Source organism: Indicator indicator, chromosome 16 (assembly GCF_027791375.1).
Source record: "Indicator indicator isolate 239-I01 chromosome 16, UM_Iind_1.1, whole genome shotgun sequence".
In the NCBI taxonomy this organism is placed as follows: domain Eukaryota; kingdom Metazoa; phylum Chordata; class Aves; order Piciformes; family Indicatoridae; genus Indicator; species Indicator indicator.
Window position 1 is genome coordinate 18,025,524 of NC_072025.1, and position 71,691 is coordinate 18,097,214.

A 71,691-nucleotide genomic window follows, 5' to 3' on the forward strand; every position below is an offset into this window, starting at 1 on the left:
ACATTTAATTCATCATTGCATAAACACATGCCCAATAAAAAAAAAAAAAAAAAAAAGCCTGCAAAGCTCATTTTCTGCCCTGGTTTAATGCTTTGGCAGCTACCAAACTAGCCAGGAGCAGGCTGTGAACAGACCAGGAGACACCACTCGCTTGCAAATGTGTTTCAGCCCAGACTTGACTCGTCCCTCATGTTAATTAACGTTGTGTAAGAGGGTCTGAGTGCCACAGAACTCACAAGAGAATTAAAACAAATATTTAACGTGGCTTCTTAGGGGTGCTGGGGTGATTGGGGTGATTACCCTCAGCCATAAAGACAATGTAGGATCGAGTGTAACGAAAACAAGTGTGAGCTGGGGAAGGATCCGAGACAGGTTTAATCATAGAATCATAGAATCAAGAAGGCTGGAAGAGACCTCAATGACGGCACAAAGCTCAGCCCCCCCTCCCACCCCTCCCCAAACTGCGGCCTGCAGTAACCAAAGCACTTCCCCCCCAAGGCTCAACACTCTGCTTTCGTTTTGTGCAGCTTCCAAGCAGCTGTCATCACAAGCACCCCGGAGAAGACAGCGTGGCAGCTGCAGTCGGGTTGTCGAGTCAGGAAGCCTTGTGCGATGTCCCAGACCGGGCAGTTTCGCTGTTATCCCCGGTTGCTGGGAATTTCTGCCTAAATTCGTAGCCTCAGGACAACGACACCACACCCCGAGGACGGTTCGCTGTCACTCACCTCCTCCTTAGTGGAGAAAACCCCATACGGGAGATTTTGGAGAGGGAAATCCGAGTCCTTGTCCACTTGGATGAAAGACATGCTGGGCACCGAGCAGGGCTGGCTCTGCCGACAGACCAGAGCCCCCACTCCCCGGGCTGCCACGTCCTCCTAGGAGAAAGAGCCTCTCCAGATGTTGCAACCCAGAGCACAGAAGCACCAAATCCCACCCTCTGTCCTCAGCCCCAAACCAATGGCTGACCTCTCTCCATCCCACGCCTCTGCTTGCACCCCCTGGCCACGGTTAACGAGTGCCAGAGGTCTGCGTGACTCAGCAGTTCCAAACTGCTCCCAGCGAGGAGGGGATGGTGCAGAAAACGCTCCTGCTGCCGGGTACATCCTCCGGTGAAACTGAGGCCTTCTGGTACCAGCTAGATTGCTGAGGTGGGGGATCCAAGCAGAGAGCTCTGAGACCAGAGGCAGCTCCACTGATTTGCCTTCTGAGGGGTCCTTATGGGCCACAGTGTGGGTGAGATGATTGTGCTCACACTGAGCTCCACCAGGAGCTCTGCAACCTTTGGGAAGTTTCACAACTCACACCTGAAACTGCCCACCCAGTGCTTTTGAGTTTTGTAGTGCTGCACCTGAGTACCTTCCATTTTCTCCCTAGTTCCAGAAGCTTAAAAGAGAGATGGATGTGCAACCAACCAGAAAGAGCAGGGAGCCTGGGCTGTCTGATCCCCGTCCCAGCTCTCTCTCACTTGCAGGAAACTTTCACCCATATCCAGGGAAGGCAGAAATCATAAAGTCCCAGAATGGCTGAGTTTGGAAGGGACCTCAGAGACCATCTACTCCAACCTCATCCAACCTGGCCTTCAACACCCCCAGGCAGGAGGCAGCCACAGCCTCCCTGGGCAGCCTGTTCCAGAGTCTCACCACCCTCCTCCTGAAGAACTTCTTCCTCAGCTCCAGTCTAACCCTGCCCTGCCTCAGCTTCAAACCATTCCCCATTGTCCTGTCTCTAGACACCCTCATGAGAAGTCCCTCTGCAGCCTTCCTGCAGGCTCCCTTCAGATATTCCAAGGCAGCTCTAAGTTCCCCTGGAGTCTTCTCTTCTCCAGGCTGAACAACCTCAGCTCCCCCAGCCTGTCCTCACAGCAGAGGTGCTCCAGCCCATGGATCATCTTTGTGGCCTCCTCTGGACTTTCCACCAGCTCTGTGCCCTTCTGATGCTGGGGACACCAGAACTGGAGGCAGTATTAGAGGTGGGGGTCTCAGCAAAGGGACAGAATCCCTTCTCTTAACCTTGAGATAGCCTTGAAAGTAGAAACAAACAGCCAAGACCACCCTTTCTCAGTAAAAACGGTCAGATGCTTGTGACTGCCAAGGCAAAGAACTGGTTTCATGCTCAACTCTTTCTGCTTTCTGGCAGAGAAGCTGCAGTGTAAGATGACCCAACAGCACTGATGACAGCCCATCTGTGACAGCTCTTCACTAGTGGAGAGACAAGCTCACAGGGTGCTGTTTGATAGGAGTCTTATTTAAACAGCACAGCACCTACCAAAAATTCCTGTACCCAAGGTCCAGCTCCAGTCCAGTGGCTGCTGGAAAGGTTTGGGACACAGCGAAGATGTTTGGTGCCAAGGTTGCACAAGTTGTTCTTGTGCCATTTTATGAGCAAGCATCTTGCAAGCATGCTCCAAACACCCAGTGCCCATCCTGAGACAGCTTTGCTCAAGGGCTGTGCAGTGCTGTCAGTGTGCTGGGATGAAAATGTTCCTCTGCTAACCTCAACCTGGTGCCACAGAACACAGAGGTGGACTGAGCAGATCAACCAGCAGGGGAGACAGAGCCCACACCACAGCCCACAGAAATGACAGCCAGTCCTGAAGCATCAGGGAAAGGTGGACTTCCAGCTTCAATTCCAGCTCATCTATCAAGACCATGAACCCTATGAATATTAATGGAACATCTGCACAGGCCAGGCCAAGGGAGGTTTGTTGGCTGCTTGGAGGACGATGGGTGTGGATGTGCCCAGGGGCTGCTCTACCTGGCTATGGCTACCCCCACAGCACTGCAAGGCACAGTTATGTTTCCTGCTGAGTAACTGAGGGTCAGAAGAGTTGCTGCTTCCTAACAGGTGGTGGTGTGACTGCTGAAGGCAGTTGCTCTGCTTGTACCTTTTCTTCTTTTAGTCTCTCAGCTACAAGCACGATTGGATTTCCCCACATTGTGCAATCGACAGTCTCCTCTCTGCTTGGCCCTGAAGTGCCAGATCAGAAGGGAGAGAAAAGGACACTGTAGAAAAGGGAGATCAGAAGAAGGGAAGAGGGAGGAGGCAAACAGAAGGATTAAAGAACAGGGAAGCAGCAAGAGAGGAAAGCAAACACCCACGAAAGAGGAGGCTGCTGCTCTCCCATCCTCTGTAAGAGAGAGTTTAGCAAATGCTCCAAGGAAACACAAGATCCATGACCCCCAAAGGCAGACCATTACCAGAACTTACCTGAGAGAGTCAGTTATTCTCTCCTTCAGTATAAAAGCCAACCCCATTGTGTTGTGCTTCCTAGGTTGTGGTTAGGCCATTTTTAAGCACAAGATACTTCACTGATTGTGTCTTGCAGCTTCCTTTCCCTAGCTATCCACAGAGAAAGCTCCTGCTGCTGCGGGGTGTTGAGATGCTCAGTGTGCTGCTTTGTCTACTAATTGCCAGCCACAGCTTTTAAAGAGCATTCTGAATTTTCAAGGATGGAGGCAGCTCTGGTGAAAAACGGAATGTTTTAAATAAAGCCAAATCTCATTCATCTCACAAATGCTTCAGAGCAGCAGCAAGTTACCAAGTGAAATCTCAGCAGCAGATCAGTGCCATCTGGAGCAGAATTAGTTCTGCTTTAGTGTGCTCTTAAGGCTGGTGATAAGCAGAAGAGGCTGAAGTTACCATGACACTGCATAAACCACTCAACCCTTCAGTACTTTGGATAACCAGGGTGGCTGAATGGCAGAGGCACAGCCTCTGATCTGACAAGCAAAGGCCATCTTCATTAAAGAAACTTACTGGGCACCCTCACAAGACCAAAGAAAATCCCCCCTGCCCCCAAACAGGGATCACTTAGCCTGCACATCTGCTAAGGGGAATGTGGAGGGTGGTTGTGGCAGTGTGGATTTCAAACCTCAGAAGCAGACATCTCACCAGAGGAAGTGTCTCCAGAACCATTCTCTCCCCTACCTTCACAGAAGTCTGTGCACTGCTGTCAGACAGTGGATCCCACCCCCACTGCTGTGTTTCTTAGTAGCAGAATCACACAGGCAGCCCCTGAGCAGGCTGTGGATCCACATCTTTCACCTGCAGGTCTGCCCCCAACTTAAGGACATGGTCACAAAGGACCCCAAGTCCCACATGAGTGACAAAAGTTCTTCACCACAAGAGTGGTGAGAACCTGGAATGGGTTGCCCAGGGAGGTGGTTGAGGCCCCATCCCTGGAGGTGTTTAAGGCCAGGCTGGATGAGGCTCTGGCCAGCCTGATGTAGTGTGAGGTGTCCCTGCCCATGGCAGGGGGGTTGGAACTGGCTGATCCTTGTGGTCCCTTCCAACCCTGACTGATTCTATGACATGCTGCACAGGGAGCATGGAGAGCTCTCTGAGTGCCAATGCACAAGGTAGAGAGATTGTGGCAACTGCAGTGTCTCTGGCTAGCTGTAGGTGAGAATCAGAAGTGAGCTGATGTTGGGCTCTGCTCTGTGAATAAACGGAGGGGAAAGGACTCAGCAGTGGCAGATGCCCATGAGAATAAAGCAAGAGAGACCCAACTGACACAGCAGCAAGAGGCAGAGAGGCTCAGGTGTGGATTTTTTTTTCCAATTTTATTTAATCAAAGTTAAGACGTGGATAAACATAAATACAGCACAGGTACTTCAGATCATTCTTCATTTTTTGTGTACAGACAGACTGATGGATGTAACCCCAACGAAACCTGCAGTCAGTGAGGTGCATACAGCCTTCCCCCCACGCACACACACACAAACAAACAAACCCCAATGTCAACTTAAAAAAAAAAATAACAGAAAACCAAACCAAATCCAGGCAGACAAATCTCAGCACGCACTCTCATTACAAATGATTCATACATAAATAGGTAGAGGGTGCAAACAAGCTAATATGCCAACATGTAGAACCTCTCATTAATGGGGAAACAAACAAAAAAAATAAACCCAACAGAAGCAGCCATAATGATTAAAATACATTCAGTTACTGATAACTAGTTGTGCCATACAAGGCATTATCAAAAAAAAAAAAAGAAAAACCAACCCCCCCAAAAAAACAAACCAAAAAAAAAAAAGGAATTTGTGCTGCAGAGAAAAGCTTATATACAACAAGAAAATAAACTGCAAAAGGTAATGCATGCACGTTTGATCCTGGAAAAGCACAGCCCTCCAAAAAACAAACAAACAAAAAAACACAACCAAAAAGTTTTCTCCACATTTGTTATAAAAGCCCTCTGCACTCAACTAAAATTAAAATGATCTTAAAAGGATAATACTTGTAAAGTTTACTTAAGTCTTCAGCCACAGAAAACTGCAATGAAAAGTTCAGTCTCATTTTCCAAACAAACAAAAACAAACCAGAAACAAAACAAACAAACAAAAAAACCCCAAAACAAAAAGAAAACCAAACCAAACCCCCAACCCCCAAAGAATCTATTCATCTGCTGACATGCATGATTAAAAGGTCTAGGCAAGGTACACTGCTCTACGCTCCTGGTGACTAAGGAAAGAAAAGCTCAAGTCAATTCAATCTGCAGATGGTCAGAGGAGTCTCACGTTCCAGCAGAAGCAGCAGTTCAGATCTTCTGGATCTTTTCCCCAACGACTACAGGGTTCTCTTTTCTGATTTTCTCAGCAGCATCAGCTTTGTAGTTGTAGGAGCAGCTGTGCACGTCTGAGTAGCGGTGCATGCCGCAGAACACGTTCCCGCACCGGCACTCGAAGCCTGCCGACACAAACAGCAGCACTGCTCAGGACAGCAGCCTCAGCTGCTCACCAAAACACCTCAGTGTCAACCACCTGTGGAAGTTTTAGGCTGATGCTTTGGCAGGTTTTCCATAGATTGAGTAGAAAGGGGTAGCATGTAAATAGGTTACCATGGGATGTAAAAGGAAAATCATGGTAAGGTTTAAATCATAGAATTGTTAGGGTTGGAAGGGACCTCAAGGATCAGCCAGTTCCAACCCCCCTGCCATGGCCAGGGATACCTCACACTAGATCAAGTTGCTCAGAGCCACATCCAGCCTGGCCTTAAAAATCTCCCTGGGCAACCTGTTCCAGTGTCTCACCACCCTCATGGGGAAGAATTTCTTCCTAACATCCCATCTGAATCTACCCATTTCTATCTACCCACCCCCCCAGTCCTATCATTACCTGACACACCCTAGAAAGTCCCTCCCCAGCTTTCTTGTAGCCCCCTTAAGATACTGGAAGGCCATAATAAGGTCTCCTTGGAGCCTTCTCTTTTCCAGACTGAATAGCCCCAACTCACTCAGTCTGTCTTCATAAAAGAGGAGCTCCAGCCCTCTGCTCATCCTCGTGGCCCTTCCCTGGAGGCGTTCCAGCACCTCCAGATCCTATTGGTCTGACACTTAGTAAAGTTAGATGTATAAACTAACTCTTGCTCTTTTCTCAGCTCTTCACTCTAGCAGATACTAGCTGGTGCTTCTGCTGACTTGCTGACCTTGGCTGCATTCTTCTTGGGGCTAAGTACTAAAAAGCTACTCTCTGCTTTTCTCCTCTTTTTCCCTTCTACAGAAGGGAAGGGAGCAGAGAGGGGTGAAAGCTGTTACTAACCCCCTGGTTTTGTCCAGAGGGGTTCTTGTGTTATTTATAAATTGTAAATACCTGTAAATCTTGTATATTCTGTACACACTCATTGCATTTCATGTTTCTAGATTGCAGTTTTGCTTGTAAATACAACTTCATTTGCTTTCCAACTGAGCTGGTCTGGCAATTTTATTTTGGGGGTAATTTCAACCTACTACACCAGCCAAGGAGCCTGTGCAGAAAGCACAAGCAGCATAAGGAATCCATTCTGAAGTAATTACAGGAAGGTTTGGCTTGCCCCTTCCCTTCCTCCCACAACACATACTCCTGGAGACCTCTCCTCCTTTGGTTACAGGTCTTCACCCCATACAACTCCATTCTTCTCAGGCCCTCTTGCTCAACCACTGCAAAGCTGGTTAGTGAACAGCAGCCAGCTATAATCTAATTTCTCAGCTAAGCAGACTTCCAAAGGGAAGCGTTTGGGATTGTGAAATTCACTTAAAGACAGGAAGTTGAAAACCAAAATGATTCATGAGTGACTGCTGCTCAAGGATGTCCAGTAACAGGACAAGGGGCAACAGGGGCAAGCTGGAGCAGAGAAGATTCCATGGGAAGCTACGGAAAAAACTTTTTCTTTCTGAGGGTGCTGGAGCAGGCTGCCCGGAGAGGTTGTGGAGTACTCCTTCTCTGGAGACATTCAAAACCCACCTGGATACATTCCTGTGCAGCCTGCCCTGGGTGATCCTGCTCTGGCAGGGGAGTTGGACTTAGTCTTCTGAGGTCCCTTCCAACCCCTAGCACTCTGTGATTTTGTGACTAACTCTAGGAAGTGATAGCTGAAAGCACCTTTGGCCAAATGTCATTTCAAATCAACACCACTGAAATGACCATGCCCCACTTTTCCCTTAGGGCCTTGCAACAGGTCCAAAGCCTAAGCCAAGTCCAGGAGCAGTGAGATGAGTGTTCCTTACCAGTCAGCCCAACCTTCTTCCTGCACATGAAGCAACGATTCTTTTTCTGTTTCGGTTTGTCAAGTGACTTGTCTGGTTCTTCAGGTGTAGGCTCTGCATTCTCTGACACTGAAGCTGGCATTAAAAGAGGGGAATAAGAACAATGAAACACAAGGTCTATCCCTCTCCCTTTCCTCTCTCTGAATTAGATGATCACCTAAAGCCCTTGTGGTAAATTTAGGTTCTGAGGTAAACCATTTGGCTGCAGCTTCCACATCTCAAGTGTAACAGACTCAGGGTACTGGAACTTCTTCCTTCTAGATGTTCACAAGGAGAGAATTCACTGCATGCTCACACAGAGTTCACAACACAAAAACACCACCAAGAAACAGCAGAATTAAAAATTAGCTGTAAGGGTGAAGACTCAGTGCTGCCAGATCTGGGAAGAGGAATCCACACCCAAGTGTTTCCCCACCAGGGTTACCAGCATCTGCTTGGGAAAAGCACTGATATTAGGATCAGTGGAGTAAAACTCTCCCTTTCAAATACTGACCCAGCACTATTTTTGCTGAAGGCTGCAATAAAAGGCCACACAAATGCAGCATTTCAGAACAGCCTCTACCACTGTTGAGACTGCTGCAGCAGCACACCTGGGAAAAGCCTACACAGGGGCTAGTCAGCACCTGGGGTGAGAAACCATTAGCCCAAGATAGATTGCCAGGGAGGAATTACACCATCCTGAAACCCAGAAGGAAGCAGGGAAATACCACATTTTAAAGATTTTTGCTAAGACAGCTTCCAACCTACTTTAATATTCTCTCACATCTGCAAGGGACAGGTTACAGGTGGTAAGGGAGAACATAAGTAATAGTAGCATTTGCCTGACTCAGGTGAAAATAGAAACTGGCCCCTTTTCCTCAAATATTTGCACATTCCTTACATTACAAAACAGAAATAGAAACAAAAAAACCTCAACTTCATTGAAGGAAGGGCTAAGAGGCAATCTCTGCCTAGCAGCCACTGCTAGATCTCCAGTAAGTAAAGTACACCAAGCTAGGAGTATCTGCAGCAAAGGAAAGCAAGCTCCAGCTGGGAAGAGAGCTTGAAGCAGTGCTGCAGAGACAAGACAACAGCAAACCCAGACCTTTATCAGGGAAAGAGCTGCAGGATCTCTGTGCAGCTGGACTTCTGTTAGGCAGAGGCTGTCAGATGCAGTTCTGTGCTAGCCCTGTGCCAGCTGACTGCCCTTCTGCATGCCAGTTCTGCTGAGGCTTCCTCCTGTGCTGCTGAAAGGAAACAGCACTTTCCACTTTTGCAGTGTATCAGAGAGCCATAGAATGGGTAGGGTTGGAAGGGAGCTTTAGAGGTCATCCAGTCCAACCCCTCTGCAGTCAGCAGGGACATCCTCCACTAGATCAGGCTGCTCAGAGCCCCACCAAGCCTGACCTTGAATATCTCCAGGGATGGGACCTCCACCACCTCCCTGGGCAACCTGTTCCAGTGCTCACAGAGAAGAACTACTTCCTAATGCCCAACCTAAACCTGCTCTTCTCTAGTTTAAAACCACTGCCCCATGTCCTACTGCTGGATGCCCTTGTAACCAAACATTGTGGTCTGTCCCAAGCAACAGCAACAGGTAGCACAATACTTGACTGCTGGCAAAGGCTGTGCTCAGTGGACAGCATATTCCAGAGACAGACTGTTACACATGGTGCATTAGAGCATTTAGAAATCACCATCTATTTCACAAACAGATTTTCCTTGTCTGAAATTTGTAAGAATTGAAACTTTGGGGAGAAAAAAAAAAACAACAAAACTACACCACAACAACAAAAACACAAAACAAACCAACCAAACAAAAAATCTAGCCAAACAAAACCCACACATATAAAAACACACAAAAAACCCCAAACCAAAGCAAACAAAAAACCCCAAACCAAAACCACTCTCACAAACAACAACAAAAACCCTAACCCCTAGCATTCAATGGCTTTAAATGGCTGTTGAAGGGCACATTTCTGAGGGGGCCCATAGAATCCAAGCATTTGCAAGAATCAAAAGCAGTAAGGATGAAAAGATGTGAGGCAAGTACTGAAAGTAGTAAGATTTCCTCAAATGGATTCTGCAGTGCTGTACAGCACAGACATTGCAGCACTTATTCATGCATTATGACAGATGCATGCTAAGAGCTACTGCTGAGCAGTTAACATCCTCAAATTTGCATTTCCTGTTGGGAAACAAATCCAGTTACCTCAAGAGAAGTTTGCCTAAAGCCTCTGTTAGCCAAATGCAGGGCAAACTGGCCATGTTCCCTGCTTTTAACACATGTATGTGGGATCTTTTGTGGGTATGACTCTCACATTTAAAAGGTTTAAAAATATTTAAGGGCTGCTGCTCGCTGTGGAGCTGAAGTGGGAAGATTCTGCTGCTGCTGCCACAAGTCACTTTGTATCTACTGTAGCAACCTCAAGTTGATTTTTCAAGGAAGCCAGCCATTTGACTTCAAGTCCTCTATGACAACAAGGAGCCCTTAAGCCACCTTTAGATGACAAGGTGCCAGTGTTTAGCACTCTGTCTCCACAGTAGCTGTGATGAGGGCAATAAAAAGCCAGGTAAAAAGCAGTACCACCCACTCTGGAGCCTGCAGGAAACAGGTTGCAGCCACTCCCAGCTGCTGTACTTTGTTTAGATTCCAGGCCACTGCTTTCCTTGAACTGATCTCCCCTCCCTTCCCCCAGCTCCACCTTTAACCAGAGAAGGAAAGCACTGGCTGCCACTACTCTGAGCTGCCAGCTCACCAAAAAGGAATAAAGCTGGAGCACACATTTATCTGCAGCTGACAAGCTGGGCTGGCTGCTGGAACTTCCCTCTTTTCTAAAGCATGCTCTTTGCTGATCAAAACAAGCAGATCTTGGATTTCCTCCTAAAGGCAACAGCTTTTGCTACTTCTTTGCTTGTGCCAAACCTGAACTCCAGTGTACTGCAACTGACCATGGAAACAGCACCCATGAGAGGCAGCAAACTGCAGTGCCTGTACCCCTGCAGCCACAGCATGCAACTCATCTCTTCTCTCTGCCTACTCTGGATGTCACACGTGTCACCTCTGCATTACTGGACAGAGCTTCATAAAGACAAAGGTTCCTCATCCCCACAAGAAGGCTAGGAACAGCTACACGGACCTCAAGTGCATCCAAACAGCCACTGCTCTGGAAGAATGGAAGGTGAAGCTAAGTGCTTGCTGACTTGTTAACATCAGGCTGAAGGAACCTTCCTCCAACACACTGTTTCAGAGCACTCTTACCTACAGAGTTCAGTTTTACATCTTACTGATGTTTCCTCTCTAAGGAATCAATCCATTTCTTTCCAGGACCATCTACTGATCCAGCTCTAATAAGGTCCACTGAAGTTGATGCCAGTGATCCAACAGCATTCACCTGAGGCTCAGGTTGGAAGGGACCTCAGATCATCTGCTCCAACCTCCTCACCATGGACACCTCCACTAGACTTGGCTGCTCAAGACCTCATCCAACCTGGCCTTCAACACCCCCAGGCATCCACAGCCTCCCCGAGCAGCCTATATACCAGTCTCCAACCTCCTACTGAAGAACTTCTTCCTTAGATCCAGTCTAACCCTGCACTCCCTCAGCTTCAAGCCATTCCCCCTTGTCCTGTCTCTAGACACCCTTAGAAAAAAAGTCCCTCTGCAGCCTTCCTGGAAGATCCCTTCAGGTACTGGAAGGCAGCTCTAAGGTGCCCCTGGAGCCTTCTCCAGGCTGAACACCCCCAGCTCCCTCAGCCTGTCCTCATAGCAGAGGTGCTCCAGACCTTGGATCACCTTTGTGGCCCTCCTCTGAGTAACATGGCACAATTTGCTCCAGAACAGAAGTTGCAGTGAAGCAAGATGTGTATCAGCATAAGTACAGAACAATGATCAAAGCAGACAATTCCTTTTCCTCCTCCCTCACATCAACAGAAGCAGCATTCTAAGTTCTTCAGTCTGCAGCTAGCTACCCCTTTTTTCAATTCTAAACACTAGGGAGCCAGACAATACTAAATACCCTAGGAGCACACACATCTATTGCACCCTTGACAACAGCCTAAAATTCAAATTCAGGGTATGTGTGTGAACTTTAAGATGCACAACTGCAACAGCAACCCAATGAAATCCACTCAGCATCCCATGCAGGCTGCTTTCTTTCCAAACTCACATTTCCAAAGCAAAATACTCTAAAAAAAACTGGCAGCCTGACGTTTCCTGTGATTTTTAGTTAAGGGACAGCACAGGAGCAACTCTCCAGGAAATGAGGCTGACCCTGCCACTGTGAGTTATAAATAGGGATTGTAATTTAGAACTGCAATTACATGCTGGTGGTGTTCTTAGCTTCGAAATCGCTATGGTACAAAGAAAAGGACACAGCTGAGTACACCTGAGAGAGGTTGATCCTTGTCATATACATTGTAAAATATGAATAGGCCCCTGAAGTCACAGCTTCTAGCTAAGAAACTCATCTCATCTTCTCAGAGGGAGAATTAGAGGTGGAAAATTAGAAGGAGCCTAAGTTTACACAGATGGGCAAAGAGAGACATTCTTCTGCAAAGCAGCTGAGAAAGTCTTTTCACAGGCTCAAGTCACCTCACAGCACAAGCATCAAAGACTGTTTTAAATTAAATTAAAGCACCCCCTCCACCTCCCAGTGAAGAGACAGAAGATGCTGCAAAACCTAGAGTTTCAACTTACAGCTAAGCCAAAAAAAGGATGCAAAAAAACAGACTGACAAATTCAGGCACTGGGTAGAAGATGAAAAAAATCACAATACTGCCAGGAAGAACAACAAAATACAGAGACAAGGCAGCAAGATCAGCTTACAGAAGCTGCCTTGATATTATCTGATATGAAACATCCACATCAGTGTAAAGCTGCAGTGCCTGAGATGTTTTACTTCTGGGGGTCCCAGAGAGGGATGCACTTGTGTGGGAGCTGGGTTACAGCTAGCATGCAGCACATGCCAGGTTCCCTGCACTGTAGAACCAGGATGAAAGCAGAGCCACACTTGTGCTCCTTAGAGGTACATCAACTAAAAAATCCAGCCTGCAAACCTCCCTCTGCTGTGCAAATAACAGGGAATTTAAGGCTCAAACCTTTTCAGCACTTGTGCTTCTCTCGAGCTGGTCAGCATTAAAAGCATGCCTTCTGTGCACTGACAAAGCTGAGGCAACAAGAGCTCTCAGCTCCAGAAAGCTAACTAAAAGGCAGGAATTATCTGTCTGGCATCTAGCTTTTGAAGAGTAAACATGTTTCCAGTTGGCATCTCAAGGGCTGGTACAAAAATGGTGTTAGCATTAAACCTCAGAGTTTCACAGCTGCTGTTTGTGGGACTGAGGTGGCCTCACTCAGCACAGGAGCTGAATAAGGACTCTTCTATTCCCTCCCACAAAAGGGAGAGCTCAGGTTTTGCTAAGCATCTGAAAAGCAGAACTTTGACACCAGAAGTACAATGAAAAAAAATAAATACATATTTAGCATCTTTAAGTGGACTTAGATGTTGAATCTGTGGAAAACCCAAACTCCTATGGTTAGAACTAGCCTACAGAAACATAACCCACTGAAGCCTCAGCTGTGTCAGCACAAGTAAGGGCAAGATATTTACTGACTTACCTTTAAATACCTTTTCTAATGCCTATGGATTGCAAATCTGACTGGATCTTGGCTATTATCCTTTTTTTTTTTTTTTTGCCTTTTCCTAAGCAGTATTATTTAGAAAGCTCTGCAAACTTGCACATGGAAAGAAAAATGAATTTGCCTTGTACAAGCAGCAAGGTTTTTAGGCCAATCTAGTTCAAGTCACTCAACTCTTTTCAAGTAAGCAGAGTTTGTAGTTTGGTGATTTTTGTATTTGATAAAGTGAATTTCAGTGGATCAAAATATGACCCCACTACAGTTCAGAGATGAAAGGTTCTATCCTAGGTGTTTCATGACACTGTTCTTAAAACAGCTATGCCATAGCATTCCTCCATCACAGATACAGTCACAAACTGCTGCTATTTGCTGCAAAGGACTACAGTGAGAAGTAACAGATACTCAAAACTCTGCTGACATGGAATAGCTGTGGCATAAACCCAGAAAACCAGACTGGTCTATGATGTGCACTCCCAAGCACAATTAATACCTGTTATGGCAGGTACTGAAATCACCAGCTCAAGATGAAAGGTTTCAGTTTATGACTTGTCTTTTCTTAAAAGAAAGTTTAGCCTTATTTTGCCTTCCAGTTTCACAGAATAATTGGATTTGAGAGTAAGGCAGCTCTTGGAAAAATAAAAGTGTATTAAGAACAGCCAAAATTAATAAAATAATAAGTTCTGTCTCTGAAAACTAGACACCAACCTTGCAACTCTTCTGTCTCAGGTACTGTTTTGTCCACAGCCGTGCTATCCGGTTGGGATGATGCTACAGATTCTGTTAGAAGGGACTGACTGGACACAGGGCTGGAAGGAGTAGGGAAGAAAAGGGTGCAAGAGAAAAGTTGTTAATTTTATGAAGCATATTCACAGTCTATGAAGCATTCCTGGGGAAAAAAAATACTCTTCCATCAATATCTAGTTCAATGTGTGTCAAAACTGTTCCCTCTGAAGTTGTCTGTAACCACTGCAAACCATCAGTGTCTAAGCATCCTGGACAATGGGAATTGATGTAAAAAGTTAAACACTTTTGCATTCATACTGAATGCAATGAAGCAGTTTAACCATAAAAAGGGAAAACACAGTCTTTTGGGGTAGCTTGGCATACCATTCTTCCACAGGGAAGCAGCAATGCAACACTCAATAAGCAAGGATTTTTCTACCCTAAGTCAGCAAGATAATTGTAGAGGAGCTGCCTTTGGTGTTCTAGTGCTATGAACAAGAAAATTGCAGCATGTCAGTGTCTCCAGCAATAAAACATCTGCAGCTGTGCACAGAACCCCTCAGATTTTCACAGTGTGAAGTGGTGCAGGCCAAACTGCCCAGCCCTGCCAGCCATTCTGCTAAAAATCACAGCGTGGCCAGAAACTCACAGATGAAGCCCTTAGAGAGTTGTGGGACAGAGACTCAATCCTGGCAGCCACAGCCAAGCTGCTCATCCATCAGCTCTACTGTGGGACAAGACACAGCTGGAGTACCAAGTGAGATGTGACACTGTCCCATATGCCCAATTGGTTTACACTCAAGAGATTCATTCTGAATCAAAGAAATTGGATTATCCAGCAGCCCATGAACCACCAAAGCCCTACCAGCAGTCCATGACACAACCAGGACTTTGGAGTCATAATTTAAATTGCCTGGAACTGCAGGTAGGCCTCCATCTGCAGGCTTGAGCATCTACAAAAGGGCACTGCCAATTTACTGAACATCAGTCTCTAGTAATGCTTCAGAGTTTTGAAGTTGAATCACTTTTATTTTGGGGGAAAAAAAAAAGAAAAAAAAGGACAATTTTTTGAAGTGCAAGTCTAAGAGCAACCATCCCCTCATTTCTGCTGTAACCAGTAATTAAAGCAGTGATCAAAGCTTTCTTCCCTCTTCCATGGCATTGGAAAGGTGGTATGAGGAAAACCCAAGGCACTGCCCAGTTTACCTCTGAGCACTGATCTGGATGAATTTATTTATTTATTTATTTATTTTTCAAACACATACCAGAAGGGTTGTACCAGGGTAAGATATCCATTTCTACCCCAATTAGAAAGCTCAGAAAGGAAAGATCAGATATAGCATCAAGCATGGCACCTAGCTCTGAGTGCATATGCAGGATACAAGCATGAGATATAACACCTCCTATAAAAAGCTGAGGAGCAGAAAACAGTTTGAACATAATCAACCAACACTAACTGATGAAATCACCCTTGGGCTGCATTTTACTACATTCTGGTTCTAAAAAGGAAAGCTGGAATGAATATGACTGCAGGTCACCTGCCATAGTATAACACTAACATTTCTCACTCCAAAAGTTCTCCCAAGCACTTCAGTCACTGCTGGCTGTCTCATTCTGAAGTGAAATGCAGCCACTAAATAGAAACAAATTTGGCTTTTAGAAATGGAGAGCACGCAGTCTGGGTGACTTACACAAGAACATTGTGTCTCAACAAGCCAGCTGGAACTTACTTGTTTAGTAAGAAATCAGTTCAGTAGCACAACCTGTACTAAGATTCAGGCATCTCCCCTGTTCACTTGGTTGCCAATGGTGGAGCATCCCTAGCCTTGCACTTTGAGCAGGCTCCATTTGTGAGTCAGGGGAGGACAGTATGGTTGCTGTGGAACAGCTTCTATGCCCTGGACACTTGTGATGAGGACAGAGGAAAACTCCATTCCCAGCTGTGATCCAAGCGGTTTTGTCCATCCTGACCCAGTCATCCTTTCATCACCACTTTCAACTTTCTTCAGTGATGCTCCTGGCCAGAATCCCATTGCACCAGAAACCCAGGCAGGAGCAGTGTGAGTGAGGAGGATCAGGAAGTCAGTGGTCAGATGCTAGTGCTGCCTGAGTGCTTACCACAGAGTCACCATTTGTCCCTTGGCACTGCTGTAGCAAATGCCAACAGAGAGCTGCATTCATTCTGACAGATACCAAGCTTGCAGGAGACATCCTAGGTGCATGTCACCTAGACACATTTATCTTGGGCTACCTTGCACCTTCTAGTTTAACACATTATCATGCATTCAGGAGAGCTTTCTGCCTTTTAACAAAAACCTCCCATTTGTAAGATGTAAAGAGCTCTCCTTTGGTAAATGTACAACCAACTGCAGATTGTGGATTCAGAAGACTAGCCAGACAAAGCTCTCTAGAACAGCACGAAGCTGGCAATGCTCCTATTTGAGGCTAAATTCCAAAGACAAATTTGCATTTGAATGCAAGATGTAGCTGACAGATCAGCTACTATTGACTGCCAGATCCCATGCTTTAAAGTGAGCTGTTAGTTCTTACCTTTGCCTAACCCAGGCCCTACCTATGCAGTATCAGCACACTTCAGAACAATTCTGGGATTGCCTTGATTCACATTTTTACTTAAGAACACAGCACAATAGCAAGCACCTTACCTTGGCTGCATAGATGGAGTCGATGTAGAATCTAAAGGTGACTGAGTTTCCTGGGTGCTGCCTTCTGTGCACTGAACTGGTAAGGATTCAGTTATACTAGTGACAGAAGTTGCTGGAAGGAAAACACTCACGTCAATGTGTTCTGCTGCTTCCTGGGATTACAGAAGTCATACAATGCAATTATTCTTTGACCCCCATGCCACCAGCCAGGAAAGTAATTGAGTCTGTCTAGATCATAATGAAAGGTAATTTTACAGAAATTAATTCTGTTTGGCCATATTTTGATCGTGTTCAAGCCCCAGGACCCCAGAAATCACACAGCACAAGATTTTGAAGCTGGAGCTTTGAAATAGTTATTGTTTTCTCTTATATAAAAGTATCCACAAACAGCTTTCTCAGCATAAACTGCAACATTCTGACAATAATCCTAGAATGGCTCAGGTTGGAAGGGATCTCAGAGATCACCTACTCCAACCTCCCCACCATGGGCAGGGACACCTCTCAACCAGACTCAGCTGCTCAAGGCCTCATCCAACCTGGCTTTTAACACCCCCAGGCAGGAAGCAACCACAACCTCCCTGGGCAGCCTATTCTGGAGTCTCACCACCCTCCTACTGAAGAATTTCTTCCTAAGATCCAATCTAACTCTGCTGTCCCTCAGCTTCAAACCATTCCCCCTTGTTCTGTCTCTAGACGCCCTTAGGAAAAGTGCTTCTTCAGCCTTCCTGGAGAATCCTTTCAGCTATTGGAAAGCAGCTCTAAGGTGCCCCTGGAGTCATCTCGAGGCTGAACAAACCCCTAGCTTCCTCAGCCTGTCCCCATAGCAGAGGTGCTCCAGCCCTTGGATCACTGTGGCCCCCTCTGGACTCACACCAGCAGCTCTGTGTCCTTCTTATACTGGGGACACCAGAACTGGAGGCAATATTGGAGGTGGGATCTCAGCAGAGCAAAGGGGGTGAATCCCTTCTCTTGCCCTGCTGGTCATACTCCTCCTGCTGTAGCCCTGCACACAGCTGCCCTCTGGCCTGCATGAGGGCACTGCTGGCTCATGGGGAGCTTCTCAGCAACCAACACCCCCCTCCTTCCAAGTCTCTTCCTTCAGAGCTACTCCCAAACCACTCTCCACCCAGCCTGGATTTGTGCCTGGGGGTGTCCTGACCAAGCTGCTGTCTGCTGTGTCGTTTTTCCTTGTTCAGCCAGCAGTGTTAGCATGACTTACCAGGAGGGCTAATTCTACCATTGCTGTTCTGCCTCTGCAGGTGTTCTTTGTAGCACACTGAGCACATGCCGTTGGTTCGAGGATTCCCGTAAAACCCACAGCCAGTGGAACACAGCATGGGCACCTGGCTGCGGTTGGTTTCTTGAGCCATTTCCCCTTCTTCTGTGAACCTGAAACTGAAACATGCAACCTAGCATTTAGAGGCCTGAGAAAACTCCTTCACAACTGACATGTGAAAAAAAAAATCCCATGCTTTGCATGAGCCATACATACATACAGACCCTCCCAGCCCCACCATTTGATGGTCAGCAAGCAGCCTGCAAGAAGAGTCAGTTAAGAAAATATTCACAGAATGGCTCAGGTTGGAAGAGACCTCAGAGATTGTCTGATCCAAACTCCCCATCATGGACAGGGACAGCTCTCAACCAGACTCAGGCCTCATCCAGCCTGGCCTTCAACACCCTGAGGGAAGAAGCAGCCACAACCTCCCTGGGCAGCCTATTCCAGAGTCTCACCACCCTCCTCCTGAAAAACTTCTTCCTCAGATCCAGTCTAACCCTGCTCTGCCTCAGCTTCAAACCATTCCCCCTTGGCCTGTCTCTAGATATCCTCAGGAAAATTCCCTCTGCAGCCTTCCTGCAGGCTCCCTTCAGGTACTGGAAGGCAGCTCTAAGGTGCCCTTGGAGTCTTCTCTCCAAACTGAGCAACCCCAGCTCCTTCAGCCTGTCCTTATAGCAGAGGTCCTCCAAGCTTTAAATCATCTTTGTGGCCTCCTCTGGACTCACTCCACCATCTCTGTCCTTCTTACACTGGAGGCACCAGAACTGGGCATAGCATTGGAAGTGTTACTGCTTCTAGTAGTAAGTTAAAGGGAGGGAGGGGAGTGGGACACTTATGTTGAACTCTTCTTGAAACTTGAGGCCTTGACCAGTGAAGGAGAGTTCTGAAATGAAAGCCAGGCATGGTAACAGAAGCTTACTGCATAATGATTGTCATTAGCAGCAGTCACATGAACTCACATGTCACTGGTTAGTCACTGCTGCAGGACAACACAACCACTTGCCACAAAACCTGACCTGGGATTGTGAACATCCAAAAATATCACCCTGTCAGTCACAAATACTAGACTGGGTACACATCTAATATACCAGTCTTGTGTGAAAATACACTAAAAGTAATGAGAGATAACCATCAAGGTAACTCCTACAACATCCTTAGTTTCATTTCTCATAAACCCTGCACAAATAGTATTGTTTTTATCCCTGGCTTCTAAAGATCTATAAACTTCAATACAAAAAAAAAACCCAACCCCAACAAATTACCATTTTCAGTGTTCTGAGCCTTCTAACTATCTTCAAATGGTCCAGCTTGCAAATCACTTGTTGGTATCTGTCACTCAGGTAAGATTAATTTTCCATTTGTTGCCCCTCTAGAACTAGATTCTTGCCCCACTTGCCTATCCGTTTGGAAAGAAAAAATAGTTTCCACTAAGAAACTCAATTAAGGTATCAATTATTTCATTCAGGATCAGCTTTGGTCTAACATTTCACACTTCCTGATTCAAAAGCAAGCTGAAGCACAGATAATTTTACCTGTTGGAAGATGAACCAAAGATAACCAATATTACCGACAAAATAGTATTAAAAAAATAATATTTCACTTAAAATCTCTCCATCTTTCAATAGCAAAGAAAGTCCAGGAGGGAAGAGGTTTCAGGATATTGAATACTCTGCCTATTGCCAAGTTATAAAACTAGATTAAACCACAGTAAGAAGAAGATTTCCTTTCACATAAGGTGTATTTGAAGCCAAACACAAACAAGTTCCCCAGTACTTTGTTTTCAGACAAGTATCTTCATCTCTCCTGATGCATTTTGGGTTTGTTTCCCCAAAGAACATGACATTGATACCTCAAAGCCTTGAGTTGCAAAGCTAACAGCAACACAAAGGACAGCCAAGTCTGCTCAGAGCAAAAAAGGTTCTCAAAGGATGAGAAACTGGTCAAGATAAAAGACAAGGAAGGTATAGAGGCAGGAGACAAAAATCTCTGATAGTATCTTGTTCAGCTTCAACCTGCAATTAAGCTTATTGCAGCTGTTTGACTGCACTCCCCCACCCCATACAGAAGCATTTGCTTTGGACACACAAAGCCCCCATTGACCTCAAGCAGCTCAATTTGATTTTGCTGAAGTACTGTACTTGGAGCTGAAAGAGCACTTTCATTCCTGCCTTTCTCCAGACAGGCCTTTGGGATGAACCTGCAAAGCAGCACATGTGGGACTCCAGCTCTTCTGCTGGGCCCAGCTTCAGGACTGTCAATGGCCAGGAGCTGCCTGTGCTTTGGTAACTCTAAGATGAAACCTTACACAAGTCACCCTTGGCACAGAATGCTGCTGAGTGAAAGCCTAATTAAAAACCCCAGTTTGGACAGAACGTGTCAAGGACTAACAGAGATGTCACAACACAGGTATTAATCCTCTTAATTTGAGGCAACAGCAGATTAAAAGAGCCCTACAACACTAACTTTCAAACTTTTCCATGACAGCCTTTCTGCTCAATAGTTAGCTTCAAGCAGCACACAAGAACTCTGCAGCAGTTTCTGCTCATTTTTGTATTGCCCAGCACCACCAGGACTGAAGGCAACAGGTGTGAAAGCAATCCCAGCACAACAATTTCTAACACAGACACACAGGAAAAAAAAAAAAGAGTCAGCTCCAATTCAATAAACAAATTGTGAAAGGTGTGCAAAGATGCCCAGAAGTAAAACAAGAAAAGCTGGACTGGGTTCCAGCTAAGCCAGTTCCCGAGTTCATTAATCAGTGGATCCTGCCACCAGTCAAAGCGTAAGCCACTGGCATGAGGCTCCAAAACACTTTAACCTGCAAGGGGAAGTGCCAGGGATTCTTCTGAAGAGCTTTATTAAAAGCCACAGGAAGTGGGAGATCCTTCATTGGTTGCTAATATTTGGAGAATAAAATGGAGAAGAGATAGGATCAAACTGATGCAATGCTATGAAGTCAAGTGAGAAAGGTCTTGAATGAACACGATTACTTGAAGGAGGCAATTCCCCACACCAGCTCCAGTGCTCAGCTGGATCTTAAGTGAGGGTTCCCTGAGCCACCAAAGAAACCCACCAGGGAAAGACTGTTAAAGTTTTCCAACAGTTCAGTGAGCTCCATCAGTTGATACACACACACTAAAAAACCTCCAAAGTGACAAAAAGAAACACCACCAAAAAGGAAAGAAGCACAAGAGGAGGGGAAAAGCCTCTGGAACAGATGTGAGGAATGACATGACCAGGAGGAGCACCACACATTTTAGCAGCCTGCTAATCTATCTCAACCCTAAAGCCACAGAATACCAAACCAATATAAGCAGCTCTCGCTCCAACACCCTCTCCCATGATGTTCCCTCCCTCTTGGTGTTCACACACACCAAAAGAAGTGATCAAACTTAGCAGAGCAACCACCTCAATTTTTGCAAATTAGCATTAACAAGACTGGTTTCCAAGCTTGTGTTTGTCCTGTGTGCTATGACACACCTGAAACCACTTGTTTCAGCAGCAGAGCAAGCTTAAAGTATCAGGAGAGCCACTAGCCGAAAACAAGCACTGAAAACAGGTGAGAAGAGATCCAAGAGCTGGTGGCTCCTACCACTGCACTTCAGACAAGCCCCTCCTGCACACATCCACCACTGCCCAAGGGCAAGGGCCAAGATGACACAACACTGTGCCCAGAGACTTCAACCTGCTCTGGCAAGAATCAGACAGCTGCAAGCAGAGCAGCTGGACTCTGTCCCCATCTCAGCAAACACAAACAGCAAGAGATCACTGAACAGATGTTTGGGGGAAAGGGTGGGAGGGAAACTCCTCTCATCCCAGTTCTTGGCTTAGCTTCAGGTTTGTTTTGTTTTTGTTTTTTTCCAAAACTGCCCATAATTTCCCATGCAAAGAGATCCACAGCATGGCTGAGCCCAGCCTTTACTTGAACCAGCAACAGTAGGCTGGTACTGACACTGCACTGGAATCAAAGTGGAAAGAGGGCTTTTCTGCCACAGCCCCAGCTACACACCCCCACTTCAGGTCAGATCAGCTCATCTGATACCCAAAAAAAACCCCAAAAAATCAGGAATATTTGTTCTGGTGGTGTAAAGAGCTTGCTGATATGACAGACAATCAACTCCAGAGAACTGGCAGCAAAAAGGAAGTGACAAGGCCAAAGCAGGACTACCCCCTTGCAGTTAACCCTTGCTGAGCACCAAGCCTGCTGTAGAACACACCAAGTGCATCTCCCATTTGTAGTTTCAAGACTGATCTCTCAAATTGGCCACAGTACAAAACCTGAAACAACTTCCTAGCTAAGTGACAGTAAGGTCTTGGGATCCCACAGTTATAGGTATGTCCCACTCAGTTTGAGGTGTCACAAATGTAGAGCTTGTAAAAGCTGTTGGACACCTCTTGGCTCTGCCTGTCCCCACCCCAAACTGTGTTTAGGCACTGTTCCTAGGGCATCCTGTTACACTGAATGCAGAATTGATTCATCTTAAAGAAGAAAAAACAAACAACAAAAAACACCCAACCAAAATGAAGGCACAACAACAACAAACCACCCAAACTACACTATTTTAAGCATGTTCCCTGCTCCGTGGTAGAGTTGTACAACCAGTTGTATGAGCACTAATGAGAAGGAACCATACTAGAGGGAAGGGCAAGAGCCTTAAACAAGGCCCTTCAATGCAACCCCAGAACATCCATTTCATTGAAGTTTCTAGAATAAACAGTCTTTTTGTATTAGTTAAGATTTGCTAAGCTTAAGCTGAAATTCTCTCTGATAATTTTCTTTTTTAAAGTATTTCTTGCCCTTAGCAGAATGGTGGCACACAGCTCTCTAGGCTAAGTCCTTCATTTCCTACAGATCTGGTGCTTAAAGTCTACCCATTCCTGTTAATCCTGCCATACACAGACAACTTCATGCAGCTGTAAGGCCTGTTTACCACTGCTATAGGTCCTGCCATTTCCCCCCCCCACACACACACCAGAACACATCCTCAGAGCAAGTTATTCTCTGTACCAAGCAAAAAAAAAAAACCACAATAAATCACATAGAGGACATTCCCAATTATAAAATGCATTGGGCTGAAGCTGTAGAAACACTAAAGCAGGGCACAGTTTTTGGACATCAGATTCTCTAAGAATAGAGCTGCCTCTTCCAATCCTCTGCAGAGCAAATGAGATACTTGTGTACATCCCCTCCCTACAGAGCAGGCCTTGCAACACTGCTTTGTTTTTTTTTCTTTCCCTCCTCCTTTTCCTTTTAATTAAAATGTTTATATGCTACTAGTTTCAAATAACTGATTCCCTAGCTTTACAGGATTCAAATGTTAATCAGTAAGATCAGAGAGTGCAGTGTTTAGCAGGATTAAACACACAAGGTTTAGGAATAATCTCTCCCCCTGCACCCCAACAAAAAAAAAAAAAATCCTCACAGAAGCCAGCCTTCTCTTCATCTGTCTGCCCCAAAGGAAAAGCCTCTTCAATTCTAGTTGTCCTCACTCTTCACACAGTGGTAGGGGAAGTGAGCAGATCCTCACATCCCCTCGCACAGCTGAAGCAGTCTTGTGTTCTGCAAACACTCCTGCAATTTGTGACTGCTATGGGAAAGATCCCTCCCAATGCTAATGCTGAAACACAAGAGACTGCCCAAAGTTCTGCTTCAGCTGCAGCACCAAACCAGATGCACTTTGAACCACAGCAATGCCAGTTTTGAACATGCTTCTCAAAGAGAAAGCAGAGCATTTAGGGTAAGCTATGCTCTTCACTAACAAAAGATCAATGCACTGACAGATTTCAGTTGGCACTCACCTCACAGGATCAATCTAACTTTTAACAAGTGATTAAAATATTCCCTCCTCCATTCTAATCATGTTCCATAACGAAGCTGTTCAGCACTGATTTAAGCAGCACCAGTTCTAATGGTCATTTTCCCTTTGTGTTAGTGAAGCAAGGAAGAAACTGCAGAGATGATCATTTGTGCTGCTTAAAAAACACAAAGCTTTGTCCCAGGAACTAATAAAAGCATGCTATGAAGTTATGTAGATAATACACTTCATTTCAGAGCATGCACTGGTCTGGATATCTGATACCACCTGTATCAGCACAAGAAAAGGCATTTCGGTACAAAAAACAACAAACAAAGTGCATTCCTCTACAGGCCTATCAAAACAAATGGCAAATCAAGGTGGAAAAGCAGAGCTCTGCTAAGTCTAGCTGCAGAAGTTCCCAAAGCACTGGCTGTGTTTGAGCACAACCACTGCACAAGCTGCAGGGACATAGCTGCTCAGGTGTGCTGATGCAAGCAGGACACTCCTCAGGGTGTAAAGCACCAGACTCACAAATTAATAGCAAGTTACAGAAGGGTCCTGTTTTCTTTTTACTCTACTGCTCTCTCCAAAAAGGCCCCAATTTACATTCACTGAGCAGTCATTTGTAGCTGCTTTAAGGCATGACCATGTTCCAGTGACTTGCTAGGGAGCCAAGAACTGGCAGACTTGAATAGGGGCCTCAGTCATTACAGCTGAGCCCAGCTCACTGGTTGCACTCAGACATGTCATTTCATCTCCAGCTCACCCTGGCTAAAACACTACAGCTGCTTCAGATTTGCCAGCAGAGCTACATATGTAGTTACACTCTGACCCAGTTTCAGCAGAAGGCTTTGAGTTAGAAGTAGTGAATATGGTTAAGGACCAACTATGCAGGCAGATCTGTAAGGGCAGTGACCTTTTTGTTCCTCTAGCAGCAGAACACACAGCTGCTGCATTTTTCAAAACACAGGAGTTATCCAACTTCCTCAGCACCAAGAGAATCCATGCATTTTAAAGCTTCCCATTCACTCCAGCAGGCCTCTAGCTTTCTTCCTGCTCACAGCTAAATGCAGTTTTAAGTTTGTTTGAACTACTGAAGTAGAGTTTATAACAACTTAATATCAAAACCAAACGATTCAAATTGGTGACCAAAGACTTAGATAAGATGTTCTCTCAACTCACTTGACAAGCCATCCAACATCTACTTGTGTTCCTGTCTATTCCTGTTGAACAGCTTTTTATTTTTGTTTCATGCATAGACATATTTCAGGCGAAACCCAAGCACTTCAGACTCTCCTAACAGAAATCTTACCAAAACCAGAAGTTACAGAAGTCTTCACTTCTAAGTGGTCAGCAAGTTTAAATCCTTCAGTACAACAATTAAGATGTAAGACCCTGAAGAAAGCTACAGTGTAAATCCCAGATTTAAAGTGTCAAAAAGCCTGTGAAAGAATCACACAGGTGGGAAAAGCAGCCACAGGTGCAAGAGAAAACACAGCCTCAGAAGAGGCAGATGGACAGAGTTCAGGTCCTAGGAAGGAGCATTAGCAACTTTCCTAACTAATCTGAGCCAGAATATTGTAGTTTCATTATGACATCATTGCCCAGGAACACTTGGTATAGACAATGCCTCTAGTGTTCCAGTGCTTACATTGCTAACTACAGCTGTCTGCTCTTGTGCTCAAGGTTACCCAAGGAACAAGAGAACATTTCACTACAGCCTCTTCACTCTTACTAGGCAAGAACAAAGACGCTTAGATTCTATCCTGGTATCAAGAAGATCACTGATAATTAGGATTCAGCTTTCTATGCTTGTCTGCATACACTATTAATAGATGTCACTTTGAAACTGTAATTACTACTCATGGCCAAGCTCAACCTTACTAGAACCAAAGATTAACTGCTGCAAAACAGGGTACCTTCAGAAACTCTCATTCGCCTCATGCAAACACACATTACTCGCAGTGAACACTTCAAGTCTACAAACAAACCCAGAAGTATAAACAAGTTTTTCTTGCTTCTTTCTTTTGCTTCTATTTCCAAACTTCAATATAGTCACCATATTAAATAAAGGGGCAGTTCCACAAATAAAACCTCTCTGCTGAAGATGAATCCTAAACAAAGCAAATGCAGAGCAAAGGTAACAGGTACGTTTTATTAATAGGAGGAGCCACATTTTGTTTACATGAGATTTCAAAGAGGCAGAAAAACAGACAAAAGGAGTTTGACAGATGTGTTGGAAATCCAGAGAGCTGCTACACACACAGAGCTGGGCATTCAGCAGGTGAGGTTTCTGGCAGGAATGGCCACTACTTCATGCAGGAGCATCTGCAAACTGCTGTGGCACCTAAGAGACTAAAGGCAGTACTCTCTATACAGCCTTCAAGAACTTTCCTTCTATTTATCATGTACTTCAATTTGAGCCTAAAGCAACAAAACACAACTCCAGATGCCAAGGATTATCATCTGCAGTATGTACATCTGGACTTAGTTGTTCAAGACTACAACTGCAGTATCACCAGAATTAGGCTCTTGCACATGACAGTACCCAAACTTTGTGAAATTCAAAGGAACAATTTCTTTTCCTCCAAGAGCCTCTTATTTATTTCATACTCCCCTAACAGCAGGGGACTTGCAGGCAACCCCAGGTAATCCAAGAAGCTCCAAGCCCAGAGAAGCACAGGCATGCTTTCAGAAAGAGCACCCCCAGCATGTTCTAAGTTGGTCTCTTCAGTGACGACGATCAGAAAAATCTAAGCTGACAAAGCTGCCTTTTGCAGAGGTCAACCTGAATGCCAGAAAAAAAAAAACACCACAAAACCAAACCCACACACACCACAAAAGTCACTTCTTGGGTTCAAGGGAAAAAACACAGCAAATAACCCTTGGAGCTTGACATGCTTATTTACAGCAAGACACAAGAGCGACTTTCAGTAGAGATAACTTGTTAAACATTAAAAGCACAGAGATCACCCCAGTGACTACAGCTGCTCTGGACACAGGCACCTCAAGTGAATTACAGACCAAGGAAAGCAAACAGGAGAGAAGAGCATGCTGCATGTTTTGGGAAGCTGTTCTTGCACTGCTGTCTCTGGGAGAGCCATAGGAGAGAAGTCCAAGAGGTGTATCTGAGCAATGCTGAGAGGACACTGGCCAGCTGCCCCACTGCTCACATGCTGTCCTACCCAAGGCACTGTATACACAAGTCAGAGGGGAGACCAAAGTGTTTTTCTCTCCAAATATGAGGTTGTACTTACTCAATTCAACATACCCACATCACCTGAGATTTAAGGCTGGAGGCAGACAAGATCAGCAGGTCTGTGTTTGGCTGTCTCTACAATAAGACTGCCATGGGAATTTTACATGAAGTTACACTTGTGATGGAACACACAACTAGTAAAAGAGCAAACTTTGAGGGAGTGCCTCTGCTCAAGATGAGCAGAGAAGGTTACACAGGTTAGAAAACCCCAAACCACCTCAGCATTTGCTTGGCACCACTCACTGTGTCAGCTCCCACAAACCAGCTTCCACCAAGTGTAGCTGAATCAGTGTCAAGCTGTGCTAGCCGCAGATACTGCTTCAGGAGCCCTTTTGTCTCCTCTGGAGTTTGTGTTAGCTCACAGCTGTACTTTGGCATCAAGGTACCTAAACCAAAGGCTGCAGGAACCCTCAAGCTGGTCCTCATATTTGTACACAGCCCTGTAAATTGAGGGTTTGCTTGAAATCTGTCAGATTACAGGAATGTCTTCTTTTAAAGCGCTCTGTAAAAGAAAGTCTCCCTGAAACAGACAAGACAAGGCAATGTTCTTCAATACGAGATGCTAAAGAAAGAAGTCAGACATTTCTGAAACCAGAGGTTAGAATCAGAAGATTCTAAAATTCTCATCATTAAGACACCAGACCAAAGCTTAAGGGATGCAGAAGCAGGGCATCTCCATAAACTATCACAGAAGCACAGCATGTCAGGGAATGGACCTCCAGAGATCATCTTTCATGCTCTATCTTTCAAACAGGTTTTGCTTTGCAAACTGACAAAAAATAATCTGCAAGAAGGACTCAAACACTTCCAAGACTCCTCATGTAATTAGTGAAAGAATAAATGTAGAATCAGTAATGGCTTCCTTTGAGCTCTAGTGAATAAGTAATCTTCTCTCAATACAGCAGAAGTTTCACTTATTTTAAGCATATCAAACCCAGAAGAGATAAAAGCCTCTTTAACACGAGCTCCCAAAATAGACAGCTTCTTGTTACCAAAACACCTGTTGCTGAGAACTGACAGCAAGCACAAAACACTTTAGAATTTGTTTTTGTAAACAGCACTACCCAGAATTTTAATCAGCTCATAATGCTACAGTTCTACACAGGCCTAATGCTAAGGGAGGTCCTACTCTAATATCAGGGTTCCTAGCTGTTAATAACTAAAACCACCACCACCATCATCATCACTTCTGGCTAGGGCATCTTGAGTACAAGTTAACTTTCAAGAGTGCTGATTACCATGCATGTGGTGCTCTATTTAGAATTATGCACCAGGTCTAATTTAAGTATTCAAAATTATACAATACCCTCACTGTGGTTTGATGGGGAATTCAACCTAAAGCCTGACAAAACAGAGGGTATTTAAGGACAAGTTTTCAGCAGCATAAGCATGATGTTCCCTGTGGCAAAGCTGCATTCCTCATCTTTTGCAATGTACTTAAATTTAGCCAAGAAACTCCAAGGTGCTACTTTGTTTTAACCCCAATGCTATTCTGGGGGGTTTTGTTGTTGGGTTGGATTTCTTTTTTCCCCCCCCCCCCCTTAAATATTATTTCAGTCACTGGGGAAGCCGGGTTACATGATCCTGAGCACGTTACTAGATGGCTAAATACTAAAAGCTATGACATGGCACAAAGCATCAGAAGATTTTGTACAGTTGATCATCAACCACCATGCTGGACAAGTGACATTTATATCCATCCCTTTAATAGTATTTCACTGAAGATATGAATACACCAACTGGTCACACTGTGAAGTTTTGCATCTTTCCTTAGTTTCCTTGCAACTGCAACTTTACCCTTCATGAAATACTGCAACATGTAAATGTCTAAGTGCAGCAATATACACAATCCAGTAAATATTTACGTGCAACCAACACAATGGCTTCATGATACAGCTATGTTAAGAGTTTGAGATGCTTCTGGCAGTGTTGCTGGACAAGGAACTGATCTACCTTAAGGATTTCATACTTTAAAAGCCTGGATTGGTTCTCCTTTGGAGCAAGTCCAGAGGAGGGCCACAAAGATGATCCAAGGGCTGCAGCACCTATGTTATGAGAATAAGCTGAGAGAGCTGGAGTTGTTCAGCCTGGAGAAGAGAAGACTCCACGGGCACCTTAGAGCTGCCTTCTAGTACCTGAAAGGATCCTACAGGAAGGCTGCAGAGGGACTTGTCATGAGGGTGTCTAGAGACAGGACAAGGGAGAATGGTATGAAGCTGAGGGAGAGCAGGGTTAGACTGAATCTGTGGAAGAAGTTCAGTAGGAGGGTGATGAGACTCTGGAATAGGCTGCCCAGGGAGGCTGTGGTTGCCTCCTGCCTGGGGGTGTTGAAAGCCAGGCTGGATGAGGCCTTGAGCAGCTGAGTCTAGTTGAGAGATGTCCTTGCCTAGGGTGGGGAGGCTGGAGCAGATGATCTCTGAGGTCCCTTCCAACATTCTGTGATTCCATGACTGTGTCTGGTTTGTGGTTCAGTTCTACAGCTCTGTGCCAGAACAGTCAAGGTTAACAAGAGGAAGGTGAACCAACCTAGCAAATATCAGAGCTGAACTTTAAGGTACAGGCTCACTCAGAACATAAACCAAAGCAAACCACACGAATGACTAATAAGACAGCAGGAAAATTAAGTAAGAGTTGCCTTGTGCCAGCCCTAAGTATCCAAGAAAGAGTCAGATTAATAGGTGAGGGGCTAAGGAGCGATTAGAAATTAGCAGTGAGAGACAACTCTCCTTTCTGACAGCTTCCAAAACTACACTCCTTGCTCTGATGGACAGGGGGTCATTACACTGCTTAGGAAAAGCTTTAGAACCATTGGGAAGAAAACCCCCAAAGCTGAGTGAGGACAACTGGCATTTTTTTTCCCCCCCACTGCCATCACAGAACAGAACATTGTGGGGGGAGGAGGGTGTTATACTTCTTTCCTGAGCCCATAACAGTACAGACTGCACATATTTCAGCTTCTCAACTGAGAAGAAAGCCAAAGCCAACAGTTTGAGTAGAAGTCTGTATTACAAACACTGTGCTTTAATCACCAGGGCATCCTATTTACCAACTAACACTATAGGTACAACCCTGCCAACAGCCTTTCTGATAACCAGGTTTACTAGGAGTTTTTTTTCAGACAAGATTCGGCTATATGAGCCTGCATTTCTAGTACAACATCTCCCCCACTGACTGTCCACAACACTTAGATCAGCAAGTTGAGAGCACAATAGCCTAAAAATAGCATGGCTGGATGCCACTGTCTCCCCATTTATTATGATGGTACCTTTGTACAGAGTTCTTTCTACAATTCCACATAGAAAAATACTGCCATAAATGGCTCTAAGGGAGGAACTTGTATTCAAAAGGGCCAAGCTGTTTAGTGTCATGGGATTCCCCCTTTTCCCTTAAGCCACATAAACAGAAGTTTGCATTCTTAGAAACATTTTGAACAGTAACTCGAAGTACATCTGACTTGTCATTTTATCCTCTTGCCATAGTGATTGCTTTCTGCTGGAGAACAGATCAACACATGACAGGGTAACAGCACTTTCTACAGAAAGACAAATTCATCATATGAAGTAGACAAACACAGAAAATGCAAGCCAGAGCTCTCCTAAGTTATTTTGCTTGGTATATTAAAGCCTGTATTGCACTTTAAAATGGATGAAGAGGGAACAAAATCTGCTCACAAGATACTGAACCTCAACTGTCAGTAAGGTGTGGCTTTCTGTCAGGACACTCATTCCCCTCCATTCACAAACACTGCCCAGTGAGACTTCCAGCAGGAAACAATGGAAAAAGAACACAATATATTCCCTTTTATTATGGTGTAAGGTCAGCAACAAGACACCAGACAGACCAATGCCTTTCAGCTTGGCCTAGAGATACATTTGCACAGCTTCAGCACTAGGCTAATTCTACAAGAACCACATCCTTGCTGTGGCTTGAAAACCAAAAGCCCAGTGCCTTAACACTGTCCCTCAGAAACCTCGTCTCACTCCTTTTGTGAAGCTAAAATCCCCACACTGCTCTTTAAGAACATTTGTATCCCTTACAGGACCACAAAACACATCTGGCCAGAAGAGACCTCCAAGCTCATCCAGTCCAACCCTTTACCCAGTGCTGCAGGGTCAACAATAAACCATGTCCTTAAGCATAAGCTCCACAAGCTGCTTGAACATCCCCAGGGATGGTGACTCCAGCACTACCCTGGGCAGAATATTCCAATGCTTTTAGGACCCTTTCAGTGAAGGAGTATTTCCTAACATCCAGCCTGAACCTCCCCCAGTGCAGCTTGGAACCATTTCCTCTAGTCCTGTTGCCTGTCATCAAGAAGAGGACACCCCTCCTGATTCCAACCTCCTTTCAGGGAGCTGTAGAGAGCAATGAGATCTCCCCTCAGCCTCCTTTTCTCCAGGCTGAACAATCCCAGTGATTACTAAAAAAAAAAAAAAAAAAAATCACTAATTTTAACCTCCACCCCTGGGGTTCAAAACAAGACTTCCCCATTTTAACAACTAGCTTGATGCTGCCTAATCAAACCCCTCACATTTGGCTCTGTCTGCGCCCCTCTAAGTTCACCAGACAGAGCTACCAGGCCATACAGAGAAGTTTCAATACATTCTTCATCTCAGGGCCTTGACAGTCTGAGAAACTAAGGTGTCAGAACTGCAGCAAGGACAAAGGTACTCTTCAACAGAGCAGACTGATATTTCAAGCATTCTGATCATGCAGTGGGGGATCTGAGGGAGAAGATAAAAGGCTAAGTGGGTAGCAACTAATCAGGGATTTATATACAGAATGACTAGGTATAAACTTAAGCACATGGGTCACAGGCACGTTATGATTTTGCAGAACAAGCAGCTAATTCATGCAGTAAGAGACCACAGGTAACAGTCAAAAAGTTTCACAGACACCAAGATAGAAAAAATCAAATGCAGAAAGGCAGCACAATCAACTGAGTGCCCAGAGTGTGAAATTGGATTTTTTTTGTTGTTGATTTCAAGAAAAAATTGCAGCCAACCAATTACTCCACTGCTATACGTGGGAGACTTAAATCTCAATCAAAGCACTAAGTCAAGTTTGACTAGACTTGTTAAGAAAGGAAAAAAGTAATACACAGCTGCCAGGCCAGTCCACAACAAATCAAACACTGCTTGATGTCAGCCCCAGTCTCAGCCCCTGTCACACTCACCTGACAATTTGTTTGTTATGTAACTAATAATACACTTACCTTGCTCTATTGTTACTAAAGCTCTCTTCTTCCTCTCTCAAGATACTTTACACAAACCCCATGAAAATACACTGATGTTTGAAACAACCCTATTGAGCAATTCAAACATCTCTTCCCTGAAATGTGCTCAGGTAACCCTCCCATATTGCCACAATGATTTTTTTTTTTTTCTGTTTTGCAAGTTAGTAATTAAATGTTTTTAGTATCATAAACCACCACATTAATTATTTTCTAGTTACTTCTCACCAGGACAGTAACACTGGTTTGATAAATAATCCTAATACTTAAAGGCCTTTATTCAAGGACTTAACATCAATAGTCAACAATACTTCAGATTAGCATGATTTTTTGGATAGCAGAATAGCAATTTGGAAAACTCTCCCATATCAGCAACAAAAGCCACCTTGCAAGCTTCTTACCCAATTCTGAAGGAGCTAGGCATGAAGAACAACCTCCAAATGTTTTAGCTTAACACTCACAACACAGCCACTACCTTGATAATGATGCAGGTTTCAATACAGGGTCATTCTGCTACACGGCAACATCACAGTGCATTAAGGCTTAGTTCTATATATGATTTTAGAAAAACATCTTAAATTCACACGCTTCTTTGCAGCCTCTTACCTGCCCTGCCACCCCATCCTCAAAACCCAGCATGATCAACAACTCATTAAACACTTTCTTCTGCCAATCTAAGCCCAGAGTTACCTATTTGCATAAAAAGGCACGAGTAAACACAATTTAAGTCCAAAACCCTACTTCTTTTGCCTGCAGAATCAGTGGTTCCCTCTTGCCTCTCACCTCCAAATAGAATTTAAAAGCTTAAGTGGCAAATACCTGCCTTCCCCATGCAGTACTCTGCTTTCACCAGCTCAGTTATACTCAACAGTACACCCATGTAAACTGTCAGGCCTCCTGCCTGGTTCAAGCTAGTGGTGAAAAACTTCACACATCCAATACAAAACACTTAAAGCAACTGCAAGAACCTAACTCCTGCCTTCGAAAATACTAGTCAGCTCCCACTCCAGTTTGTTTTATTAAGCTTATATTTGTTTCCCTAATGCTTCACACAGATAAAAATGCATTAGCCCCATTAAGTCACAGGACACAGGTGCAGTGTCACCCTCAACCCTGGGCCAGTCAAACTGTTCAGGTGGTTGCTGGGGCCTGCCAAGTCAGCCACACCGTTTACAGTTCAGCTCTCTAGCTACAGGATTATAACCTCTCAGACTGACAAATACTGTATCCTGAAGGTTAAGGTCCTGTGATACAAACACATCTTGACAGGGCTGAGTGGCTGAGCAGGGGTGGTCTGCAGCATGGAGACATTTTTGGCTTCTGCAAGACTGCTGAACCATTCAGGGAAAAGCTTGCATTTAATGAAACTGCTGCTTATAAAGGAGCTATTTTTGGGAAATGCTCAAATGCAAGTGTTCATTTGTCTAAGAAATACTCAAAAGATCGTCTTAAGTTGATCTAAAGGGAACAGAAGATGGATCAAGTTAGGATTTAACTCAGTTTATCTCTTAATGCATAATTTAATAGCAAAAAAAGTTATTTTCAAATTAAAACCCTTTGGTTTCTGTCAATAACTGGAAAAAACACAAATTGATGGAGGAGAAATTATTTCTGCACTGTCAAAGCTTTGTTTTTGCTAATCTCTATTTAGCTCAAAAGCCCTATAAACACAGTTGGAAGAAGGGATCTGTTAAAAATATATCACCCCACCCCTTCAATTAAGGGCTGAGAAGCTTATGACACATCTGAGACATCCAACAAGTAGAGAAGGGTTTAATGTTCTTGATATTTCTAAAGGTAAAAAAGGAGGTTTAAAACCCCCAAACATTTCACACCTTTTAAATGGATTTTAAAGCAAGAATGGATCCAAGCTGTTGTTATTCCTTTGTAGGTCATGTGTAATTAACTGCTTATTTTCACAGAACCTTATTACACTGTAAACATCACTGGTCTGATCATCTGCCCCACCCAGGCTCAGCTCCACACCACAGGAGGCCAACTATCTCGGTGAGGAGTCCTTGTATCTTCCTGAGAGGGCTGCCCTTCCAGAACCAATCTTCCCTTGCAGCAGCACTGCTGTCGTGACGGAGCAGCTCCTGAGCTCAGCCCTTCACCATGTCCGGCCTAGATACTGCAAGCAAGCTGGTTAACAGGCTTAGCTCCACCTCTGCAGCTATGGGCAGATGACCCTTTTTGGATCTAGCTGAAACTCTCTTCGATGACACTGTTCCTCTCCTCGACTCCCTTCTGCCTTGGGCACACAGCAATTAGCAGAAATGATCGCTAACCACTTGCTAAATAGGGGGAGGAAGAGGAGAGGTGAGAGCCAGTTGGGTTGGTTGGAGCCACTAATTCAAACCAATTTAAGCTGGCCAAGAGGCCTTTGCCTCCAGTGCCCACACGACCCACTCTGCTGCAAGAGGCCCCTGTGCAGAGCAGAGGGCACTCAAGCAGCAGGGATGTGAAGCCCACGTCACTGTTTGCAGGGTGAACGTCTGCCCTCCCTAAGACTCCACACATGTTTGACAGAGATCATCCCACGGGAGCAGTGCAGCTTTCTCTAAGCAGTATTAAACAGAGCCAGAGCGAGAGGTCACCATCCCAGCACGTGGTAGGCCACTCACTGCATGGCACTGGGCGGTGCCACCTGCAATGGGTGAGCTGCACAACACAGATCCCCTTGGACTCTTTACAGGACAGATACAGTTGAGCCCTGCTTTTGCACCCAGGTCTCCAAGCATTTGGAAGGGTATCTTCTTCCCAGCAGAGATGTATATTATTGAGCCCTGCTTTTGCACCCAGGTCTCCAAGCATTTGGAAGGGTATCTTCTTCCCAGCAGAGATGTATATTATTGAGCCCTGCTTTTGCACCCAGGTCTCCAAGCGTTTGGAAGGGTATCTTCCCAGCAGAGATGTATATTATTGAGCCCTGCTTTTGCACCCAGGTCTCCAAGCATTTGGAAGGGTATCTTCTTCCCAGCAGAGATGTATATTATTGAGCCCTGCTTTTGCACCCAGGTCTCCAAGCATTTGGAAGGGTATCTTCTTCCCAGCAGAGATGTATATTCCATCTTGGCACCGGCAGCAGACACATAAATCCCACAGCACACAACACGTTCACAGTGTTTAAGATGTGCAGATGGAGCATGTGCAGGAGCAGGGTTTATGAACAAGAAGAGCTGCAACAACCAATCGTCATGCAGGGACACAATGGGTCCTGCCAGCCACGGCTTCAAATGCAGGCAAGAAACATTTGCTGTAGCCTGAATGCAGAAGTTGTACAGCTGTGCCAGCAAAGTGGTGTGTTTATCCTTCAGGGCAGATTTGCTTTCTACAAACAGCCTGCGTTAGAAGCATATACATGTGGCAAGAGAGTTGAGCATTTCACTTGTGTGGAATAAATCAGGGAAATTGGTCCCAGGTAATACATCTTTCCTACACTGGGGTGCATAGGGGATCTGCAAAGAATGGCTACTCAGTCATCAAGTAATATGAACCAAGTTACCTCACACATTTAGCTTTTACTTCCTGCTCTAAGCAAAGAACAGCTTCTGGCTAAATGCAGTGTTTAATAGCACATAAACACTTAGTTTCCTTTTGTTTAATCAATTCTAATAGTCATAAGCTTATAGAAATCATAGGAAACTACACTACTCTTCTTGCCCTCACCTCAGACATCTGATCTAGTCACTCAGTCTGGGCCTTGCATCACTTTTAAGTTCAGAAATGAATCAAACCCCAGATATTTAAATACTTACATATCCCAGTCTTAAGTATCTTCCCCTGATACATGAGATCTGGCACATGTCTCAGCTAAAAGACCATATACAGTCACCACTCAATCTAAAGTAGTATTTCCAGGCTTTAAATACAATCTAGAACATTTTAAATGCAATAAACAAAAAAAGACAGCAAGAGTGAATTAGTAATTCAGACCTACAAGCCACTGGAGCATGGCAAGTTGCCAGAGAGTCAAGACATTGACACATATAAAAGTAATCCATACTCATTTGGGGAAAAAACAAATGGCTCAATGTAGAGCTGCAAGAATGAGGTACACTAATAATCACACTTGTTTACATTCAGTGAACATCTAAGCAATTGCCTTCGACTGTCGTTTAGAAGATTGTTGCTCAATTTTCACATCCATTCTTCTATCATCTCGACTAATCACACAAAACCCATCAAACTCCTCAGATTCAACAAGTATTAGGTCCATGAGCACATCTTGCCAATTGCCAGGAACAGCTGTGTATAGACAGAAGTGTTTTGATAAAAAATAAGAAATATTTACAGGAAGTAAGAAAAATATATTCATCATTCTGAAAGCATTGTTCTGTAGGTGGCCTCACCTAACATACTGGTCAGAAAGGAGGACAATTCAAAGAAAGTCTTGATTTTCATTAGAAATCCCCCCTCTGCTTCCTGACTCACCACTTCCTGCTCTCCCACCCCCTCTCACCCTATCCCATGGCATCCATGGCAAATCAGACTTTTCCTGTCCCTGGAGGTCTTTCAGATGCAGAAAGTCTCACAAAAAATACCCTATATAATAAACCTGGTAGAGAAACCTCCAAGAAAAGACCAGCTATCATGGGTCAGTAGAGGATTCCAAAGAGATTGTGACCCATCCCATAGGAAAAAAAAAAAAAAAAAAAAAAAAAAAATCACTCCCCCACCCCATCTCCCTTTTTTTTTTTTGGGCTGGACAGGTAGCAGCTGCAACACAGGGCAATAATACTTAATCTTCCTGCCTGTGTTTGTAATCAGAGCTGACAGACCCAGATAATCAGCAAAAAATGATTTAAAAAGAAGAGAAAAATTGCAGTGTTGTACAGAATTTTTACCTATCTTTGTTCTAAGTGCTAAAGAGCTGTGAGACATTCATCTCATCAAGAACAAATATACAGACAACAGCACAGCAGCCTTCAGTGATACAACAAAAGACAATTTAAGACAAATGACTTAGAGCAAATGCTATCACTGAATAATCCCATAGCAGCTGTCATAATTAGTTAGCTCAAATCTCATCAGCAGCAGAGAAGTTAGAGTTAAAATCGAGCTCTCTTCCTGTAACATTGTGTAACTCCAAAACAGCAGCATTATCCTTACTATTTTAGAATTAACATTTCTCCATAAGATAAGGTGGAACAGCTCGATCCTTTCACACAAAAAAACCCAGTGCAAGCCAACAGATGACAAAAGAAACTCGGTCAAGTTTGAACCTCTCAGCACCTTATTTCCTGTCTAAAGAGCCCTTTTGTTCTGCTTCCCTGCATAAATGTTAATATTCTGCCATCATTAGAAAACGGAACAATGACAAAATGCCCCACGCACATGAACTTCACCGCCCCAGGGGGCAAAATAACGCCACACGACGCGATTAGAACCGGAAAATTCCTACCAACAAAATCTCCACAATTTTCTGTTTGCTTCACCCCAGATTAACTTCACTTGAAGCTGTGCTTCGGTGCAACCTAGCCTGGAAGAGGAGCCCCGCCTCCCCCATCCCTATTGGCCGAGGCAAAGGAGCCCCGCCCCGACAACCGGGCTCCGGCTCCCGATTGGCTGAGTGGCGTATCCATTATTTAAAGAACTTTTCCTTGCTAGCAGGTTAGGCTGGGCGGTTAGAAAACCCTGGGCAAGCTGCTTCTTAAAGGGACAGGACCCCGCGAAAAACTACAGCCTTGGGCGCCGCGTCGCCCCGGGCGAGCTCCCGCGGATGCCCCCGGCGAGCGACAGCGGATGACCAGATCCCAGGGCCTCTCCGCGCCTCCCGCCCAGCCTCCCGGCAGCGCCGTCCCCGTGGGGCACCCAGCCTTGCCCAGCACCCTGACCTCAAGCCAGGGGAGCTGGGGGTGAAGAAGCGGAGAGCACCCGAGGGGGCTGGAAACGGTTCTCTCGCTGCAATGACACAAATTGCCGCTTGCTCCACTTACGGGGTAACACTGGATGCGGGTTCTGAGCCCACCCACTCTTTAGGAGCCGCTGGAGTTACCCCGGGAAGCAGGGCACACTACCGAAATTAGCAACCCCGGCTGTAACTACCTTGGGCTGGTAGTTCCAAAGAGTCTTGCACCAGTGTGAAGCATGAGTCAGCAGAAGAGGAGCTCCGCAGGAAGTGACTCTCGATCTCACAAGGTACCATGGCTCCTGCCAAAAACTTTTTGTGCTTATTCAGGCTTCACTTGGCTGAACCAATTTGCAAGATCCCGTCCAAGTTCTGACAACCAACAGCATTTCTCACAGCACAGCCTCCCCTTAACAGCAGGCAAAACCCGATCGTTTGGATTGAGTGGGTTTTTTCCTCACTGTAAACACTGATACAGTTCCCTACCCATCTCTCAAGTGGAAAGCCTCGATCACGCAAGAGCAAAAACAAAACAGTACTGAAGTATTTCACAAATGCAGATCTGACGCCTCTTTCAGAAAAAAAACAATCAACAACAAAAAAAAGAACCAATCACATTTGCCCCATTCCAAACAAGGCACCACAGGGAAGAGCCAGAGCATAGCCCGTGTTCCCTCTGGCACCCACAAAGTATCACAGGGTTACACAACGCTTACCTAGCTAGCAAGGGTGCCTTAATGAAAACATTTTCTACTGTTTAGTGCAAAATAGCTACAGATGTTAAACTAGAGGAAGATACAGCACATGCCAGTGTAAGCACATTGGGGTTGGTTTTGCACTGTGCTGGTGCAAGGAGGGGAAAAAAAAAGTGCTCCACTTCCCTGGTCTTTACATGCCTCCTCCAGCCAGCCCAGGTGCAGCCTGCCTTCCCTTACTTTACCTATACCCAAAAGGGGGATATTCTAACTTTCCTAATACAGACTAATCAAGTCCAAGACACTTCAGCACACTGCTTTACTGCTAACACCACCACCCAACATCAGGAAAATACCAACAGCCAAGTACTCCCTTGAGCTGTGATACATACACCAAAAGAGCATAAATGCCATTCCTAAAGGGGTTTTTCTTTAATTCCTCTCAAACAGTCACATGGCACATTTTGTGCTACCTTCTTTTTCAGAGCAATTTATCAACCACAAATCCAAACAGGACTGAACAGTTCCAAGTTATTTAGCATGAAACACTACAAAATCAGAATCAACTCTATTTATATAACTCCCTGTATAGAACCCAAAATATAATCTGAAACAAACAAACCTTAATCCCTGAATCTAAATTCAGCAGCCTGTAAAGCAGGTCCCCTGAGTATAAACTGGGAGGCCATACTTACATGACACATTTTTGAGCAAACATCATCTAAGAAATCAATAGTAAGAACATGGTTCATGCAAATAAAACATACTAGTAATTTGTCCTCCAAATATCTCAGCTACCAGTCTTGGAAGGCTTCCTTTTAGGGCACATTAACTTTCAGCCCATAAAAACAGCAGCAGAAGTCACAAATCTAACCAACCAAACAGCCACCCTAAAGTCAGTGTTTGGGTATTTTAAAGAGGGGAGTTAAAAACAAAACCAACCAAACCAGAAGTAAACCCACACCCAAACAACAAACAAAAACAAACACATTACCCCAAACGCTCCAGCTCTCTATGCCACCACACACTTCTGGCCACCTCACAACTGCAAATGAAGTAACTTTTATCATCAGACATCCCACACTTTAGCTCATGCTTCTGTTACACAGACAGCCAACACCTTATCACAAGAAGGGAGAAGTTTAATCCCTTTTTCTCTCCACCTTTGCAGTCTCCACCAGTCATGCAGTCTGGTTGATTTTGGTGCTCATCAGACCCTTCCACCTGCCTCTTCACTGATCTGGCAAAAGTTTGGCCAGCTTCTGATAAGCATGAGCATGGCTTACCCAGAGCACAGGGGAAGCAGATTTTCCTCCACTCAGCACCAACTTCCTAGATTCGCTTACTTCATCTTGTTTTAAAAAACAAAACCAAAACCAACCAAAACAGACACAAAACAACCCACAACAAAACTACTATCCCTCCCCAAACCACTGAACACAAAACTCTCATACTAAGAATGCCCCAAAAATAATTTGCTATCCTCACACAAGATCCCTCTTGCCCCTGCAAAAAAAAAAAAAAAAAGTGGAGTGGGGTATCCATATGAGGTACTCACAGCTGATCCCATCTCACTGGACTAGGAATCATAGATACCTAGATGTTGGGAATTCAGGCATAAAAAAAATTGCTGTTCAAGTTCTTATCCCATGCTGAAGAAGACCCAGTGAAAGCAGATGTTACAAAGCCTTATTTGTAAGCTCAGGTCCTGCACAAGCCACCTACTCTCCCTATAAACATACACAGACTGGAGAAAAATGCAGATGTACTCTGTTAAGGACCAGGCTCAAGTTATGCTTTTGCTACTCTTACAGTATCTATAGCACTGCAGAAAAAAAGCTAAACCAGCAGAGCACAGCTGCAAGCACATTAAGCAGGGAAGCTTTGACAGCACTGTAAAAAAGATTCGGTTTGTTGCCACCAAACTTTCCACTGAGGACAGTACCAAGAGAAAGCACCTGACTCTCTCTGGACTATTGTAATCACAGCCTAGCTAAAGGGCCATTTGTTCTGTAATCTTACACATCCAGAAGACAGCAAGTTTGGAGGACTTGACAGCTCAAGAGATCAAGAACAGAGCCTTTCGTCTTTAAGTCAGCAGTTCAAGCAGAGACCAGAATAGTAGTGATCAAAAGCTACATGTGATGGCTGTTGGGGGATTAGATGAAGAGATGGTTACTTGCTGTCCAGTTCCCAAAAGACCAGCATGAAGCACAAGAGCTTTCTTCACAGTTTTGCACCTGTTTTTCACTCCTGAACACATTACACCTCCTGTATTCTCTACATGTTAATAAGTAGTAAAACAACTGAACTGCGGCGTACACATTCTGAACTTGTATTGTGTGAACTTTACCCTCTGGTTGTCACTGATGTCAGTACTACAGCATGGGCTGAATTTTATAGCTATTCTTTTAAACAATTACAGCTCTGACTTTTAGCTTTTTTATTATTAGACACAACTTTTCAAATCATATTTAGCTTCCCATCCCTTTCATCACACCCTCAGATGCTGCAATCCTGTTTAGAAACAATAGCTCCCATAAACTTGCTGCATTAAGATAGTTCTGGAAATAAATCAAGCCATTTTTAAAAGCACATTAGTATAGGAATTTCAGAGCTTTGGCATTTGAGAAGTTACTTTAAGACATTAGCAATTTTTTTTGTCAAATCTAAACAACAAACTTTGAGAGCTGTGTCTGTATAAGGACAGGGGGCAAAATTTCCCTGTATGATGAAAGAAACATTCCTTTTCATATCCTCATACATCCATCAATACCTCTGTGTATTCTCTCCAAAATCAGCTAGCAATAGCTCATTTCCAACCTGACTTCAGTCCTGTAAGTCTGCAAAAGCACTTGGGAGTTTCCAGGTTGGATAGGCAAGATGAAAACAAGTTCAGAGTTTATGTTGACTGATGTTTCTGGGGCACAGGTTCATCATCCTGCTACTAACACCATGACTAGCCACAATCTTCTACACAGCCCCAGCAACACCAAGAACCACGAACTCTCTAGCAGATTGCTTCTTGAGAATGAAGTTGTGGATGAAAAGCCAAGATCCTAAAAATCTTCTCTCCTGAGGAGTAATGAAGGAGGCCCTCACAGAGATTTTTTTTTTTTTGCTACTCCAGGAGTCCAGAGAACAACATACCAGACTGATGAGATTTCAGCAATCTTGAAGAACTTTGGAGATTCCTCTTGCTGCTTTCAATCCAAGCTGTACTGCAATAATCAAACCTGCAAACAACAAAGAGGTGCTTGTGGTCAGCACTAGGTCCTCAGAGGAGAAGATTGGTTAGCTGTCTGAACAGCTGCACTAGACACAAGCACCTCCCCACAAAGTTTCAGCAGCTAGCTCAAACCACCCAAAGCTTAACTACCCTGAGAGCTTAAAGTTCATCCACATGCTAAATTCCAACTGCTTCCCTCTATACAGAGAATAAGGCTACAAAGCTACACATCCATAACAGGTCTCAACCATTCAGCAGTGCCACGTTGGTTTCTTTCGGGTATTTTGTTGTTAATTTTTTTTTGTGGTGCTTTTTAGTTTGGTTGTTTACTAATTATTGTTACTATTGTTATTTCATCTGTTTGTTTTGGGGTTTGTTTTGCTGGGGGGTTGTTTGTTTGTTTGCATTAGGACATGGAATTACATAGAGGTGCACCACTGAGGCCTCCAGTGATAGATCACCACTTACTTCAGTCAGAGTCCTTGAGAAAGGCTCCAGATATTTTAAAAGACTTTTCCTTGACATCAGGAATCTCTTGAGTGGGAAAAAAAATATATATGCTATAGTATCCATTGAATACCTGGAAGCACACTTGGAACATGCTGAAACCTGTAACACTCTTTGTGGCTTAAATCAAGTGTTTGGAATGCAAGGCATAGCCCACTCAGTATTTATTAAAATATAATTAAAATAAAGAAATAGCTGCATAGCTATTAGCTGCCAAGAAAACGGAAGAAGTTTCTATACTTCAAATTCTCTCAGAAATCAGACTGATTAATATAGCTGTTACAAAAGGCCACTCTTTCACAGCATCAGGGATTACCTTTATCTGTAACCATAGCAACTTTTCAGTAGTTTGTTAATGCTACTCTCCTCCTGATAACTTGCTACTATCTCTTTCAAGCTATTTGTATAGGGTTTTGATGTGCCATCCGAGACCACAAAGTAGCAAGAAGGTGAAATGTAAACTTCTTTTTCTTAAATCACACTCTTAGAAGTATAGCACATAGCATACAATCTTGTTCATGTTTGCAATAAATTTGCAATTAGTTGACAAGTTTATTTTAATGTTGTTATTTTAATGTGATTCATAGTTTTGTAAGACAAAAAGTATTTTAAGAGGTATCCTGTGAACCACACACAGGACATAGTTTCTTCAGTAATGAAGAATTTCTTCACCTCTATCTGGAAAGTAGTAAACCCAGAGCTATGTCACTCATGCAACAGACATTGACATCCAGTATCATAAAGAAGAAAAATCCTCCCCCAAAACACTTATTTTGGCCTGACAGATTGGAAGAGAGTCAGTCCCCTTGTTCTAGGTTAGGTGTGGGCATCTCAGCACTAGGTAAATCAGGCAGAATTCAAAGAGCAAAATCTATAAGACAGGAAAGAGACTAAGGAAGAAATTGTCAAATTTGCTTCCTCAATTGCTGAGTTACCATCATCCATAGTTCAGAAAAGGATTAGCACTCTGTGAAAGAAATTATTTAAGCTGACATCAGACAAACAAAACCGTTTGCTTGGAAGCAAGAGGAGGAAGAGCATAGTTTCTTCTGTAATTTCCCCCCTAAAGTTCAAAGGGCAGCTTACCAAAGCTGCACCCTTCTCTCCTCAGTGTACACAGTCTGGCACAATCAAGGTGCCAGCATAGATCCTTAGAAGAATGAAAGAAACTCAGCATGCTCTTTAGTCCCCATAACTCTTATGCAATGACACCTATTATAGGACAAGCCTGGACAAACAGCCAGGGAATGGGCTTCAGAACACAACGGTGCACTTCAAGTCAGTGGAGAAGTAACCACCTTCGGTTTTTCTAAATGTCTCCACATTACATCAACACATTTGGTAGAAGCGTCTGTATTTTGTTGTTGTTGCCGTTGTTATCAGCAGTAAAATAATTAGTGGGTTTTTTTTTTTCCTTTGTTTTGGGCTTTTTTTAAAAGATCCCCCATCCTAATAATCTGTGGAAACAGAGTGGATGTTTGCACCCCTTTGTTATCTCTCCAAGGCTTTCTGGAGAGCCTAGAAAGGAGGCAAGTTTGGTTCAATTTCGCAGGGCTCCTCAGTGTGTTCACTGAGGAGTGTGCCACACGAGGAGCAGCCACAAGAACTTTCTTTACAGCAGAACTCAAAAAGATGACAGAGCATGTTGATTTAAACCCTTAGTTTAATTGGCAGGGTGCCACAACACAAACTGCACGTTGTTTCCTGAATACTCCTGACCCCAAACCAGCCACCCCCGCTGCACTGAACTTATCCGAGGAGCAGACCCGCACGCTGACTGCGGTAGCCACCAACAGCCCCGGCGCCGAAGAAGGCCCCGGCGCCGAGCCGGAACAGCGGGAAACCCTCCCATTTCCAGGACACCGCCGCCAGTTCAAGTCCAGCCCCTCAGAGCAGCTGGAGACCCGCCGGCCGGGGAGGCCGACCTCGCCGAACCGCCAGCTTTCCCCCCGACCTACCCCAGCTAAACTAAAATAACTCCGAAGGAGGTAGAAAGGGGGAGCGGAGACGGGGGCCAGGCGCCCGCCCGGCGCAGGGCTGGCTGCGGGCCGGCAGTCCGCCTTTCGCCTTCCACCCAAGGACACGAGTACAAACACCTCTGCCCTGGGATGGCTCCTGCGCACGCAGCGAAGAGCTGCTCGGCGGGGGGGTGGGGAAAAGAGGAAGGAACGACCAAAAAAGGGAGAAAAAAAGAGACCTGGGGCCCTGGGCCCGGCCCGGCCTCGCCGCCGTCCCCCAGCCCCAAGCCTGCCAGGTGCGGGAGTCAGGGCGCTAAAAGGGGCGAGGGAAGCCTGCTCTCTGTGCCCCCCGTGCCGCTCCCCAGGGGAGAGCTCGGCCGCCGCCCCATCTGCCCAGCCACGAAGAAGAGCTGCTGACCCTCGGGCCGCCCGTCCGCCGCTCCCCAGCCCAGCCGCGTTCCCCTCACCTGCCTCCAGGCTCGCCGCGTCCCGCCGCCGCCCGCCCGGCCCCGCCTGGCCCCGCTCGCTCCTCAGCAAACTTTTTTTTCCCTTTCTCCGTGTTTCGCTGCCCTCACTGTGACGCGGGCGGGCGCTGATTGGCGGAGATGAGGAAGGGAGGCAGCGCGGAGGAGGAGGCGGTTCTACGGCCCGCGACTAATTATTACAAGGAGACGGCGGCGACGTAAACCACGGAATGCCATTTAAAGAGACAGCGGCGCGGCCCCCACTTCCTCCCCCAAGTGACCTGAGACGAACGCAGCGGCGGGAGCGGGGCAGCAGCCGGGGGACGAACGGGCAGCTGCCGCGGGCACCGAGGAGGGCGAGCCCGGAGGTGGGCAGAGGGTTTGGCCCGAGCTGGAGAGCTCTACCTCTCAGGCTGGGAGCTGAGCCCGTGAGGAGCTCGCCCCCTCACCCTGCGCCGTCTCTCGGCACGTCGTCGTCCACCCTTCTCCCCACGCAAATAAATGCATTTTGCTGTAAAAATCTTGTGTAGTTGCCTTTCCCTAGCCCCTCTGCCCAGGGAGTGAAGGGAAAGGTTCCGTGTCAGGGAGCAGGCTTCGCTTGGGTGGGCTCCGGGCGGCTCTGGGGAGGTCTGTCCATGCCCCCGGCTCCTCGTTGCTCACCGGCTTGCCGTGCCCCGGAAAAGGTCAGCTCCGGGTTTTGGGTCTGTTGTTATCCACACTACGGCACATGGCTTGTTTCTGTTGTGGGTTTGTTTCCTCATTGTGGGGCTCTGAGACAATACGGCTCAGTTTATTGTTACAGAGAAGGTTTTGCCGTCCCACCCGCTACACGGTCCGGCCTGATGTCACAGGCGGCTGTAAACAATAGCACGGAGGAGGGGTTTAAAGGTAAGATTTCGGGAGAGTGAGTGACTTAGTGGCTCAAAGCAGATAGAAAGGGAGGACAGGATTCCAGAGAGGTGAAACAAGCCATATAAAAGAGGAATTTTATCTGCGGATAGCAGAGAGGAGCAGGCCAAGGCTGTGGAAGCTGCCAGGAGGTGAGCTGAGTTTACTGCAGAGAGTTTTGAAGGGGGGGGGGAAGTGAGCAGTTGAGGAGGCTGCAGGGCAGCCAAAGAAGCTGAGGACTGTGAAAATGTGTTTCCATTGCCTAGGCAAACAGTGAACAGATTTTTCAAAATTTGGTCTCTCTTGGAGCAGAGAAACTTGAGAGTAACCTAAGGAAGGCACTGCATTAGGACACATAAAGAGATTGCAGCTGATCCAAAGCCCAAGCAGAGATGTTCCATTGATTAGAGCTCACTATCACCAGTCCTGTGAGTAGAGCAGGCAGATCCATAAACCTGCCTAAAGCACTTAATAGGACGAAGGCCCCTGATTTGTTTTGTTTTGTTGTTTTTTTTTTAATTTCTCTTTGAATATCTGAGCTTGGATCAACACCAGAAAATGCTGGTGCAACCAGCATGGAAGTGCTAACATAGCTTTGCAGCTATTTTGGTAAAGATTATTCACTCTTGGCTGTCTTTGCTGATGCAATAAGTCTTCCAAGTGCCAGGTTGCATGAGCAGAAGATGACCTGCATTGCATGTGGGTATCACAGCATTCCCCACAACATTATTTGGAGCGCTTTCATGGTCTTGGCTGTAATCATAAGGAGCTGTGGGGAGTGATGATCACATTCCTCCAAGCCTCTGCATGATCATCTTTTTTTTTTTTTTAAATAGGATTTTTGGAAAACCTTAAATTCCCTTTGGTTCATCTCAGATCTCAGACTACTTTCTTTGTGCCAGGTTTCATCTCATTAGAAATACAGATGCAGAAGAGCAGGGGGTGGGGGGAGGAAGATTCACAGTGTCTGTTTAGAAAAAGACCAGTTGATTCTTCTGCAGTTAGGAGCAACCAGCACACAGCTGGCAAGTACAGCAGCAGGAACGAACAGGGCAGTGCAAACAGTGAACAAGATGGACACCTCCTGCCAGGAGTTATTGACCAGCAACACATGGTGCAACAAATGTTAAGTTATGGCATCAGATATCACGGGGCTGGGGGGGAGGAGGCAGCAGAACACTCAGATGTGATCTTCCTCAAGTTGCGTGTGAAGCTCGTCTGGTTTCTGGCGTGCCCAAATGAGAAAACTCAGCTGCAGTAATGCTGGAGGAAGTAGGTTTCTTGAAACATTCAGAATCAGTATGTTTGGGATGAGTAGAAGCTGCCACAGCTCAAAAGAGACAAACAACTGGCAAATAAGGAACACAAAGTTTTACGTTATTTGCAGAAAGCTGGCTGGGAGGGAGAATGTTCATAAACAAGGTGGCCAGGCTCATTTCTTGGGTAGAATAAAGGATGTAGGTGAGGATCAAAATTCATGAGGAAGATGGCCAGGCTCATTCCTCAGGTAGAATAAAGGATGTAGTTAAAGATTAAATGTACATCTTGATCCATTGTGAATGGGAGACTTAATACTGAAGAAGTAGCTTTCCATTTTCTCATCGGAGGACCTCAGACTGATAGAGTAGAAACACTTGCTGAACTCAAGTAGGATAAGGAAAGAGGGAAGTGTCTAGTCAGAGAAATGTCTGAGGTGTTAACCACCCAGAGAAGGGCATCCTTGACTCTGAGAAGGGCTCAGAAGTCAGCTAAAGAACCTGGGAAGTCAAAAGTGACCCTGAGCCAGCAGATGAACACAGAAGACTGTTTTCTGTAGGCCACTGCAGAGGAGATAGAAGCTATTCATCCGCCTTAAGTTGACAGGAATAGCTTTGATTTTCAGGAGTACACAAATGTTCAGCAGGATCTAGAACTGTCAGAAGCATGTGGAGCTTGCTATGCAACATAAAGTTCACCTTCATGGAATGACTACCAGGTATGATTTTGCTTGAACAGAGCAGTCAGACAGAAGCTGCAGATGATGAAGCAGGGGAGGAGGGGGTTAAAGGATTCCCAGCTGTGCTGGTGATTTGATGGTATATGGTGAAGTGGAACATGCAGTGAACATTACTTCCTCATCACAATGTCACAAGTCAGACCATGCTTAAGCTCCTTGACCTGCATCATTTAGATCTGCCTGATGTATTTTAAGGCTCCCACCACTTTGATCACAGTATCACAGTATAACAGAGGTTGGAAGGGATCTCAAGAGATCATCAGGTGTAACTTATTGTCATGTTTTAAGGGCCATCTATCCATAAACCTCTTCAGAAAACGTTGGCACAAGTGATCTGAAAGGACTTCCTTGTAATTTTTGCTCCCTTCTCCCAAATCCATTTAAACTATCTGCTAACACAGAGGACCTTTTCCTCTGGTTCCTTTCATGTTTGCTTCTGCTATAGCAGCTTGTTATTCCTTTTGCCAAAGCTTTTGAAATCACTTGAGGAATCTTAGTAATGCAGTCATTTTGAGGCAGATTTATCTTCAGAGCTGGTAACTGGAAAGTCTCTGCTTCACTTCAGTGGGCTTTGGATCAGGTGTTTTGTGCTAACGTAATTTCAGTTCTCCTAATGTAGTTGTTTGGGGCCCAGCATGCAGCCCCAGTGACTGCTGAGATTCTCACCATAGGCTTTAATGAGAGCAGAATCAGATGCTGCTTCCTGAGAGAGGGCCTATAAAAATCCAGAAAAGACGAGTGCAAGACTTTCTTGAAGAACTGAGTCTTACATTTGATTCTGTTCTGAATCTTGATGGATATTTTTTTTTCCACAGCCACTTCAACCTCTCTTCTGTGTCACATCCCAGCAGAATGAGGTAGACTTTCAGGCACTCAGACCTACTGCAAACTGGGCTCAGCAGTCATTTGGCAGTGGCCTTCCAAGAGCTGCAGTGCCAGCTCTCTATCACAATAACCACATTTGGAGTTCTGTAGAATGAGAGTCCAATTTCTCTTGGCTTTGCAAGCCCAGACCGCCACTGGCTTCAAGGGGGTTGTAGGATTTTAGCCAAGAGCACAAACTGGCCTAGGATCTTTTCAGATTCCCTCATGCTTCTGTTGAGATGATGTTATCATCAAGAGCTAACAGCATGCTTCATGCTACATTTTACTTTGAAATGATATAAAGGGTATTTCCTGTGCTGATGCTACACAGTTTGCAAGAAAGATGCACATATGGAAATAAAAAAAAAAAAAAACAAACATTTATTCCCATCAGGATTTCCAGCTTTCTGCATTCAGTTTCCAAACCAACCCAGGGACTATTTTGTATTAAAGGGGAAAAAAATATGCACAAATGAAAAACCTATTTCTTGGCATTTAATTATGGCAGGTTGGGAGATGATCTGCTGGAGAGCAGACCTGTGGAGAGGGACCTGGGAGTCCTGGTAGGTAACAAGTTATCCATAGGACAGCAATGTGCCCTTCTGGCCAAGAATTCCAATGGGATCCCTAGATGTATTAAGAAGAGTATGTGCAGCAGATCCAGGGAGGTTCTCCTCCCCCTCATCTTGAGTACTGCGTTCATTTTTGGGCTCCCCAATTTAGGAGGGACAGGGACCTGCTGGAGAGGGTCCAGCAGAGGACTATGAGGATGATTAGGGGACTGGAGCATGTGCCTCAGGAGGAGAGGCTGAGGGACCTGGGGCTTTTCAGTCTGGAAAAGAGAAGACTGAGAGGGGATTTAATAGATGTTTATAAATACCTGAGGGCTGGGTATCAAGAGGGAGGGGACAGGCTCTGCTCACTTGCTCCCTGTGACAGGACAAGGAGCAATGGATGTAAACTGCAGCACAGGAGCTTCCACCTCAACACAAGGGGGAACTTCCTTACTGTAAGGGTCACAGAGCACTGGAACAGGCTCCCCAGAGAGGCTGTGGAGTCTCCTTCTCTGGAGACTTTCAAGGCCCATCTGGATGTGTTCCTGTGTGACCTGAGCTAGGCAGGGGGGTTGGACTCGATGATCTATTTGGGTCCCTTCCTACCCCTGGCATCCTGTGAGCCTGTGATTCCGGGGTCTTGCTCATCAAGGATGTTATGAAAATGGTCAAAATTAAAAGTGCCTCGTGAAAAGTTCAATACTCTGCTTTTATTTTCTGTGTCCTGCTTTCGCAGCCAGAGAGATGAGTCCATCCCTAAAAAATAATTAATGTTTTTCTGCCTCTCAAGGGGTGAGAGGAAAGCAGGAGATCTGGGGAAAGCTGAGTGATGAACAAGGACAATAGGTAAAAATGCAGATTAAGGTTGAGAATGAAGGGATCCAAACTGTAAAACCAGGTAAGAAGGATGCCAGGCAGAGCACACTGGACAATGCCCACTGCTGCCTGAAAGCATCTGAGCAGCCAGTGGAGCCAGGGCGGTCATGGCACCGGCTTCAGAGCCGAGCAGCTGAGGGATGCTTTTGGAGCTGCAAAAGGAATCTGAGAGCAAACCACCTGATCATTGCCTGTCTTGAGCAGGGAGCAATGTAGGATGGAGGTCCTCCACAGAGCAGAGCTCCAAGCTGGTTCTGGACAGAGCTACTGGGCTGCTCAGCTGCTCATTTCAAAATGAGGCAGACTGGTTTTGCCACAAGGTTACAAATCTGGGAGCTTCTTTCTAGATAGCCTTGCTTAGGAATCTGGGCTGCGGCCTTTAAAAGCCTTAGCAACTCCCTAGTTAAGCTTTTAATATCCATGTTGAAGAGTTGGCCTGTATTCAGAACAGTGTGTGCCATTGTCAGCCCATGAGTAACGTCAGGCAAAGAAATTATTTTGTACCTCTGTGATTTTCCTTCCCCTGGACTGCCTTAGTCTATCTAGATAGTTAAGTCTCTCAGGGAAGGAGTGGCTCAAGCTATGAAAGGCCTCCATGCACACCAGAAAGCTGGTCCTATCTGACTCTGCTCTGGTTCTGGCAATTTGAGGGCTAACAAAGCTCCTGTCATCCTCGGTGATCCCTTAATAGCAGCCCTCCTTGCGAGGTCTGTAAAAGCCAGCAGGATTTAGAGCATCCCCGAGGGGGCCGGAGGCCAAGCTTTGCTTTCGCAACTTTCCGCTGCCTCCACCTCCCGCGGCGGAGCACTCAGCCCTCGCCCTGTCCCTGGGTTCTTGGACTGAGAGGGCTGATATGTGTAAATCAGCTCGCTGCCCGGGCACATCCTGGTGCCTAGAAAGCAAACAGCACGCTGGAGGTGTCTGTCAGGGATCCAGAGGCTGCGGATGACACGAATGTCTGCTCATCCATCTACCTGCCTGCTGAGCAGTGCCCAGGGCTGCCGCGGCTTCCAAGCTCTTGTTTGTTCTGTTGCTGCCCGTCTGACCTTGCTATTTCAGACAGGCTGTTTGTCAGCGCCAGAGAAATCTGTTGCAACAACAGAGGGAGTATCTGGTGTCAGTATCCTCCAGCTCCTTGAGGGAACTGCCTCATTAGAGAAGCTGAAACGTGGCTTTGATTGCTCAGAAGCAAGCCATTTGCTTTGCAAAACTCTCCAAGCAGTTATTCACTTCTTGTAAAATTGTGATGCCTGAAGTCTTGTTCTGAAGTGCTCTTGGATACTGGAATGACTTGAAATTTGCAGCCAATAAAAGGTTTTACAGCAAAGTAGATCAGATCAGTGTTTCCTTAAGTGAGATAATTAATCTTCTCTGCCAGAGATGTCATCAGATTTTGGTGGATTTAAAAACAATAAAATATTTTACTGGAGAAAGTAATAAAGCAGGACATTGGTATGGCTTCACAGATACTCACAATGCATTTGAGATTTTGTATGCTTTCTTCAGGAAATCTGGAGCTGAGCCTTTTAATACACCTAGAGCACAAATTTTTGTCCCATAATATCCAATATTTTTGTCCCATAATATCCAACTACTTTGTCACGATCGGCTTCGAGCTCTCAAACTTTGGCAGGTGACTTCAAGCTGAAATCAGATGACTGCAGTGCTGGTATTGTGCCTTCAGAAAGCAGCCTATTAGAAGGTTGCTAGCTGTGTCTGATTTAGGGCAGACCCTTTCATTCAGGGACCTAAAACAATCACAGAACCCCCCAAGTCTTTCTAGGCAGAAATCTGATACAGCCCTGCTGCTTTTCTGAGGTGTACTTCACTTATTAGTGTGTCACCTCAGGAGGGACAGAGCCAGTCCATCTCTCACTTCTATGCTGGCAGCTTCCCAGGATTGTAGGTTACAGACCATGCTCCTTGCAGTCTCTGCACAGGGAGAAAGAAGGGCCAGAGAGAGAGGTTTTGTGTTCCTGATCTCATGTAGCAGCTGAAAATCCCTCGGGTACCATCACATGTGAGCAGCTCCTCTGTAGCTGTAGCCTACATGAGGACCAGAGAACGAGGGAACCAGAGGCCTCTCCATTCTCACCCTGTCTTGCTACATCTTACAAAACCAGATCTGATCTATCTCACAGGCTGCTTAATTTAATCTGGATTAAGTCTAGAACCTGATTCCCTATCCTATCTCTGAACATCCTGTGTGCTGTACAGGGCATACTAACACCACATCCTAGCAGCTCAGCACTTACCACACAGTGGACTTCCTGAGCAGAAGCACATGCAGGACAGGGCTGAGGATTTGGATCACTGGCAGGCTGAAGAGAGGTTTTGTCTTAGCATCACACTTCCAGGCACATTTGTGATCCTGCTGCAAATGGTTTAGCCAATGTTTCTTACTGCACATCAGTTGACTTGGAAGTTCAGAGGTCTCTGATTCCTCTTTTCTTCTTCCATGGTCTTCATCTTTCCCTCTACTCTTCACATTGCTGTCTTGAAATACTTACTACTGAGTAGTGGGATTACACCGTAGTTAATAAACTGGGGGATTAAGACACCAAAGCAATAAATCACAACTCCCTCTCCCTCTCCCTCTCCCTCTCCCTCTCCCTCTCCTCTCCCCTCCCCTCTCCTCCCCTCCCCTCCTCTCCCCTCCCCTCCCCTCTCCTCTCCTCATGAAAAACCATTGCATGAGAAAGGAACAGCTTCTCCCAGTCAGCCCTCCTGGGCCTGTTTAAACAACCTAGAATTTCTGATAATAAATTTATGCCACTCAGTCTTCAAAGTGAATGCATGACAGAGTCCTTTATTTTCACAGAAATGGCCATTTGACAACATTCTGACATCCTACAGGCTTGGGACATTTCCCCTGCTTTTGGGAAACTGCTAATTGTCAGAGGAGGCCACAAAGATGGTCCAAGGGCTGGAGCACCTCTGCTGTGAGGACAGGCTGAGGGAGCTGGGGGTGTTCAGGCTGGAGAAGAGAAGACTCCAGGGGGACCTTAGAGCTGCCTTCCAATAGCTGAAAGGAGCCTACAGGAAGGCTGCAGAGAGACTTTTCATGAGGGTGTGTAGAGACAGGACAAGGGGGAATGGTTTGAAGCTGAGGCAGAGCAGGGTTAGACTGGAGCTGAGGAAGAAGCTCTTCAGTAGGAGGGTGGTGAGACTCTGGAATAGGCTGCCCAGGGAGGCTGTGGCTGCATCCTCCCTGGGGGTGTTCAAGTCCAGGCTGGATGAGGCCTTGAGCAGCTGAGCCTAGTTGAGAGGTGTCCCTGGACACGGTGAAGAGGTTGCAGTAGATGATCTCTGAAGCCCCTTCCAACCTGAGGCCTTCTATAAAGCCTTACCCCTCTATGGCTAAGCCCACCAGTGCTCATCTGCCAGAGCTGTGATCACTGCTATGCCAGCAGACACTGTAGGCAAGGTCTCCATGAGCTGGCTTGATTACCAGTAGTATTCTAGTTGTTAAAAGCGGAGTGTGGCCCAGGCTGGTGACTCCAGTGTTTCCTGAGTTATTCTGGTTGCTTTTGCAGTCCCTGTGGCTCAGCAGTGGCTGCAGTGCTAGCAGTGCCTAGGCTTCATTCTAAGGTGGTTTGAGTACATCTCTGTTACATAACAGCCACATCAATGCCTGTCACGTAGACATAACTTAATGTTGACAGAGTCAACTGTATAATTAAGTATGGTAGCAAATTAACAGCAGTGTATTAAGCACTGTTCTTTGCAAGAGCTAGGTGTGGGTGTCTAAACGTTATTTCATGCCAGTAAGGAGAAGAAATTAGGCAAAATGAGTATTCCTAGAATCAGAGAATGGCTCAGGTTGGAAGGGACCTCAGAGGTCATCTCCTCCAACCTCCCCACCATGAGCAAGGACACCTCTCAACTAGACTCAGCAGCTCATGGCCTTATCCAACCTGGCCTTCAACACCCCCAGGCAGGAGGGTCTGGAGAACAGGGTTGGTGAGGAGCAGCTGAGGGAGCTGCTGGTTGGTTAGTCTGGAGAAAACGAGGCTGAGGGGAGACCTCATTGCTCTTTATAGCTCCCTGAAAGGAGGCTGGAGCCAGGTGGGGGTTGGTTTCTTCACCCTCATAAGAAGTGATAGAATGGAAATGGCCTCAAGCTACACCAGGGCAGGATATTAGGAAAAATTTCTTTGCTGAAAGAGTGGTCAGGGACTGGAACAAGGCTGCACAGGGAGGTGGTGGAGTCACCATCCCTGGAGGTGTGCAAAAAACATGTGGCCATGGCACTTGGGGACATGGTTTAATGAGCATGGTGGTGCTGGGCTGATGGTTGGACTGGATGATCTTAGAGGACTTTTCCAACCTTAGTGATTCTATAATTTCTACTCTTAATACTCAGTGGACAAATTGATTAATTGCAAAAAAATGTTGTGTAGAAAATACTTCATTGGAGTCAGGACTGATTCTTCCCCTGAGGAATGAGTTCCTGGTAAGGTCTTGGGAAATGCTTGAGCAGAATTTCTAATGGGTCAGATCCTGTGATCCATGGGGTGACAAAGAACAATCCTGCACAAGTTCTGCTTGTTCAGCAAAGCAGAGTAGTTAGATGTGCAAGAGCTGCCCCAGCATAAGGATCCTTGGTGGTCTAAGTGCAAATGTGGAAGAAGAGAGGGGAAAGCTTTAGCAGATGGCTGGGCACATTACTCCTTACAGCATTGTGTGCATGAAACTGAACGAGACACAACATGAAACACTGGAGAGTGCCAGCATTTGGGAAGACACCAGGACTTTGCATCCAGCTGATGCCTAAACCAAGTGACATTTATCATGAGTGGAGTTTAGAGCCTTTGAATGATTCCCACCTGTCAGCAGTGCAGTCACTCTGGACAGATCAGAGCAAGCAGCACTGACCACTTGTGTGCACAGACAAGAATCTTCCACCTGCAGCTGAGCTCCCTTCCCAGGCTGTCAGCTTGCTGCCTTATGTCCACCAGAGCATCAACACGTTAGCTCTGCAGCACTCTGTCATGTCCAGGTCATTAAAAGAATGCCACAGCACCTGGCAGCACCATAAAACTGTCCTTATAAAAGTCTCAGCAGCATTTAATATTTTATTCATAGCCATGTTGTTGTGTTTTGCCTGCAGTAAAACAGCCTCCCAGAAGTGAGGCACTGCCACTGAGGGCTAACAAACATTCTCCCCTCAACATGTTTTAGCTCCATGACTTTTTTTTGTCCTTCCACTTTTAGATCCTTGGTTTTAGCAAATCTTTCTGCTGTCAAGAAAGAGAAGGAAAAAGAAAAAAAAAAAAACAACAAAAAAAGCAAACCTCTTTCTTTTGCTAGAAGCAGGGAAGCTTGAACAGGCCATGTTTAAGCTTTCATCCCTTTTCCACATGTGGAAAAGACTGTCTGAAAACTCTATTCCCAGGAAAATTTATTCCATGTTTTAAACTTGTAATGCCTGAAGAATTGCCTTGCATGAGACATTATCTGTCCCGTTAGTGCCTCAGGAACTAGAAGGAAAAATAGAACAATGTTTAATATATATAAAATGACACTGATGGGTTGGTTACAGCAAGTGTAGGAAGCCAAACCACACCAGCACAGACACAGCTATTAAAGGAAAATCAGAAAGCTGCTGACCTAAGTTGTTCAGATACAGATTTCCATGTCCCCCAAAGCCACATGACTGGCTCACAGTCTTTTGGGTTTCAAAACAGAGGCTCAGTGTGTTCTTCTGTGTCCTCACTTTTTTATATGCTGGGAAATCCAATGAGACCAGCTTCATATGGAGGTTGAAAGTTTAATGGATACTCTGGAGTGACAACGTGCCTCCAGAATTGAGAGACTCCAAGAAGTCACAGCCACATGGCCAGCAGTACCACTGTAAGACTGAGCATCATGGGCAGTGTCTCACCTGTTGTCTTCCCCTGGAAGGGACTTTTTACAAGGGCTTGTAGTAAAGAACTTCTTTGTCAGCTCCAGTCTCACCCTGCTCTCCCTCAGCTTCAAACCATTCCCCCTTGTCCTGTCTCTAGACACCCTCCATGCAAAGTCCCTCTGCAGCCTTCCTGGAGGATCCCTTCTGCTATTGGAAGGCAGCTGTAAGGTTCCCCTGGAGTCTTCTCAACAAGCCCAGCTCCCTCAGCTTCTCCTCATAGCAGAGCTGCTCCAGCCCTTAGATCTTTATGGCCCTCAGAATAACACTAAGTCTAACTGCACCAAGTGTGAAGGTGAAGAGAAAAAAATGGATGTGCAAAGCCCAAGCCAGTTGGAGGCAGTGAGCCATAGGGGACAGACCAACCCAGTGTGACTTTCATCCAACTCCAGCCCAGTGAGACAGTTCACACAAGAGTCTCAGCAGAAGCAACTCATGCTTGCTCAAGTAGTTTGACATAACAAACCCCAAGTAGTTGTGCTGATGGGGAAAGCAAAGCCCTCATTCTAGATGGGAAAGGAAAAAAACAATCACCCATTTAGTTTCCCCAGCTCCCTTCAGTGACAGCACTGCTGCTGGCACTTCTGGCCGTCAGGTTTTACAATACTCCCTGTTTTCCTGAAAAGAGGAAATTGTGTGGCTCATGAAAAAAGAATTCATTCCTAGCCTGACTAGTTGCAAAGAAAAGCTGGAAGACCTGGAATGGGTGTGCCTCATGACCTTAGGAAAGGCAAACCGAAACCATGCGTTTTATTGGTTTTGATCGTCCTTGTGATTTTCAGTCATGCATGACTTCTCTTGAGGCCTGACTCACAGCTTTCAAATGCTCCTGTGGGGCTGCAGCAGCCCACAAGGCAACTGTAAGAGTTGGACCAGGTGCCAGGCACGGGGCAGCCGAGCAGACACCAAGCATTCTGTGCTCGCCAGCAGCTCTGGTTTCGTGTTGGCAAACAGGAGTCTGGCACTCCGGGTGTTTGATGGGAGCACAGGAGGCTGATGAAGAGCAAGGGGAGGGGAGGAAGGATTCCTGCCTAACTCAAAAACAGCTGAAAGTTGATCCTGAGGGGGAAAATACCCTAACCTGGCTGTAAGTGGCACCGCTGTGTTAATGAAGGGCTGGGAGGGCAGCGTGGGCAGGCGCGGTTCTAACCGCTGCTAACCAGGGAGGCTTCTTCTCGCCCTGCTTCTGCCACTGATTCAGCCAGCAGTGTTAGGCCTGCCTTGCTTCTCACTTCAGAGTAGATTAGACTATAGACCCAGCTGCTGTCACATTTGCTCACAGTGAGTAATGCTTTCTCCCCTGGTGATGGGAGACATCCCATAGTTCACAGAACGTGAACAACCGAGCCCCGCTGTAGAAACAGAAAAGATAAGAGGGATCCACAGCAGAGAAGTGCTCTAAGGTTGAGCTAATGAGGGCTGTGCCTAATGCATCTCTTTAATTAGTTGAGCTGTAAGTATTGGGATCAGTTACTGATCTGCTTCTCCCCAGGCTTTCCTTTGGGAGAAGATCAGGATGTGAGGAAGGTCTGGGAGCCGAGTTGGCAAGCCCATGGACTCAAGCCCACGTAGCTGGCAAGGTAATGGACAACCACCCAGCCCTCTTCCATGTTTAACTCTGAACCAGCAACAGACAGGGTGAAGAATACACAATAACTTTATGGAGATGCTTCTAAAACTCCTTTTCCTTAAGTCTAAGAATTGCTCCAGAAGTGAACTGGGTTTAGGGCCCAGTATAAACACTGCTGGTGGAAGTACTGTTGGTGGAAGTTCTGCCAGTGTACCAACACCCAAACTCATCAGCAACCCCTGACAGCACAAAAGTACTGCTCAGTAAACCCTTCCAGGGACTCTTTTCATGCTTAACCAAATGTTTGATTGAAAAAATAAAAGTTTTATTCTTCAATCAGCTGCAGAGATCCCTGGCCATCACTTGTTCGTGTTCAGGAGGTTTGGTTAATAGTGATGAGAATCACCAAGAGTGATACAGACTCGAGAGGTGTCAGTCAATAGATCTGCTTTGGTCACTGCCTGCACTGTGCCATGCCTCATTGAATCAACCAGGTTGGAAGAGACCTCCAAGATCATCCAGTCCAACTTATCACCCAGCCCTATCCAATCAACTAGACCATGGCACTAAGTGCGTGCCCCATTCAGGCTTTTCTTGAACATCTCCAGGGATGGTGACTCCACCACCTCCCTGGGCAGCACATTCCAATGGGCAATCACTCTGTGAAGAACTTCCTCCTAATATCCAGCCTTGAGACTGTGTCCTCTTGTTCTGCTGCTGCTTGCCTGGGAGTAGAGACCGACCCCCCACCTGGCTACAACCTCCCTTCAGGTAGTTGTAGACAGCAATGAGGTCTCCCCTGAGCCTCCTCTTCTCCAGGCTGAACACCCCCAGCTCCCTCAGCCTCTCCTCACAGGGCTTGTGTTCCTCCATCTCCCTTGGAGGCATCCTTTGTAAAATGCCTGCAGATCTGTTAATAAATCCCAGATTAGAAACTAACCCTCCTGAAAACCACCCCTGTTCTACCTGTGTTACTGTGGCTGTGGTGTGTAGACAGAAGTGAGTTTTTCAGCTGAGCAACACATGGAGCAAATTCAGGCCAGTGCCTCATTTGTCTTCCTAGGGAGGCCCTTTACATTTTTACTTTGGATTAGAAACATTTTGCACCATGTTCCTTTGCTCCCAGAACCCAAAGAAATCACTGCCTTGCTGCACTTCACAACTCCTAAGTGATCCAGTTCACATTTATTGGCATTAGTCAAGGACATCAGCATCAGGCTGGGCAACTAAAGATCATCACACTTCAGGCCTTACAGCTGCTGTAAACCCCTCACCTTCCTGCTTACTGGCTCAAGTACTTCATGCCCCCCTTTTATAGCACATCCATAACTTAGAGCAACATAAAAACACATCATTTTCCCCCTCACTGATCATTTGCCCATCCTGCTGTTTTATGAGCAGTTGGTTGGTCTGTGAGTGCATGCAGCAGGGACGGTGCCCTGACGAGAGGTTTGGGTCATGGCCAATATGCCAGAAGGGTCTGCAAGGGGGTTTTAAACAACCCTCCACATGCAGATTGCACCATTCATCCTGAAGAGAACCAAGGTACTGTGGAAGCTGATAATGGGTCTGCTTGCTCACTGCTAAAACCTGACTGCTGCTCAGCTGGAGCAACAGTGACCACCCCACCCAAAGCCTCAGTGAGTGCAGCAGGTAATGAAGCACACACTAATATTGGCATTTGAAACTGCAAGTTAATTACTTGATTTGAAATTTGATCAGGACATTAAGAGCTGACAGGCTGCTGCTTGCAAAAGTCTGCCCTGAAGTATTTTGGGGTTGTTTCATCACTTGTGAGTGATGACACTTCCACCAGCCATTAGGTTCCCCATCATCACACTTGTCACACTACTCCCAGCTGAGCTCAAGGAGGAGGCTGTGACTCCAGCAGTGAAATCTTCATCTCTAGCAGCAGCCTCTTCAAACAGTTCTTAAGCAGTCCAGTGGCTTGTGAAGCCCAGCTCCATGTGGCTTAGGAGAGCTCAAGCAGACACAGCTTGCCTCACGGCAGCCCAAACACAATAGGTGTGGGAAGGGGCATGACAGGCAGCCTCCAGCCAGGGACGTGTCACTGCTTTGCTGAGGTCTGAGTTGCAGCACAGGTGGTACCACACTACAGCAGGCAGGGAACCTTTCCTGCCTGGGGTAGGAGCTTGTGGAGCATGGACTTGAGAGATGTATCAACAACGCACTGCTACAGCCTGCTCCAACTTCTGCTTGGGGACTGGCTCTGCCATGCACGTTTGAACAGCAGGAAGAGCAGAGATGAGTGTGGGGAAGACAAGAAATTATTCTTTTTGTTTTATTATTCTCCTATGAGGACAGACTGAGAGAGTTTGGGCTATTCAGTCTGGAGAAGAGAAGGCTCCAAGGAGATCTTATTGTGGCCTTCCAGTATCTGAAAGGGGCTACAAGAAAGCTGGGGATGGAGTTTTTAGGGTGTCAGGGAGTGATAGGACTGGGGGGAATGGAACAAAACTAGAAATGGGTAGATTCAGGTTGGATGTTAGGAAGAAATTCTTCCCCATGAGGGTGGTGAGACACTGGCACAGGTTGCCCAGGGAGGTGGTGGAAGCCTCATCCCTGGAGGTGTTTAAGGCCAGGCTGGATGTGGCTCTGAGCAACTTGATCTAGTGTGAGGTATCCCTGGCCATGGCAGGGGGGTTGGAACTGGCTGATCCTTGAGGTCCCTTCCAACCCTAACAATTCTATGATTCTCCATGCTGCTGTATGCTGTTCTGAAAGGACTTAGCTATTATCTGAAACAGCAGATTGCTCCTGCCAGACTGGCCACATCGAGTTGCCTACATAACCTATCATTATAGGCATGGAACTGCACTGCAAATGGAGACAAATGCTCAGACCCTCCCTTTGAAAGTTAGTGCCAAAAGCAGATGGGAAGCACCAAAGCAGCATACACCAAAGCTGAAGCCTTGCTTACAGGGAAGATAAGAGGGAAATGCACTCTAGAAGTAGTGGGGTTTGTCCAAGCTGGAGCCAGTGCCAATTTCCTTGCAAATTAAAGATTACCTAGACCCTACAGCTGCCATTTCTGAAGCCAGATGCTCAGCTAAGTCAACAGCTGCCCAGACCTAGAATAAGGAAGTTGCATTAGAATCAGAGAATTCCCAGAAAGGACCTCCCCTTCTAGTCTGACCTCCCCTCAGTCAGCAGGGACATCTTCAACTAGATCAGGCTGCCCAGGGCCTCATCAAGCCTCACCTTGAATATTTCCAGGGAAGGGGCCTTAACCACCTCCCTGGACAACCTGTTCCAGTGTCCTACTACCGTCATGGTAAAGAACTTGTTCCTAACATCCAGTCTAAATCTGCTCTTCTCCAGCTTAAAGCCATTCCTAGCAGCAGGATAAAAGCTGGATCGTGGTACAGGCTTTGGATCTGTTACAGTGGGCACTGAGGTCCCAGGACATCTCAACACCAGTGTCCTCCCTTACAGGACTGAGAAGTGAGGCATCCACACTGCAGTGCTGTGCTTCCCCCTCTGGCTCCCTTGCCTCAGGCACACTACTGTCAGACAGCTTCACATGCTGCTTGTTTTCTGTGCTTAACCCAAATCATTAGGCAAATTATTTAGTAGGGTGCAGAGGGATTTAGCAGTAGGATTCCCATTAATAGAACCAGACACACATGGCTAAACCTCTGCACTAAAATTTCCCTGCCTTAATAATCTTTTTAACACCGAGGGCTTGTTCTGCCTGTACAGAGATGCTGCAGACAAACTCAAGGCAAGGCTTCCCGGATTCTAATCACTCAGGAGTCAATATTCCCTTGCTTCAGATTCCTCAAGCCAGAGGAGGCTCCGTGATAGCAGCCCAGAAAGCCAACCAGAGCCTGGACTGCATCAAGAGAAGTGTGGCCAGCAGGGCAAGGGAGGTGATTCTCCCCCTCTGCTCAGCTCTGGTGAGACCCCACCTGGAGTACTGTGTCCAGTTCTGGAGCCTCTATTACAAGAGGGATATGGACATGCTGGAAGGTGTCCAGAGAAGGGCCATGAGGATGACCAGAGGGCTGGAGCTCCTCTCCTATGAGGACAGACTGAAAGAGTTGGGGCTGTTCAGTCTGGAGAAGGCTCCAAGGTGACCTTCTTGTGGCATTCCAGTATCTGAAGGGGGCTACAAGAAAGCTGGGGAGGGACTTTTTAGGCTATCAGGTAGTGATAGGACTGGAGGGAATGGAATAAAGCTGGAAGTGGGGAGATTCAGACTGGATGTTAGGAAGAAGTTCTTCACCATGAGGATGGTGAGACACTGGAACAGGTTGCCCAGGGAGGTGGTGGAAGCCTCATCCCTGGAGGTGTTTAAGGCCAGGCTGGATGAGGCTCTGGCCAGCCTGATCTAGTGTGAGGTGTCCCTGCCCATGGCAGTGGGGTTGGAACTGGCCTTAAAGATCACTGGGTCCAACTGTAACCCAGCTACCATGACCACTAAACCATGTCCTGGACCACCACATCTACAGCTTCTTGAACACCTCCAGGGATGGCAACTCCACTACCTCCCTGGGCAGCCTGTTCCAACCCCTCCCCACTCTCTCAGTAAAGAAGTTTTTTTTTTTTTCCCCCCTAATGTCCAATCTAAACCTCCCCTGGCGCCATACCCTAACTCAACTGAGTAGAGGGACATGGAATCCTAGAATCATTTCCTCTGGAAAAGACCTTTAGGATCATTGAGTCCAACCATTGTCTAACCATCAAGTCTGACATCACCAGGGCAGATATTGAGCTGTCATGGGGAACTTCTTAGCTCTCCTTTTGGTTGTTCTGGCACTGAACCTGCTGCAGAATGTACCAATGTACAAAACTTCACTGCATATCAGACAGGTAGCTCAGGGCAGAAAGATGCTTTACAGCATCACTGCACCACCAGATAGCTCCAGAGTCACATGCAAGAATCATCTATTGAAGGCTCTGATGGACAAGTGGGATTGATTTGCAGTAAGGTGGCAAGAGGGATTTGCCTTTGCCACAAGGATGGCTCAGCTCTCACTTCACACTGCTCCAAACTGAGCCCTAGAGTGTTAAGGACAAATGAAATTGGTATTTATCCATCTGGATCCACTGAGCTCCAGGTTGCAGCAGCCCAGGTTGTGCTTAATGGTTCAGCAGAGGTGGGAGGGAAGGACTTCTGGGAGAAGGCACCACAACAGCTGGTTGCAAGGCAAGTCATCAGCATGTATGAATCACAGCACCCATCCTGGATTGTTAGATGTCTACAAAGCCATCAAAAGGAATGAAGAGATTAAGCTGTGGGAAGTGGGTCTAAGCTAGCAGAGCCTATCTTAGCTGAGAGCTGAGCTGCACACAAGAAGGTCCTAATTGAAATTCTATGGTTTGTGTTATCAAAGTGATCTGAATCAAAGAGCCAGGCATTAGCAGAAGGAAGGAACCTGTTTTGACCTTGTTCACATCCAGTTGCAAACACAAAGCAGAAGTAAAATCCTACCAAGCCATGATTGCAACATCTGTCTGGGGAAGTGACTACACAGGACATAGGGCAAATGACCCTTTTAATGGCTCATGGCTAAGCAATAAATCATGGATTTCAGACAATCACAGAATGGCCTGGATTGGAAGGGAGCTCAGAGATCATCCACTCCAACCTCCTCACTATGGCCAGGGACACCTCTCAGCTAGACTCAGCTGCTCAAGGCCTCATCCAGCCTGGCCTGGAACACCCCCAGGCAGGAGGCAGCCACAACCTCCCTGGGCAGCCTGTGCCAGAGTCTCACCACCCTCCTACTGAAGAGCTTCTTCCTCAGCTCCAGTCTAACCCTGCTCTGCCTCAGCTTCAAACCACCCCCTCTTGTCCTCTCTCCAGGCACCCTTATGAAAAGTCCCTCTGCAGCCCTCCTGTAGGACCCCTTCAGGTACTGGAAGGCAGCTCTAAGGTCTCCTCAGAATCTTCTCCAGGCTGAACAACCCCAGCTCCCTCAGCCTGTCCTCGTAGCAGAGGTGCTCCACCAACTATATTTTGCTTCCAAACTGAGCTTGCTGCTTTCAGTGCATTTTTTGGGGCTGTTAATATTTGTCTCAGCACTCCCATCTTGTTAGCATCACCAGGAATCAGGGAATGTTTGTTAAAACTCACCCCTCTTCCAGAGTGTGAGTTTCCAGATCCCACTTTGTTATCCAACCCTGCTTCCTCAGAAGATGACAGAAGTCTTCATGACTTTTTGGAACTGAGATGGAAGCTTTACAGGCTGAATCCTGCAGCTGTATTCTCACTGCCTCCCTCCACATAGGAGGGTGCACCAAATGTATACATGTGTGTGAGGCTGCAGGACAGGGCTTTAAGTCTGCATAAAGGAAGAAAAGGGATTAGATTGTATGGGATGTTCTGGGATGGAAACATCAATGTCTCAGAGACACACAACAGTCAGGCATTCCCAACACACCTGAACTGCATCCTGATTTCAGGAGGGGCCATGGCTAGTGCAATGAGTGCTGTTTGGTACAACACTACCCAGTTACCTTCTTTGTTGGGTGTCCAGCTGGACACCATGAACAGAAAACCTGACTCTGTCATGCCAGTGTGCTGTGTGTTACCTCCTAAGGGAGGTTAGATCAGAAACCTTCTCAGTTTCTATTAGGTTAGGAGTTAATTAACTCTAAATGTAGTTTATTGCTGACAATGATTTCCAGCTTTCCATTTGTACAGGATTACAGACTGACAGAACTATTTTTTTTTTTTTATGAGATTGTTACCCTTTTATGAAATCTCTCATTTTAAACCATTCTGGAGAGCTACACAACCCATTCATCCAGCAGGCTAAACACTAAAGAACCTGACTGTGACTGAAGAAGAATCCACTCACAAACTGACTGTTCAGAGAAAAAAAAAATCAGTAGCAAATAACAAAAGGAGAGGCTACAAAAAAAAAAGTTGTTCTGCACCAATTTCCAGATGATATAAAATCAGCTTCTAGCTAAGTGATAAAAGAGGAAAGAAAAAAAATGTTTTCAGGAGCAAGTATCTTGGATCAAAGATCAATGCACAAGCAAATAAATTGCCTCAAAGCGTGGTAACACAGTTTAATAGAATAATTCTACAGCCAGCAAACCTCAGTGTGAAAGAAAAGTGATTTGAGAAGATGAACTTGATAAAACTGCCTTTCAGGTTGCCTCACAAGCACTCAATCTTTGGTGACTTAACCAAAACACACACCCAAAGAATGACGAGTTCTACACCTTTGGCATCTCTGAGGCAGGTCTGCCTGCTAGCTGCAGTGCCACCTGGGAGGAAAAAGGGCTCCCAGAGGTGTGCACACACAGAGAGATGAATGCCAAAGCCAGCATCTCACTCTGTGCCATACTGCATTAGGCTGGGCACTGACACTGGCCCCTAGGCCTGCCTGTGTGCTAGCTGCTGTCCAAACAAACAGCTCCACAGCCTTCCAACAAAGGATGGAAGAAAACAAACATTAGGGCTCTGACTCACACACAGATGGCAAATGACTGGAGTGAGGCACCCTTGAGTCAGCTCCTACCTGCTTCAGCTCCACTTGGCTCTTGGCCACAGACTCAGTGTCATCAATACCCAGGCTAATGCATGCCAGCGTGCCCCAGAGCAGCTGAGACACACACCCTAAAAGGCTGCTAAATATAGGCAAGGGTCACACACCTGAGTGTGATTCTCTCATTTCCTCTCTTTTAGAAGAGGGGAACTGAGTCACAGAGGGACCTGCAGTTTCCTCAAGGCCATGAAGAAAAGCTGTGCCCTAAGCAGCAAATGAAGTTCTGCTTGCTGACCCAGCACATCTCTTGGAGAAGTCTGGCCAAGAGGTGAGGAAACCAAAGCTGGAGAGTTGAAGGGCTCTGCCAGGCCATAGAAACACCGAGTTTGACTCTGGGGAATGACTCCAGGCTTTGTGGTTTGCCACCTTTTGTAGAGAGCACTGGTCCCTGCCAACACATCCAGCTAATGACCGAGGTGTACTCAAGTGAGACAAGAGAAATGAGCTCCCCTGGAACTGCAAGTGGCCATTTATTAGCTCAGGAACAGAAAAGCAGGGATGTAAAGCAAGCTAATTACGTTTGATGGGGGCTTGTGGGACCCGAGTTGCAAAATAGGCTGGGAATGGCTGCTTATTGTCAAGCCTCCAAAGGGAGATTAAGGGCAAAGGAGAGAGAAGGAGGTTGTTGTTACTGCGGTTGCTGGAGCACTGGCCGTTGGCAATGGGTTTCTCCCGGAGTGATTATCAGTTACCCAGCACGAAGAGCAGATCCAAACCTTGCCTAACTCATCAGTCCCATGCTCTCTGCTCTTGCTGCACTAAATGAGGTGAAGCTGGCTGCTGTATTTCCTGCCTCTCTGCACCATGGTTGCTCTGCTGTGATGTCATGTTTCAGAACCAGGAATAATGAAGGAAACGCAAGAGATCTTTAACTAAAGTTCTCCTTCTTGTGAAAATCGATGACTTCAGGCTTCATTTAGCTCCCTGTAGATAGATTCACATCCCTGCACAGATGAAGTTACCAAAATCGATAGGGCTTTGCTGAGGCACAGGGGGGTCAGCCTGTGCAGAGCTTCCTGAGCAAAGCACTCGCTGCTGGGTCCAAGCTTCCATCTGCATTCGGCTTTAAAAAGGTTTCTCAGCTCTAGAATACACTGTGAAAGCCCTTGATGAAGGCATTATGATGCCTAATTCCCTGGCATTCCAAGAATCTGGTCCCAAACTGATACAAAAGCAAGTCTGCTAAGGATGAATGGGCATTCTGGGCTTTCATTGTGACATCCCCTGAGCTGCTGCTCTGGAGTTTGCTCCCTCTTGCCATCCATGGCCATGAAAATGCTGCACGGATTAAATGCAGTCACCCTCACTGCTGCCTAATGCAAAACTCTCAGGGTCCCACTCCAGCTGTTCTGTGAAGGCACTGGGCTCAGCATTTCTCAGCTGGGGCAGGAAGCTCCTCCTAGCTTTAATGGGTGAAACACCCAGCACAAGGCAATCCCTGCCCCTGATTGGGGCATTTTGGTGTTGCTGTATTGCCTGTGACAGCACAAACCAGCAAATGCTTTGCATTGAGACCATCTGAAAAGGTCTGAAAAGAGTTTGGTTTTCTGAAAGACAGCATTTCAGGGCCTGCATTAGCTCATTATTAACACACTTACAGGGTCAGTTCCCCAGAGCATAGAATCACAGAATGGCTCAGGTTGGAAGGGAGCTCAGAGATCATCTGCTCCAACCTCCTCACTATGGGCAGGGACACCTCTCAACTAGACTCAGCTGCTCAAGGTCTCATTCAACCTGGCCTTGAATACCTCCAGGGAGGGAGCATCCACGACCTCCCTGGGCAGCCTATTCCAGAGTCTCACCACCCTCCTACTGAAGAACTTCTTCCTCAGATCCAGTCTAACCCTGCTCTGCCTCAGCTTCAAACCATTCCCCCTTGTCCTGTCTCTAAACACCCTCCTTAAAAGTCCCTCTGCAGCCTTCCTGGAGGATCCCTTCAGGTGTTGGAAGGCAGCTCTAAGGTCCCCCTGGAGTCTTCTCTTCTCCAGGCTGCACAACCCCAGCTCCCTCAGTCTGTCCTCACAGCAGAGGTGCTCCAGCCCTTGCATCATCTTTGTGGTCTCCTCTGGACTCCCTCCAACAGCTCTGTGTCCTTCTTGTGCTGGGGACACCAGAACTGGAGGCAGGATTGGAGGTGGAGTCTCAGCAGAGCACAGCAAAGGGGCAGAATCCTCTCTCTAAACTCTTGACCAGAAGAATTTCCCTGGTAGCTTTTGTTGGAAAGAACAGATTTAGTCAGAGTGCAGACTCCAGCAAGTATCTGTGATTGATGTTGTTGAGAGTCTGTTGAGGGTGTCTGTAGAAACCCTCAGGAAAAGTTCCTCTGCAGCCTTCCTGTAGGATGCCTTCAGCTATCAGAAGGGCTGAACTGAGGAGTTCTGTACACAGCCACAGAATGAAGTGATGGGCAAATGCACAGACCACTGTAAACTTCTATGATTGAAAAAAAAAAGAGCTCAAAAGCAAATTTCTTTCTGCTTTGGTTACAGAATGACAACAGGTTTGGATAATTGGTCATGGGGGCCTCAGCTTCCTTCACACTCATTTAATGGGACATCATTTCACTTAAAAAGATTGAGGGGATAGTATTACATGCTCAGGCAGCACAGTAATGACTGTGGCATAAATACCTGGGGAGACAGATTAGTTAGCTATTTCTGCTCACTGCCTTCTCCTGGGAGCACAGGAATGCCACCTCAGCATGTCTATGTGGAGGACCAGAAAGACATCAGAAACACAAGGATAAAAATACACCCTCAGACTTACAGCTCATTTCTGGCTACAATTTGCAGCAATTTGCACTTAATCATCGTGGGTTTGAAAATACTGCAGAGAGCCAGCAGCACTGTCTGCTGAAATGGTGCAAATCAGAAGGATGAGAAATGCAGTCTGGATGAGGATGTGAGGGACACGCAAAGTTTTGGTTGTCATATAGAGGCTCGAGCTCTTGACTTCTGATTTCATCAACACTGCCAAGCAGACTTTGTTGGGTTTTCCTTCTGGGAGCAAGAAGGAAAGGCAGCACTGAAGCTGGCTTCAGCAGACAGTGGTTCTGCTGGTATGTGCAAGATCTTGCCAAGCTTCTACCATGACTTTACCTGTTCATGCTCCATTGTCTGGGAAGCCTGGGGAGCCTTGTTTCTATGGCTCACTGCTGACAACCATGCCCTGTTTGTTCAGATTCTCCTCATCCTAGAGAAACATTTGAAAAGGCTTCTGAGAATGTAGAACATGTGTCTACATACATGCATAGGATGATGCACATGGCACATGCATAGTAGAGCAGCATGTTTGGCTGTCCTCTTGATTCATGATGATCAGAGATGCTGGGATCCAGAAGAAGCCAAATTACCAGAGGAAGTGACAAGGCAGCAGCTGGATCTTGAGTAACACAGGCAAACCTGGCCCTTCCTATAGGTCCCTGGAGAGCCATGAGGAGTCATAAGGGCAACAGAATGACCTCTCAGAGAATTCTCCTCATGTTTGAGCAATGGAGAGCCCACGGTGTGCATCTTCCTAAGATCCCTCCTCCCAGCCTTTGCTACAGGCTATTTTAGGAGCAGGAGTGAGCATAGGCCACATTGCTCAACCCTCAGCTATTCTGGAATGCTCCACAGCCCAGCAGCAAGCTCCAGCAGCTACTTACTTTAGTTTATATTGGGGGCCACTTTGGCTTCTCATCTGGCCCAGAACAGCTCAGCTGGCCCAGGAGATGGAAAACCATAACCAGCTTCATCCTCTTATGCCTCCTGGAGCCTGTCTTGTGAGCATCTCTGAGACACACAGAATGTTTCAATTGCCACTGAATTTGAGTCCCAGGCTCCTGCTATTTCATCTCCATCCTAGAAACATCAGGAGATCATAGAATCATAGAATTGTTAGAGTTGGAAGGGACCTCAAGGATCAGCCAGCCTCAAGGATCCAACCCCCCTGCCATGGGCAGGGACACCTCACACTACAGCAGGTTGCTCACAGCCACATCCACCCTGGCCTTAAAAACCTCCAGGGATGAGGCTTCCACCAGCTCCCTGGGCAACCTGTTCCAGTGTCTCACCACCCTCATGGTGAAAAACTTCTTCCTAGCATTCAGTCTGAATCTACACACTTCTAGTTCTGTTCCATTCCCCCCAGTCCTATCACTACCTGACATCCTAAAAAGTCCCTCCCCAGGTTTCTTCTAGGCCCCCTTAAGATACTGGAAGGCCAAAATAAGGTCTCCTCAGAGCCTTCTCTTGTCCATACTGAATAGGCCCAACTATTGGGGCCCTAGATGGGCTGAGGTATTTCATAATGAACAGCTCCCAACGCTTCCAGGCTTTGCACAGGAGACTTTGGGGCTTCCCAGCTGACGGGATTCTTCGGGAGACCCAATATCGCTTCTCAATTTAGACCACGGTCACAATTTTATAGCAGTGTAGCTCTTTGCTGCACACAGAGCCTGTTCACAGCACAGTGCAGCAGAGCGAGCACTGGAGGTGCAAGGAGGCTGCCGGCTCCGGGCGCTCCGCTGCGTGCAGGCAGCGCCCGCTGCGGCTAGGTGGCAGCACTGCACCGGGCAAGCAGCCTGAGCTCGGCACCGAGCCGCGCAGCTCGCAGCCAGGACAAGCAGCCTGCAGAGTCCGGTTTATGGGCAAACGGGGGGCAAGCAAACGGCAGCAAAGCCTCCTGAAGGCTTCTGTCAGGGCTGTGCAGGACAGTTGGAAAGACACAAGTGAACGGAGATGTTCTTTTGCAATGAAATCCAATAGCACCCCAAAATCACCCTGGTTTAGGCATCGAAAAGGGATGAAAGCCATAAAAAATGTTGCCATAATTTTCTCAAGGCCTCACAGACTGTTCATCCAGACAAAGCTCACAGTTCCCACATTCACCTGGAGCTGGAACAACTCTGGCAAGGCAGATGCAGCAGGAAGAGCTCACTGAAGCCTCTGTCCTTCTGGCTCAGTTTTGTCTCGGACGTGATGAGATAGCATCGCTCTCACCAGTCAGCTTTATGAGGATCTGTCAACTCAGTTCCCATCTGCTCTGGAAAGTCAGCCCTTCAGGGCAGGGTAGGGTGTGGAGTCAAATCCTAAATTAAACATCCCCAGGTCTCTCAGGCCTTCTTCACAGCAGAGATATTCAATCAGAGCGTTTGAGTGGCACAAGACAGGCAGGAGACCCCAAAGCTCAGAGATGACCATCAGAGCTTGGGCAGATGGGGCTATACCCTCCAGTCTGACTCTTCATGTCTGGATGTAGATACATAAACTACCACTGCTACTAGCACCCCACACTTGCAACTGCATCTTCTGCTACACACTCCTGAAAAGCAACCATGTCAATAGACCTGAGGCAGCCTCAGCAGCTATATCCTGAGCTCTGCTCACCAGTGTCACAGCTGCTGTTAGAAATGTCTGCTCAGAGCTGCCAGCCCCTCCTGAGTGCTGAGCTTCACCTTACAGCACTTTAGGAGATCAAGAGATTGAAAGTGGCAGCATTTGCACCAAAGCTGCCAAGGTATTAACATTTATTTCCTTCAATAATGGGCACATATTCATAGCATGATTTCATCACCCTCCTCAGAATCCTGAACACTCCACTAATGAAGAAATATCTGCTCCTGTCTGTGCCCTGCTGCTGTTGATGGTGAAGAAAGCAAAACCAGTCTCCTTAGCTATTGTTCACTGTTCTTACATTCAACCATTATTGTATTCACAAAGAAGGCAAAAAGCTTTTCATTAATCAATTATTAAGAGAGTCAGGAGTGATCTATAGCTTCACAGGCTGTGCTATACAGAAAGCAGATCCTTGTGGTTTTCCCTCTCTCAGCTCTGTTTGCATCAGGCATCTCACTGGGGGGAGCTGTCTGGGTAGAGCAAAGCCTTCCCCTGCCCCAGAAACTTCTGCCCAGCTTTAGCTGAGTTGGGAAGAGTTAAGGATTGTCACAGCTTTGCTTTGTTTGCATTCCTTGTAAAGTGTTGGCAGTTTGCAGAAATCACTGAACATAACAAAGGCAAAGCCAGGCTGACAGCTCTGCCAAAGCAGCAGCTGCAGGTATTGGATAGAGGACACCTCTGAACTTTGCAGCTAAGCTTTGCTAGGAACATGTCTGTGTGGAGGAGGGGACAGCTGGCTTCCCACCCCAGCCCACTCCCAGTCCTAGCATCACATCCTTCCCTGGGGGTGACATCTCACACGAGAGTTTTTCCAGCTCACACTGACCTCTGAACCCACTCACTTCCAAAGGTGGACACAGCACCAAGCCACCTCTTTCTTTGCTTCCAAGAGAAAGAGGGAAATCTTTCCCTGAATCCCAGAAGTGATGGATGGCTGTGCTGGTGATGGCTCCAGGTTTTGAAGCCTGCCATGCACAGGAGGCTGCTGTGTCGCTCTGAACCAGACTCACCGCACACAGAACAAAAAATCCGAGGAGGAACTGGAAACTGCCCTCATCTGCTCAAGGAGTTTCTGCAAAACCATGATGTCAGAGCAGCAGCTCATACATTTTGGGGGCTACCTGGGGTTAGCAGTATACTGACACCGTGGCTGTATTATGGTTTAGATATGCTTTGTGCCAGTGCCAATGTGAGACTCGAGTCCGGTGCTGGCCGCCAGCCCAGCAGCTTTGCTCATCGTCCATAGATCTGAGCATCAGGGAGTGCTCAGGGCTGGAAACAAGCTCACTGCCACCTCTGGAGCAAAGGTGGGCTGTTAGTGTGGGGGTGC

At 46.2% G+C, this 71,691-nt stretch overlaps 2 protein-coding genes across 2 annotated transcripts in view; both read right to left on the reverse strand.

Annotated features, from left to right (window-relative positions):
* Nucleotides 1–806, reverse strand: part of FAH (fumarylacetoacetate hydrolase) — an 18,769-nt gene extending 17,963 nt beyond the window's left edge. The window contains exon 1 of the mRNA XM_054388183.1: nt 726–806. Coding sequence (XP_054244158.1) covers nt 726–806 — 81 coding nt within the window. The remainder of the gene's footprint in view (nt 1–725) is intronic.
* Nucleotides 807–5,055: 4,249 nt separating this feature from the next.
* ZFAND6 (zinc finger AN1-type containing 6) lies at nt 5,056–41,869 on the reverse strand. Its single transcript, XM_054387934.1, has 6 exons — nt 41,791–41,869; nt 17,745–17,920; nt 16,526–16,637; nt 13,845–13,945; nt 7,484–7,597; nt 5,056–5,688 (listed from the first exon to the last, which is right to left on the reverse strand). The coding sequence occupies exons 2-6, from the start codon at nt 17,893–17,895 to the stop codon at nt 5,540–5,542; spliced, it is 627 nt and encodes a 208-aa protein (XP_054243909.1). The 5' UTR covers nt 17,896–17,920; nt 41,791–41,869; the 3' UTR covers nt 5,056–5,539.
* Between the last annotated feature and the right edge of the window lie 29,822 nt (nt 41,870–71,691).

Bases quoted from the DNA above. Each gene is read 5' to 3' on its own strand.
- ZFAND6 (XM_054387934.1), bottom strand. From the start codon at position 17,895: ATGGCTCAAGAAACCAACCGCAGCCAGGTGCCCATGCTGTGTTCCACT. The intron at 16,638-17,744 runs GTAAGTCATGCT...TTTTCCTTCCAG, and splicing joins TGGTAGAATTAGCCCTCCTG to CAACTTCTGTCACTAGTATA. The intron at 13,946-16,525 runs GTAAGGTGCTTG...TACTCCTTCCAG, and splicing joins ACTCCATCTATGCAGCCAAG to CCCTGTGTCCAGTCAGTCCC.